The following is a 72089-nucleotide window of genomic DNA, read 5'->3' as shown; positions in this document are numbered from 1 at the left end:
CATTGTGCACCCTTTTCCCGTTAGGTTTTATGCTCCTGTGTCCATTGCCTGAACCTCCCTCTCCAGCCCCTCTGGCATATATGAAGCCTAAGTAGGACAAGTCCACTTTTTAAAAACAATTACATTTTTTGAAAAAAATTAATAGACAATTTTTTAAAGTTTAGCTTCTCAGAAAAATTGATCAGAAAGTACAGAGAGCTCCCACGTCCCCCCTGAACACCGTTTCCCCTATTCTTTATGTCTTTATTGTGTGGTCCATTTGTTACAACTGATGAACCAGTATGGACACATTTATTGATATGTTATTACTAACTAAAATCTATAGTTTAGACAGTGTTCATTCTGTGCTATACATTCTGTAGATCTTGACAAATGTATGTGTCCATCACCACTGTATCACAGAGAATAGTTTCAATGCCTAAAAGTCCCATGTTCCACTTATCTGTCCCTCCCTCCCTCCTCCAGTATCCCTTGCAGCCACTGATCTTTTTACTGCTTCCACAGTTTTGCCCTTTCCAGAATGTCATAGAGTTGGAATCATACAGTAAGTAGCCTTTTCAGATTGGCTTATTCCTCTTAGAAATATATATTTGAGGCTCTTTCATGTCTTTTCATGGCTTGATAGCACATTCTTTTTTAGCACTGAACAATATTTCATCCTACCACAGTTTGCTTATCTATTCACCTATTGAAAGACATCTTGATTGCTTCAAGTTTTGGCCATTATGAATAAAGTTGCTATCAACATATGTGGGTGTACATAAGTTTTAACTCCTTTGTGTATACCAGAGAGCACATATGCCGGATCATATTGTAAGAGCATGTTTAGTTTTGTGGAAAACTGCCAAACTGTCTTCCAAACCGGTTGTGCCATTTTGCATTCTCCCCAGAAATGAATGAGAGTTTCTGTTGCTCCACATCCTCACCAGAATTTGGTGATTTCAGTGTTTTCAATTTGGCTTTTCTAAGAGGTGTGTAGTAGTATCTTATCATTATTTTCATTTGCATTTCCCTAATGACATATGATGTTAAGCAGTTTTTCATTTGCTTGTTTGCCATCTGTATATTTTTGGTGAGGTGTCTAGTCATATCTTTAGGGTGAAAACATTTTTCTTTGAAACTTACTATGACTGTGCAAGCATTCATAAGTCTTGCCTCTCTGAACACCTGCAGCTCCCATTGTCTATATACTAATTCTCTCTCACATATTATGACTTCCGCTAACACTTTACTTTCCATGTCTGGTACAGCTTCCCTAACTTGCTGATATGCCTCGTCAAGGAAGGAATCTGTGTTGTACATCCCTGAACCACCCGTATCTAACAACATGTTTTGTACACAGTAGGCACTCAGAGTAACATGTACAGTAATTCAGTTAAAACGAAGATTATTTTTTTTAACCAAAGTACAATGCAGCTAAGTAGAGTAGATGAAGTATCAGGATATCTGTATGCTAGTTATTACCCTCAGAGGCTATTACTTCCTGGGCTTCAGTTTCTTTGCTGTAAAACATCTGTGATAAAGGGGCAAATACTCTATGGCTACAAAATCACTTTGGATGTTTATGAAAGGAGAACTCACTTCTACCATCTGAAAATTTTATATCATTATCACTCTCTCCCTAACTTGGAAGAAAGCAAAAGCAAGGTTAAAGCTTGTGCCTAACCTGAGTCAAGGATCATTAGTTTGTAGGAGTTAGGACTCTAAGTAATCCAGTGACCACTGAATTAACAAAATGTCTTAATTGGGCATAATATATTGTCTTTAATAGAGGCTGATAGAGAATGGAAGGTTGAAAGCAACACTGTAGATGTATAACAGAAGATTCAAATATAGTCCACTCTGGGATTGCACCAAGCCCAAGCACACAATAATTCTATTTATTGATTCATCTGACTCATTCATTCATTCATTCATTATTTTCCATAACTGGAAAGTGTTAAACTCAGGACTCTTTGTATTGAAGTAGGTTATGGGCATGTGAAAAATGAAAGCTGCCAGAGTCTGCGAATAAGTCTTTGTGAGGTTGTGAGGTGACCCTCAGTCAATAGATTCCAGATGTGTAAGCGTGTCTTTGTAATTTCTTTGGGTGAGGAAGGATTCTGGTAGTTAAGACGAGACCTGAGAGAATAGCACAGCTAAGACAGAGGCTGTGTCAAGGACCTTTTCTGTTTCTGGTTAAGTGAGTTGTGCAAAGGGGCTTCTTTTATAAGAATGTTTAATATACCCAAGCCTTTAGATAGTTGTGAATTATAAAATACAAGGGTAGGGAGAGAGAAGGAAGGCATAGAGAAAAATAAAAAAACAAGTCAACAAATACCAAGTGGTACAAAATTTCTTAAATCTTACAAATTTGTTTCAACACATGAAGTAAATTGGTAGGTAGCTTTGGCAAATCATTTGTGTATGGAAAGGCTGCCAGAATGAATTATTATTCTGCCCGAGCTCCTCCATTAGCTGTGTGGCTGTTGTGGTTACACCATTGTGTATACTGAGTCTCTGAGCTCTCCTCTGGATAAGAAAGCTGATAAATAGTCTCCTATACTAGGAAGGGTTACTGAGAGAACTCAAATATTATTTATGTTTAACCATGTTAATTCAGTCAAAGTATATAAAAAATATGAGCCATTATCTGTATCAACACTGGAAATTGATCTTGGAATCTGGAATCTTATTAAGCATCAATTTGTTTATAAGGTTAACTTTAGAAATTCCAACCTAATATACAAGCAGATGCTTCTGGTTTAATTTTTATTGAAGGAATTACAAATGATTTATTCAACTTTTTAAAAAACATGTCATTTTGTGTTAATATGCTGATTATGCTCCTATACCAAGTGAATGAAAAATGTTAACTTTATTTCCAGGGTAATCCTGGCATTTAATTTAGAAGAAATGTGTTCAAGGTAAAACCACAATAATTCTAGGGGGCAAAAAAAGCACTAAAATAATTGATACATTTAATAGCCCTCAAGTCAACAACATTTCAGACATTTGGTGCATCACAGGCAGGCAGACATATTCTGAATTTTAGATAAGTCTTCTTGATGTCCAGAATTAGGTGGATGCGAAGTGCCTTCTTTAGTTTCTATAGACTCTCAAATTAAGGTTATCTGTATTTTGCTTTCCTCATAGTTTATCTACATGACAAATGTTGATAGTACAGAGACTGTTTAATGTTATTATTTATTTATTTATTTATTTATTTATTTGCCAAGCAGCTTGCAGAATCTTACTTCTCTGATCAAGGACTGAACTCGTGCTTCCTGCAATACAAGGACAGAGTCCTAACCAACTGAACTGTCAGAGAATTCCTTGTGCGGAGACTGTTTTACATTTAACATTTTTTCTTGAGTAAATATGATTAGAATGGCCCTTGGTGCTAGAAGACACAGATGACCCTGTGCCTTATTCAGCTTTCCTAAAGTTAAACAGCCTCCGAATTTCAGTGGCTTACAACAACAAAGGCTTGTTTCTCACTCACGTTACATACTGGTGACAGTTCTGCTTCTCCCTGTATCTTCTTTATCCCTCAATCTGGAATAAGAGAAAAATTCCTCTCTGTTCAAAGCAGAGGAAAAGAGCAAGAAGGCCAGCCAAAACTGTAATGACTGCTCAAAACACATTTCCTTGGCTAAACCTGATCTTAAACCAGATCATTTGGCCAAGCCTGATGTCCAGAAAGGTAAATTCCTGGCCATCCCACCCCCTCCTCCCCCTCCGTCCCTCCCACTAAGTCCTTTACAAGCTTACTAGAGCAGAGGGGAAGGGAGTAATTGAGAACAATAATACAATTCACCATACCACGTCTCACTATTTTTTTAGAAAGATACGTATCTCTTGATATGGAAGAGACTATACTTGGCCTATGTTTAACAAAATCTGTGAAATTGTAGGCAATTATGATAAATTTCTTTCTTTTTTCCCTTCCTTCATTTTTTTCTTCTTCTTCCCCCTCCCCACTTTCTTTCTAAATGTCCAAATACCCAGAAATTGCTGCAAATGATTCATCCTTTGTTCTGAAATCTATGTAAGGCTGTGTTCACCTGAGGGTAGCTGAAGTTGAATAAAGCTATGTGGTATTGAGTGAGAGATAGGAGGAGATCATCCGTTTGAATACATATTTATCATAGAATTACAGTCCCCTGTATCTGTAAATATAGAATGGATCCAAACTATCAGTGAATTGATCAAGACTTTTCACATTTACTGTTTATAAGAATTGCCTGGGTATCATATTACACGGATTCTGGTTGACTGGATATAGGGTGAAGCCAAGAATTCTACATTTTCTAACAAGTTTCCAGGTAATGCTGCTGCTGCTGGCCCAAGGACCTCACATTCAATAGCAGTGGACTAGATAACTCCTGAACTTCCTTCATACTCTGATCCTCTCTGAAGTTACTTCAGTTAGTTTCCCACACCCATATGGCTTGAATAAAGGTAAATAGAAAGTGTGCATCATTTAGGGTGCTTAAAATTTTATTAAATTGCTTGTTAATGGAAGGGAGAGAGTTTTACCCTTTTTTGTGTCCTTCATAACCAACAGCACTATGCCATATGAATAGCGGAAACTACACAGCGGTGCAGATGAAAGAATGCTAAGTGTAGTTGGAGGAGAAGTGGATGGCAGAATGGAACTATGGGGCAGTTATGAATACCAAAGGAAGCATCCTTCCAGAAGAGAGAGCTCTGCTCCCTATATGGGCCCCATGCTCATTGGGATAGTGTGTTTTTTTGCTAAACTGTTACTTATACTTCAACACACGTCCTTGCCTCAGGGACTCCCCATGATTAAGATTTGGCATCTCGATCTTAGGAATGGGCTTCATTTACGAAGGAAAGCAAGGCCATTCAATTCCAATTAGCTACACAGTTCTTGTGTTAAAAAAAAAACAAAACAAAACAAACAAAAAAAACCTTAAACTTTTAGACTATTTAAAGAAAAGCAAAGTCCCCACCCTTACTTTTTCATAAAACAGAATTGTCCTGACAGGGCTTTCCTGTTCTTTTGAGTCAATAAGGCTCAAAGAGCTTAAAAATAGATGATGGTTTTACATTTATCATTTGAACAAACATGGGAAATTCGGAAATAGTTGCCATGGAATTCCGGGAATAATTTTTCCATCCCCACAGTTGGCAAAGTGGTTCTTGGGGAACAGCAGACTATATTAATGCACACACTGGGGATGTATTGGCATCCAGCCTCCCAAGACACAATGTCGTGTGAGGCCGATCTCATTGGGAGGGCACAGTAGTGGTTTCAAAAATGCTGCTAAGGAATACGGTGATGCTTACTAGCTCAGTGAAACTTTCTCTCCTGGGCACTAATGATTCTAAGACACCACCAGGACCTCATTTTCCATTCATATCATTTCCTCCTATTTCCAGTTGTATGTTGGCAGGAGGTAGGGAGCTGAGGGTTGTGGAATAAACCAATACTAGAGAAAAGGGGAAGGTACTGAAAAGGCCACTGAACTAGAAAATGCATAGATCTGGGTTGTAATTTCAGGTATAGCAATAGTTAGCTGTGTGACCTCGAGCAACTTATACATGACAGGCCTTGTTCCTTATCTGTAAAACAAGAGGATTCGATGGGATTTCCAAGGATCTTTCCAATGTTAGCCTTCTAAAAGGAAAAGCAATAATAATACACACTCATTTCATTGATAGCTATATGGAAGGTTTTAATGTGTAAGCATATAGGCTACATAATGTATGCAGTATGGCTTATATACACGTAAAGACAAACTACACAGAAAGAAGGAAACATACAAACGTCACAGAAAGAGACTAGAACTGGAAGTCAGAAGAATTATTTCATTTATTTGTTTACTATTCTTTCGTCCTCCATTCATTATTCTGAAATATTCATTGAGAACCAATCATCTCCCACTCACTACACTGGGAACTGGAATCTGACAGTGAAAAAGACAGACTTTCTTGCCCTTTTGAAATTTATATTCTCCTGGGAAAGACAAGTAAGATATAAATAAACAAAGAAGAAAATAAGATATTTGAAGATTGTTAAAAATGTCACAGAGGAAATAAATGAGGCACAGAATTCCCAAGTTGCAAAGGGGCTTGGTGTGTTTGAGGAAGAGAAAAGAAGCCAGTGGGTTTAGAATGCACTGAGCAAGGGAGAGAATATATGAGATCTAGCTGTACTTAAATAAGCCTCAGGTTGAGCTGATACCAGAAGGACCCTCTGGGACTCCTGGGTACAAAAGCTTTTGTGTCCCCCATTTCTTGATTACAGGAAATAAGCTCCATGACCTTCCCTGAGTTCCAACTGACAGGTTCAAACAGTTGTTAATTAGGGAAGCAAGGGGATGTGGAGACAAGGAGGAACAGTCCAGAGACACAATAGTGCAGCTTTGGGGCAGGGTTCTGGTTCCCCATCAAGGGATACACATAACAATATCTTTGAGCTGTTTTGCAGATACTGAAACCCCCAACAGGTGGGAGAAATTAACAGTACACTGCCCACAAGCACTAGACCCCAGACCAGTTGGAACCAGAAGGTTGATAATTCTGACTCCCACTTACCTCACCACCAACCAATCAGAAGAATGTCCATGAGCTGATCACACCCTCTTTGAACCATTACTATAAAACTCACTACCCCCTCCAGGTTGGGACACACAGTTTTGAGCGCATTACCCCACTGTGGCCCCTTTTGCTTGGCAAAGCAATAAAGCTATTCTTTACTACTTTTCCTAAAACTCTGTCTCCAAAAATTAATTTAATGTTGAGGTACAGAGGCCAAATTCAGCTTTAGTACATGGTCTTAGTAGTCACCGAAAGGATTTTAGATTTTAAGAGTAAAGGGGAATCATTAAGGAGTTTGGGGGATTAAGGTGACATTTTAAATCTTTCTTACTTTTGTGTGGAGAAAGAAAGAGGGATGTTGGACAGAGCAGAGAGACAGTATGGACTCCTACATTTTTATTCATTATTTTATAACATTTATGGCTGATTAGAGTCTTTATTCTTTTTCTGCTTATTTCCCAAATTTGGTCCACAGTGGGGAATAGGTAGAAGGAAGCTTAAAGGTGACTGCTGTGCTTTTGGACTTGGCCTCTTTTGAGTGCCTCTTTGTTTTTCTTATTTTTTTTTTTTCTCAAAACAAAATGCTCCTGCCTCAGGCCTGTAATTAGCCATCTCTCAGAAGCCCAGTTTCCATTGAGCGGAGAATAATATCCAGAAACTAATATTTGGGCCCTGAGCATGTTCATTTCTATGGAATGTCATTGCTTGTAGATTCTTTAAATTTCTAGTTACATTCATGTAGCCTTCCTCTATTCCCAGTTTATAAAGGAATTTACACGTTTCCTAATACTTACATTTTTTTTTAAATTTTAATCTCTGATTCATTGGAATTTAGGTTAATGAACAGTGTAAGGTTTGACAATTTTATCTTTTACTAAATAGCTATCTAGTTGTCTCAGCATTGTTTATTAATAGGAAATTTTCCTCAAGTGATTTGATATACTACTTTTACCATTTACTGAATTTCCAAGGTCTAATTCTGGACATTCTCTGTTGTTTCATTGCTCAGTTTATCCATTCATGGACTATACTATCTTTATTTTAGAGTCTTTATGGGACATTTTAGTATCTTATAGGGTTGGCCCTCAGTCATTGATTATTATTTTTCTGGTATTTCTTGGCTATTATTGCTTATTTATGTTTTCCTATTAAATGTAGAATCAACTTATCTTGTTCCAGAAAAAAAAAAAAAACTGTAGCTGTATTTGTTAGGATCACTTTCACTCATAACTTGGGGAGAAACATGGAGAAGCATCATCTTTGTGAAGCTGACTTGCCCTCTGAAAGAAAATTGGATAATCATTTGTTCAAAACTACTTTTGTATGCTTTATGTTTCTTTAAATATTTCCTTCATATAGATTTTAAACATTTACAACTAAGTTTACTCTTACTATTTTATCATTTTTTCTTGTTCTGTTAACTCTTTTAATTTGTTATTATGTTTATAAATGAAAACTTTAGATTTATTTTTATTATGGTAAAACTATCATAGGGGCTTCCCTGATGGCACAGTGGTTAAGAATCCACTTGCCAATTCAGAGGACATGGTTTTGATCCCTGGTCTGAAAAGATCCCATATACTGTGGAGTAACTAAGCCTGTGCACCACAACTACTGAGCCCACATGCCACAACTACTGAAGCCCACAAGCCTAGAGCCCATGCTCGACCACAAGAGAAGCCACTGCAGTGAGAAGCCCCTGTACCACAACAAAGAGTAGGCCCACTTGCTACAACTAGAGGAAGCCCACGTGCAGCAATGAAGACCCAATGCAGCCAATAAACAAATAAATAAATAAAATCATCATAAAATTTGCCATCTTAACACTTTTAAATTCATGGTTCAATAATGTTAAATATATTCACACTGTTGTGAAACTAATCTTTAGAACCTTTTCATCTTGAAGAATTGAAATTCTAAACTCATTAAATAACAATTATCCTCTGCCCCATCCCCCAGGCCCTGGTAACCACCATTCTACTTTCTACATGTATGAAGTTAACTACTTTATACACCTCATCTAAGTGGAATCATACTGCATTTGTTTTTTTTACTGACTCATTTCACTTAGCAAAATGTCCTCAGAGTCCATCCATGTTGTATCGTGTGATAGGATTTCTTTCTTTTTTAATACTGTGTAGTATTCCATTGTATGTATATGCCACATTTTGTTTATCCATTCATTCATTGATAGACATTTGAGTTGCTTCCATCTCTTGGCTATTATGAAAAGTTCTGCTATGAACACGTGTGTACAAATGTCTCTTCAAGACACTTCTTTCCATTGTTTTGGATATATACCCAGACACATGATTGCTAGATCATATGAAAGTCTAGTTTTGTTGTTTTTGTTGTTATTGTTTTGCAGAACTGCTATACTGTTTTCCATAGCAATTGTACCATTTTAAAATTCTACCAACAGTGCCCAAGTGTTCTAACTTCTCCACATTCCTACCACTACTGTTATTTTTGTTTGTTTGTTTTTCAGAGTAGCCTTCCTAATGGGGTGAAGTGACATATTGTGGTTTTAATTTGCATTTTACTGATGATTACTAATGTTGAACAATCTTTTCATACGCTTGTTGGCCATTTGTATATCATCTTTGGAGAAATATCTATTCAAGTCTTCTGCCTGTGTTTTAAAAAGCTGATTTGATTTTCTGTTGTTGAATTATAAAAGTTCTTTGTATATTCTAGATATTAACCTCATATCAGATATATGATTTGCAAATATTTTCTCCCATTCTGTAGGTTGCCTTTCACCCTGCTGATTGTGTCCTTTGAGGAACAAAAGTTTTTAAGTTTGATGTAGTCTCTTTTGCCTGTTTTTGCTTTTGTTGCCTTTACTTTTGGTGTCATATCCAAGAAACCATTGCTAAATCCAATGTCAACCCCTTGTTTTAGTCTAGGAGCTTTATGGTTTTGAGTCTTAGTTTGTTAATTCAATTTGAGTTAATTTTTGCTTATGGTGTAAAATTAGGGTTTGACTTCATTTTGCATGTGGATATCTAGTTTTCCCAGAACCATTTGTTTGAAGAGACTGTCCTTTCCCGATTGAGTGATCTTAGCACTCCTATTGACAGGTTTTATTTCTGGACTGGGTATTCTATTCCATTGGTCTATATATCACTCTTTGTGACAGTACCACACTGTTTTGATTTCTATAGCTTTGTAATATGTTTTGAAATCAGGATGCACTAATCCTCCAACTATGTTCTTCTTTTTCAAAATTGTTTTGGCTATTTGGGGTCCTTTCAAATTCCACATACATTTTAGGATGAATTTTTTTTTTTTCTGCAAAAAATGCCATTAGGATTTTGATAGAGACTACTTTGAACATGTAAATCTCTGAGTAGTATTGACATCATAATAAAAATGTCTTCTAATTCATGAACATGGCATCCCTTTTGATTTATTTGTGACTTCTTTCATCTATTTCAGCAATGTTTTACAGTTTTCAGTGTACAAGTCTTTCACCTCCTTGGTGAAGTTTATTCCTAAGTATTGTATTCTTTTTCATACTATCATAAGTAAAATTGCATTCTCAATTTCCTTTCCAGATTGTTCATTCTTAGTGTATAGAAATGAATCTGATTTTTGAGTGTTGATTTTATTTTCTGCAACTTTGCAGAACTTGTTTATTAGCTCTAGAAGTTTTTGTTTTTGTTTTTATTTTTGAATGTGGAATTGATGAGGTTTTCTATATATCAGATCATATCATCTGCAAAGAGAGATAATTTTACATCTTCCTTTTCAATTTGGAGGCCTTTTATTTCTTTTTCTTGACTAATTACTCTGGCTAGAACTTCCAACAGTATGTTGAATAGAAGTGATAAGAGTGGGCATCCTTTTCTTGGTTCTGATCTTAGAGGGAAATTTTCCAGTCTTTTATCATTAAATACAATCTTAGCTGTGAACCTTTCATATATAGCCTTCATTATGTTGAAGTAGTTTCCTTATATTCCTAGCTTGATAAATATTTTTATCATGAAGGAGTATTGAATCTTGTCAAATGCTTTTTCTGCATCAACTAAGATGATCATGTGTTTTTTGTCATTTATTCTGTTAATGTAGTATACCAAGGCTAGTGCTTTTTAAGTAATTCCCTGGTGGTCCAGTGGTTAGGACTCAGTGCTTTCACTACCAGGACCCAGATTTGATCCCTGGTCAGGGAACTAAGATCCCACAAGCTGCATGGTGCAGCCAAAAAATAAATGAGACTATTGCTTTTTATGTATTAATTAAATATTCTGCAACTTTACTAATTTTAAATGATTTGTATTGGTTTTCTATAAATTATCATGGGTTTTCAAGATATACAGCCATGTCACATCATCTACAAAGGCATTTTTAACTCATCCTTTCTAATTTTTGTGATCTTGCTTTTGTACTTTTATCAGAATATGTGATCTAGAAGCTCCAGGTCTGTAGTAAATGATAATGAAGTGGCCATCCTTGTCTGGTGCCAGACCTCAGACAGAAGATTTCAGTGTTTTCCATTATAGATGCCATCTTGTGGATGGAGTATTATGTATCTTTTATCATGTTAAGAAAAATAGTCCTTGATTACTTTTAATATGTGTTTTTATTGGGAAAGTGAATTAAGTTTTGCAAATGCTTTTCCAGCATATATGAATATGAACATGACTTTTCTCCATTGAGCTAATAATAAGGTGAAATATATTAGTGGACTTTGTAATAAGTCCATAATCTATCTTGCATTTCTGGTATAACTTCTATTTTGTCCTGATATATTATTTTCTTAATGTACAGTTGGGTGCTGTGTTCGTATTTATTTTGGACTTTGTATCAATATTTATAAGTGAGATTTGTCTGTAGATATGAGAAAAGTAATGTTTTTAAATCGTTTTGTTTATAATGTTACATTCTTTCTGTCAGAAGGATTTGGATGATTTCCTTCTCTTTTCATGATTTTGTAAATAATAGTACCTGGGGGACTTCCCTGGTGGCACAGTGGTTAAGAATCTGCCTGCCAATTCTGGGGACACAGGTTCGAGCCCTGGTCCGGGAAGATCCCACATGCCATGGAGCAACTAAACCTGTGTGCCACAACTACTGAGCCCATGTGCCACAACTACTGAAGCCCATGCTCTGTAACAAGAGAAGCCACCTCACTGAGAAGCTGTGCACCACAATGAAGAGTAGCCCCTGCTTTCCACAACTAGAAAAAGCCCACACAGCAACAAAGTCCCAAAGGAACCAATAAATTAAAAAATAATTAATTTAAAAAAATTCCTCCTTAAAAAAATATATAGTACCTGGACTTTGAAATTTCCGTAGAATTCCCCTGCAAAATCATCTTGATCTACTATTTTGTGAGATGTGGGGAGTAGAAAGTAACTGGTAACTTCCTCCAGTTCTTTAAAAATTGGTCTTTATCTTTTTTTTTAAACTGGAGTCAGTTTTGTCCAAGTATTCACTTTTGCATTATTTAAATCTCCTCTGTTTCCATGGTTATTTTCTTTTGTCAGTTTTTATCTTGTGTGTGTGTTTTTCTCTCACCTTTGTCCCATAAACAATCTTAACTTTTTGTTTTTGTTTTTTGATTAGATTAGCAAGTGATAGTTTATTTTTGTTTTTGTTAGCAGATATTGACATCAATATGACTATTTTTCTCTTTTCTACTTCATTAATTTTTGCTTTTCTCATTTCCTCTCTTTTGCTCTCTTTATTAACTGAATTATTCTGTTTTCCAAATTTTGGGATTAGATATTTAGTGTTTTCATTGTTCATTTTTATTTACATGTATATTTAAGACTATAAAATTTCCTCTGATCACTGTTTTAATTGCATAGATTAAAGATACATAGATTCTGATACATTATGTTTTTAATCATTATTTTTTACAATGTCTATTAAATAGGTTTGTATTTCCTCTTTCGAACTGAGCTTTTTGCATAGTAATAAGAATATTTTGTATACTACTCTTTGTAATTTATTGAATTTTTTTGTCACCCAATATGTAGAGAATTGGTGAATTTTCATACATATCTAATATGCATTAGGAAATAAGATATATTCTCTATTACCAGAGTGAAAATAGGTCCATCTTATTTATTATATTACCTGTGTCTTTATTCTTACTTGCTTTTATTCATTTTACCTTTCTCAGTCTGCGCATCATGTGCCAAACTCTTCTAATGTTTGTTTGCTTCTGTCTCCTTGCGTTCCCTGCAGTTTCTGCTTTAGGAAGGTGGCTGATATGCAAAAAGTTTCTATCTTATCTTCTCTGTGAATTGTGGCCTTTGCCTTTATAAAGTTTTCTTCTTTGTCTTAACTCTTTTTGTCCTGAATTCTACCTTTTCAGATACGCAATCACAGTCCTGCTTTCATTTTCCTTGCATTTGCCTTTGTTCAATTCCTTATTTTTCAGCTTTCCACACTACCTTGTTTTAGTTATCTCCCATATACTGCAGAGAGTTGGTTATGCTTTGTGAGACAATTGAAAATGTTTTCTTTTAATACCTGAGTTGAGCTTATTTACATTTATTGATTATAATGTTTCATTTCAGCACAATTATTTGCTGTGTTCATCATATAGCTTCACTATAAAGTGACTTGAACTGTGTGATCTCTTTTCTCTCTTTTTTTACATTGTGTTTTGTTTTGTGTTTCTTTTGTTGTTTAAGAAGGCTTGTATTCATGACCAAGTTGTTAACTCATACTAATACTTTTATGTAATAGCTGGAGTCTCTTTTTTCCCTACTTAGTTTTGACGACTTTGCTTGTCAGCTTTAAAGGACACTCTCGGATTCTACTTAGCCTGTCATTCTCCTCTCTTCTCTGCTTTCCCCACTTATTTTTTCAATTAGTTGTAAATTAAAGTTTGTAAAGTTCTTTGTCTTTATGTTATGTTGCAAGACAAGATATGGGTGATTTTATTTGCTCCCCTTATTCATCTGTATCTTTTGTTTGTTTTTGGAGGCTGTGTGGAGAGATTCTAATTTAGGCTGCTGTCATTATTCTATGGACCTGGAAGCTTCTCATAGATTTTTATGAGAATTAAATGAGCTAATCTATGTGAAAGTAAAGATAGCTGATTACCCTTTGGTGCAAAGACTTTAGTAATTTGTTTTCTTGCATTTAGAGATAACACATTTTTTTTCTAACTGCTGTCTGTTAACCCTTTTATGGGAAATATTTTGCCACCTACCACTTCCTAACATGCTTTCTGTTTTACCATGTGGAAACCTTCTGAGTTGATAAGTAGAAAGGTGCAGGAGGTTGAGGCCATGGTGACGTCTCAGTGGGCTTCCCTGGAGAGAATAGTAAGAAATGAACAAGCTGGAAGAGAAAGCACCAAAGAGGAGGATAAATTGATAAAAAAGAAAATAGGGAGGAAATAAATTGTCAGTTCTCTTGCATTCTACTTAGATTTGCTGTAGGCTATAGACAAAGCTGAAAAGTCCATTGGTTTTCAATGCACCAACTAGCCTAGGTTAAACATGAGAGCACCAGAAATCTTTTTGAGCAATAGCTATATTTACTTAACTTATTATTTCAAGAAGGCATCAGACTTGAACTCTAAGAATAACAATACATGATATACAGTCAATGACCTCAGCAATGGTTTAAAATATACAAGAAAATAAGCACTAGTTTAACATTATGTTCACACAGCCCAAGAACTCTGAATTTTTGTCATCTGCATTTTAAATGCAAGAAACAAAGATTCAGATTCAGAGAGGCTGAGTAAATGGTAGAAAGTCGCATAATTTAAAAAAGGGCAGAGCAGTGATTTGATTCAAAGGCTTCTTTGTTCCAATATAAGTTAAGCAAACAAAGAAGGCCAAGAGGAGTGGCAGTAAAGACATGTTCTAAATGCTTAGAGGATGAGAAAGTCACTTGTGGTCTGGATGGTGTGAGAAGACATTTCAGAAAATGTTGGTAGCTCCAGTGGCACAGTAGGTTATCATGCGGTACTTATGCAGAAAATGTTGGGTTTGTAGATTCCCCTCCAGTGCAGGGCAGCATCTGTGTTCATCACTCCCGTGTACCCCACTTGTTGCTGGCTGGACCAGCAGTGCAAAGGGTAATTAGCCTCTCCTTTGCTCTGTGACTTAACCAGGAGTGGCTCTTTCTTCCTAAAAAAAGAAACCCGTTCTTTGCACAGAGACCTTCAGGCAGGAACCCCTTTTAAATTAGAGATTGTAATTAATATTATCACTGGGTCCTGAGAGGGGAGCTTGATTGAGAGTGCAGGAATAGAGAGTGACAAGATACAGATTGCCTGTTATCTGATCAGGAGGGCTAGTGTTTGAATTCACTTCGAGGAATAAAGAAGGTCTATGCACTGATCCTTTGTGCCAGATAAACACCAGCAGGGTGTGAAGTGGTCTTGGAATGACCTAAGGTTGAATCTGTTATGAGAACAGGGGTGTTATAAATATCAGAATAGCAGGGGATAGAAGTGATTCTAATGGAATTAGATGAAATTATTGACAGGACCTGGCTCTGGAAGTGTCTCTTCGACTCCCCTGAGGTGATATTCCTGTTAAACCCATTATTTAAAATTGAGACTAAGAGGCCTGAACCAAGGAATAACAAAGAAAGGTTGGTCAGTCCAAAGTTCAAGCAAATCTCAAGTAATCTCCATTTCTGTAACCAGATGTATGGGCAATATCCTAGAATATTAGAACAGAAAGACCTCAAAGGAAAATGGTTCCATTATTTTCGTTTTATACATGAAGAAACAGAGTTCTCACTGCTCAACCCCTGCCTTACTCTCCCAAAATAAAATTAGAACACTTGGCCCAATGACAGAATTGAAACCAGACTCTAAAGCTATGAAAGGCTTGTTTTCAAGGCAGCTCTTTGTGGATTACTCCAAAGTGGAAGTTAGTTGTTGGGGAGGAAAAGCTCAAAGTATCAGAAATACCTGCATTTTAATCTTACCTTCATTATCTATTTTGAGCTGTGTGGTTGTGGGAAAAATCATTTATCTACCTTGGGACTCAGTTTTTTCATTCATAAAGTCTAGATAGTAATCCTTACCTTGTAGAAAAGGAGTGATTAGCTCTACTAGAGAAGGCACAGAAAAAGAACATTTTAATCTGTTCGTCAAAGACAGGTTGAGGCTGTGGGAAACGGGACAGTAGAGAATGGACGTTTCAGGCAGAGGAAATTCAGGAGCAAAGTCATGACTAAGAGTGAATACAAGACCTAGGGAGATAGTACTTTGTGGATGAGATTTTGGTCCCATAATAAAGTTTAGACTTTATCTGGTAGTAGTGGTAGTAGTAGAAGTAGTAGTAGACAAAGAAATAATATATGCATTTACTGAGTGTGTATTACAGACAAGGCACCATTCTAAGAATTTTACATTTATTGTCACATTTAATCCTTACAATAACACTGTCAGGTAGGTACTCTGGTCTTCGTGGTACAGATGAGAAAACTGAGACACAGAAAGTCTAGGTTATTTGCTCAGGGCCACATACAGAGCAAACTCAGAATCTGGGCTGCAGCCAGCAATGAGAAGCAAACAAAATATTCTTAAGCAAGGTAGTAGAAGAGCCAGCTCTGCGTGTGTATACATTATATATATATATATATACACACAGTGGCATGGAGTTGAGTAAAGAAGCTTGTACCTAGGGAGAGGAGGAGGAACCAATTAAAAATACATTGTAATAATCCAGGCAAGAGATGATGGCAGTTAGAACAAATGCAGCAGAGGTGAAAATGATGAGATGAGTAACAAAAGATATATTGATATTTAGGAGATAAACTTGACAAATTTAACAATGCAAAGTGAGAGAGAGAACTATAAAGGATTACTGTGAGGTGAGGAAATTGGGTGATGGATGGTGATGATAATATAAACCCAATATGGTAGGAATATTTTAAAATAGTTGTTTTCAAGACTTTAATATGAAAGTGAACCAGTGTCTCCACAACTGAGTGACCTCAAGTCCCGAGGGTTAACAAGTCAACAAAAATAAACAAGTAACATTTTTTCATAGACTAAAAGACTTTGCAACAAGGGAGGATCTAATAATCTATGTTTGCAAATCTGACAGTCTCTAATCATGAGATTAGGAGGCAAGGAAGGAGTGCATTGGTGATGAACAGATATTTAAGGTCTGGTTTAAAGATAATATGTCCCAGGATTGTGTCTTTTTGTGTGCACATGTGTGTCCACACTTATACACTACCCTGGAAAAAGAAGGCATGTCAAAATGTTCACCCCCATATTACAGTGATTAAGTGCATACTTTTCCCTATCAAATGCTGTCCTTTCCATGTTAAACTCCAGCAATTGTAAAGATATAGTAAGAAGCCGTTTTACTTTCTTTAGAAAAAAATCTCAGTGTCATAATTGTCAGTGGACTATTACAAGGTCATTAAAAATAATGCTTCTGAAAAAAACAGATAATGACTTAAAGAAATATTTCTTACATTAAATAATTTAAACACACACACACACACACACACACACATATATACATACACAAAATGGTATGCATGGTCTACAAGGTACATAACCAATACACAAATTGTCAAGGTCATCAAAAACAAGAAAGGCCTGAGTAAAATATCACAGTCTAGAGGAGACTAAATATAATATAGTATCCTGGATGGAATCCTGCAACAGAAAAAGCACCAAGTGAAAGAACATATAAACAGTTATTTCTTTGCAAATTCCTAAGCATCTGAAAGTTTGAGTCCTGAATTTCCATACATGTCTCCTTAAAATCACAGATTTTTGCAATATCACATGTCAAAGCCTTTTAGAAAAATATTGGAAGTCTGTTTAAAATGTGCTAAGTGCTTCTATTTTCTGTTATATTTTAATGCAGAAGTTGACCTCAGTGAGGAACAGTTCCACAGGCAGGCAAAGCACATGTTCTAGATGCTAGCAAAGCAGGGATGCTAGCAAAATAGAACTGTTTCTTTAAAAGATAATATTTGATGGTATCAACCTTGTTATGGTTAGCTGCTACTTAGATTTTGAATTAGTTTAAGCCCTACAGAATTGCCAACATTTGACTGTTTTCAACCTGTAAAAGAAGAAGGTAACTTTGTATAATTCAATCTAGTGCCTTTAAGGAATAGGCAGCCTTATTTTTCTGTTGTTGGGGGCGTTTAAGGTCTCCATCTGGCTCTGCTGCCAAGCCAGGCTCTTAATAAGCAGGCTCTTAATCTGAGCGGCCAACAGTGTAAAATATCTGCAGAGTGTCTGTTTCCACCCCTTCTCTCATCTCACCCAGTCCCACCTCCCACCCCCAAAATAAGTAACCTAACTCTGGCAATACCTGGAGGCCAGAGCAAACTCGGTGACACTTCTAACTCAAGAACCCAAGCAAAGGCCAAACAGGTTGTGTGGAAAGAGTTTTGAAAATTAGAAAAATCTCCATCCTAAGTGGACTCTCTAGGATCTAGTTTTTGTTGGGGGACCAGGTCCCACGACTTGGTGTGATGTTTCCTGAGGGAGTTGAGCATCTCAGTAGAGAGGGAGTGAGGAAACATTGGAAGTGAGGGTCTGGGAAAAGGATTTGGTTTGTTAAAAAGTCTCCCGCGCCCTGCAGTTGACCTGCATTTGCAGAGTCCTTAGTAATAAGGCAGTATTTTATCCTAGCTTCCTCCCTCTTTCCTTCCCCCTCCTTCCAACTCCCGATTTTTTTTCTCTTGTTCTTCACCCCCCCCTCCCCTCCCCACCCCCCCACCGGAGTAGCAGCCGCAGAGCATGGGGTGAAAAGTCACTGGAAGGACAAGTTGACAGATAGCATTTGGGTCGCCGGGTCACTGAAAGGCGTCGTGATCTGGGCTCAGACGGAACGATTTCCTCGGTGATTTTAATCTTTCGTCTGTTCACACGTCATGCCACCTGGACATAATGCAGAGAAATCTGGAGGTTTAACAAACCCTTCCGCTTGCCCCAAAAGCTCCCTTGGAAAGAGACAGAGAGAGAGAAGCGGGGGGGGGGGGTGGGGGGGGTGGGGGGGGGGGTGGGGGGGGTGGGGGGGGGGCGGCAGGGGAAGGAGTGAGTTAACTCTCTCCCTGCCTTCCCCATCAACAGCAGAAAACCTAGGAGTGGGACAGACCTCCCTGGCAATTAATAAACTCAGGGCTTTGTCTGGGCGAGGAGGGCTTCATCTTTATGGAGACTGTAAATAATATAACAAAATGCCCCTTTTACTGCCTTAGACACATATAAGTGGCAGCTTTATCCTTTTTCGTTGACCCTCTGTCCAGGTTTTGATTTACTTTCAAAACTCTTGTTGTAGATTCTCGGAAAATATTTATTTTGGTGGTGATGGGGGGGTGCAGTCAGTGGGAGAAAGGATGTAGAGAAAGAGAGATACCCGTGAAGGGGAATATTAATATCTTTCCTGTGACTGTGGCCAGACAGTCTGCTTTTCTTATTTCCCCATAAGGTTCGGAGCTATTTCTGACCAAGGGTGTTAAAGCTGAGAATTAATGGATTTCAGCAAAGTAGATGCTGACATTCTAGAGAAATGTTTCTGCGTAACTTGTTAGAGATGTGTCTCAGGTCATGCTTGATAGAGCTGGGGAGTGGGGAGAGAAAAAGTAGCCAAGGGCCTGCCAGGCAGCTGCTCCTTCAGGTTTCTTCCCTCTGGACAATGGTGGAAAGATAGAAAGACTCCAGCTCTCACTCTGTTTTCACAGAGAATGAGCTTCACAACTGTGAAAGCACTTATCAAACTTGATCATGGCTATCCGCTCAAAGGTCAGCACCAGACTGGAAACTCCATAGGGACAGTGACTATAACCTTCACATCTAAGTGCCTGAAATATATTGTCGTGTTTTAATTATTTGGCTATTTATCAAACATGGTCTGAGCACCTACTATTGCTAGGTGTAGAGCTAGTCAGAGAGAATACAACGAGGAACCAGTTAGAGTCCCTTTTCTCAAGTTGCTCATAATCTGGTGGGGGAGACAGATATACAACGATAACATTTGCAGTAAAATATTATAGATGTTGTCCTGGATGTATAGGCTTTGCTTGGGGGAAAGAACAAAGGAGGTGGTCCTTTCTACTGGGGAAGGGAAGGGAGGATCAAGAAAGACATCAGCAATGAAGTGATTGTAGAAGGATAAACCAGGAGCCACACAGGCCAGTTAATACTCTATCTCAACAGCCTTTGGGGAAATGCCAGGGTCTGACATAAGGGCACTGTCAGTGGGGCAGAGAGCAGGAGACAGAGTTAAAAGATAAGAGGCTGGTGATTCCACAAACCTCAGTAACCACTAAGATGAAGTGGCGGGAGGAAAAGAAGATGATGACTCTAGGTTTCTGGCACTAGTGATTGGGCCAGAATCACATGGTTTACCAATATAGGGCAAAGAAAAGAGCGGAGATCATGATACCCCAATCACCTAAGAGGTCATAATATTGTGGCTGTGTTTACTAATTCCAATAACCAATTATCTGTGTGTGTTTGCTCAGATTATCCCAATTGCCTTGCTTCCAGTAGACACAGCTTGCCTGTTGCCACAAAACTTGGAACAACACCATTTGCTTGTGCCAAAGTACAATGGAAACATCATAGGCAAGGGATTTGGAAACCTGGATTGAGTTCTGGCTCTGAAACTCTGAGTCCCCATTTACTCACTTTTACACTGGAGATGAAATCTATTCCCCTGCCTACTTCATTGGTTGATTGTGAGGGTTGAATGACATTATGCATGTAAAAACTGTAGAAACATAAGAAGCAAGATAGGACAGATTCACAAGCCCTTCTAACCCAAGAATTTGGAGGGGTACTTTGGCCTTTTAACTAGACTTGAGGTCATTCACTGACAGAAAACTAATGAAAATGAAAATCACACAGTGCCTCGAGGTCAGCAGGCCTGACTCATGAGGAAGAAACTTCTCTGAAGAGGATATTTGCCAAGTGGCACTTGTTCAAAGGAAAGTATTCTGTCAAATCTGCCCAGCGTGGGCTCCAGATTGCTGAGCTTTCGGGAGGCCCATTTATCAGAAGAAAACTCCAATCAGTTCCTCAGTCTAGTGACCCTAATTTGCACAGGTGGTAGCCCTAAATCTTGGCCAAATTCCAGTTTGGATAATTCCATTAAGCTTCTCATCATTCTAGTTTCAACTTCATTGGGAACACTGTCCTTTCCTTCCTATCTTGGAAATTGCCACTGGTAGGAGAGTATGTCTACATTTTGCATATTCAGGGTAGATTTTCTCGGCTTTGTTATGAGGACATTTTTCTTGTGAGACCAACTTCCAGGTAGTTTATTCTTAGAATCTAGCCCTGAGACCTTTTCTCACCAACCTGGTAAATCAGAGAATGATAGACTGTGAGAGCAGTTTGGAAAGCCTTAGTCACTGGGAAAGGATTGATAGTAGCCAGGCAGATAATGTAGATGTGTGAAGTGGTCAGTGGGGGCTAAAACAAGTGAGAGTGTTGAGGACTGGAGAATGCATTCCATTCCTAAACTCATCCGCATTTTTTTTTTTAATTTTTAAAATTGAACCTCCACCATAGCAGTGAAAGTGCCAAGTCCCAAACACTGGACCACCAGGGAATTCCCTAAACTCACCCACATTTTAAAAAGTGAAACATCATGCACAAGGGTTCCCTTTTCTCCACACCTTGCTAATACTTGTGAACTCTTTCTTTTTAATAATAGCCATTCTAACGCATGTGACATGATATCAAGTTTTGATTGGCATTTCCCTGGTGATTAGTGATGTTTATTCTCTTTTCATCTACCTATTCGCCAGTTATATGTCTTTTCTGGAAAAATATCTATTCAGATCTTTTTTAATCAGATGTTTTTGTTGTATTGAGTTGTATGAGTTCCTTATATATTTTGGATATTAATCTTATAGGTGATTATCTACAACCTCATCATAAAGATGGTTTGCAAATATTTTTCCCATTCTGTATTGCCTTTTCATTTTGCTGATTTTTTCTCTTGCTGTGCTGGAGGTTCCTCTAAAATTCAGAAATAGAACTACCATAAGATCCAGCAATCCTACTTCTGGGTATATATCCAAAAAAAAAAAAAAAATGAAAGCAGGACCTGGAAGAGATCACTGAACTCCCATGTTCATTGCAGCACTATTTGCAATAGCCAAAATATGGAAACAACTAAACATCTATCTGTGGATGAATGAATAAAGAAAATGTGGTGTATACATATATGCAATAAAATATTATTCAGTCATGAGAAAGAAGGAAATCCTGCTATTTGCAATGCCATGGATGGACCTAAAGGGCATAACACTAAGTGAAATAAGTCAGAGAAAGACGAATACTGTATAATCTCACTTATACATGGAATCTAAATGATGTGAGTTCACAGAAACAAAGCATAGAATGGTGGTTACCAGAGGCTAGAAGGGATGGTGGAAATCAGGAAATGTTGGTCAAAGGGTACAACTTTCTAATTATAAGTTAAATTCTGCGAATGTGCTGTACAGCATGGTGACTTTAGTTAGTAATACCATATTTTACAGTACTTGAAAGTTACTAAGAGAGTAAATCTTAAACATTCTTACCCCACCCCCCCAAAAAAAGCAATTATTCTAGGTGATGGAGGTGTTAACTAATCCTCTTGTGGCGATCGTTTCACTATATATACATATATGAAATCATTAGATTGTACACCTTAAACTTACAAATATTGTATGTCTATTATATCTCAAAAAAAAGCTGGAGAAAAATTAAAACATTGTGTAGCCTAAACAAAACTCATTTGTGAGGCCAATTTGGTTTGTAGGTCACCAGTTTTTAACTCCTAATCTAACTCTTAAAACTCTTAAAGATTTAACTAAACTAAAAGTAAATAAATAACTGAGGCATAGGGAGCTACAATTGGTAAAGCCAGCTGAAGGCAAATCTGAATTATTTCCTGGTCTTCTATCTCTCAGTCCAAGGCTATTCTTCCATTCCAGGTTGCTTTCTCTTCCATCCTTTAGAGAGTCACACTACTCTATCATGATTTCTTTGCTTTCCTAACCTTCTCTCCCATCCTTTTTGCAAGAGATATATATTTATGGTTCAGTGAAAGAACACTGGAATTTTGAATTAAAAGCTACGGGGCCAGTCCTGGTTCTACCCGATAGTAGCACATCAATCTGGACCAGCTTCTTAACTTGTGAGTTGATGCATTAGTGGGTACTGGAGACAGCTCATCTAACTCATTCAGTTTAAAAATTTAACGGTATTCAATCTTTTTTTTAAATTACTGTCCAAATACTTGTTTGGTGGGCCCATTCTAAGAGACTGTCCATTTGTTCAGTGTCACCACCTTCACTTATTAAACTAATGACATTTTCTGTTATTGAGATCCCTCCCACCCAAAATGTCATCCATGTACAAAAGATATCCACTGGAAAAATTCTTATAAATCTAATTAGCCACCAATAGAATCGTTTTAGAAAAGCTAACAGTATAAATAATTGTTTAGGGGGCATTGGGTTTAGATATATGTGGGATTTAAAATCTTTGTGACATTGGATCATCGCTAAGGCTTAGTTTCCCAATCTTTAAAATGGAAGATTATTAACTACTTCATCACCATGCGATTAAATGAGGGTACATGCAATGCACCTGGCAAGTAGGAACTGTGAAAGTAATAGCAATTTATATTATATATTCCAGTATCTCCATTTACACTTTTCCTTCCTTCCCTACCAAAGTTTCATATGACCAAAACACAGGTTTACTCTAGGGGTTCTAACGTCTTTGTTCACGGAAAGATTTCATGAACATTTTTTCCTGGCTGAGAGAGTCTGGAAAACTGAAAAATGTGACATAATTTGAATGGAAGTAGCACTTGGCTGCTTAACATGGGTCTGACTGTAGTAAATACATTTCCTTAAGGTTTCCCAGTAGGACTGTTCCCCAGGTGGTCCCTTAACTAAAACAACATATTAGAGAAGAGTAAAGAATGTATAGTTTTTAGAAAATTATGTGCTTTTGATTTTTAAAGATATTTATGTTCCGAATGAATGACAGGTGAGAAAAGCTCCTGCCATACTCTCCTACCTTCCCCACAAAGGGAACATTTTGAGTGATGGTTTTATGCTTATACTCTAACATTTAGAGAAGTCTCCAAAGGATTTCTTCTTTGAGCATGTGGAGACTTGGTTCAAGTTGATGAGTTTGATTGGTGAATGATCAGACTTAGCCAAGTGATGGTGTGGGGGTTGGGATAGGATCAAGTAAGGAAGGGATACTGGGTGCAAAGAAGGGTACGGGGGCTCTTCTCGTATTGTCCCTTTACCCCAATCCCTGAGGACTTCTAAAACTCTTCATCTTATGGTGGAGGTAGCATGTTTGGACTCTTGACGCTTTTGGCACACTCATCTGGGGACTGAGTCCACGTGTCTTTGAATTTCAAAGGAAGCTCCCTGCTCAAGATTTGCTCCCTGGTTGGGGTTTGAACCAAAATGAGAAATATCAGTTCTGATGCAGCTACTAAGACTTCCAGCACATCACAATTTCAAACACTAGAACAACTCCTGGCAAATGTGTCCCTGGATGAAGGATCAAATAACTTTATAACGTGAACTCTTTTTAGCTCAACTCCTACATTTGACAATGAAAGTGAGGCCCAGAGAAGTTGAATCAATTACCTAAAGTAAGAGTTGTCCGGCTATGACTCACAGACCAAATCTGGCCTGCCACCTCTTTTCATAAATAGGGTATAACTGGAAGACAGCCATACCCATTCATTTACATATTGTCTCTGGCTGTTTTTATCCTACAATAGCAAACTGGAACAGTGATGACAGGACTGTATGTCTGTCAAAGCCTAATATATTTACTGTCTTGTCCTTTACAAAGAAAGTTTGCTAACCACTGATCTAAAACAACACAACACATTGGAAGCAAATCCAAGATTAGAATTAAGGTCTTCTGAATTGTGATCCAGTGCCTATCTCTTGCATCACACCAGAAGAGAGAGATACTGTGAGAATGAAAAACACAATATGTGTAAATACTCAGGGGCCTCCAAATAAGAGAAATGACTGAATCTGAGATATTTCTCTTCTTTTCCTTTTTTTTTTTTTTTGCTGCCGTAGTTAATATCAGGAGACCCTTGTAAATCTAGCAATCCTAAACTGGGCTTTAACTAAGGCCGAAAATTGGAGATGAATTTTGTTAGTTCACTGAGTCCTCCATGGCCTCTCTATCGCCTTATCTCAGATACCTGTCAATGTACTCATCAGATATGCTGTTCTTACACATCCTCTTTCCGTGCCTTAAAAAAAATTTGTTTAAGGATCATTCAGTATCCTAATAAGGATTTCACCAAGATTAAGCAGCAAGGGTATTTAAAGAACAAATCACACCCGACAAACTTCATAGCCTTTTACAATGTATTTTCAAATCAGCAGATGAAAGGAAGGCAAGGGATCTTATATCTCCACCTTTTAGTAAAACACTTGCGACAGGATCTCTCACAAAATGTTAGTGGCAAAGCTATTTTATATCAGCCTTTGCCAGTTCAAATGGGCTTGAATACTTCCACGTAGACTGAAAAAAGAGTGATGATAAATGGTGATACGAGGAGGTGGACATGGATGTGGCACCTCTGAGATTATTAAGCAACATCATAATTGACCTTGAATAGGGCACAATAAGGTCATGATCATCAAATATGTGGGTGGAACTCAAATATATAAGAAAATTCCAAAGAAGTTCAGGCAAATAAGAAAAAAGAATTAAATAAAAGTAAATATATTTTCATGGACACAGCCAAATGACAATCTATGGAAATACATAAAAAAGCCACAGGCTTACCACGGAGCCAGCTTTCCAAGTTTCAGAGACTCAGAAATAACTGAACACCCAAAATATTGACTTGGAAGTTAGACTCATTCCTACTGAATATGAAAATTTGGGTGCAGCTCATCCCTGTTCCAGTTTTGAAGCTGAAGAATTGTGAGCAGCATAGCAGATTGGCAATTAAACAATAAAAGAGAATCACTGATTCATTTATTCATATAGTCATTCATTCATTCAATTTCAAGTGAGAGGAGATGGTGGCTTTGTCTTGGATGGATGCAAACAGTAGAAGTCATAAAAAATGGTTGGTTTGTGTGTGGTTTATGTGTATATTCTGAAAGTAGATTCAATACAGCTTTTCACTGGTTGTGGGATATAAGAGAATAAAAGAAGTCACAAATTCTTCCAAGGATTTTGGCCTGAGCATCTAGATGAGTCAAATAGCCATTTTACTCAAATGGGAAAACTTGGGAAAAGGGACATTTGAGGTGGTAGAAATCAAGTGTTCAATCTCTACCAATCTAGTGAGTCATAGGAGTACACATACCCCCTTCTTTATACTTGATCTTTCTGAGAATCTTCAAGAGTTCTCCATCTTATAACTCTAAGAGGTCATGAGGAATTGAAGTTTATGCCATGGTAACCATCTTTAAAAAGCACCTATTAAGCTCAATAAGAAAAGCATTTGAGAACACAAAGAGAAAATGAGAAAGCCATAGGGCAGAAGTAAAATTGCCTCTACCAATAAAAAGCCAAATGTTAAATTTGTTGAGAAAAGCAGCAGAAAATGGCAAAGAGCAATTTGGTTTTGGTGGCATTATGCTTGAAAACACATCTTGGTGTGGGCAAATTTAGGGGTGGAAAAAGAAAAACAAAAAGAAGATTAGGGAAGAAGATGTTAATTTGTGTGCTGCATTTAGAAAGTAGAGTGATGTGTGAGTTAGAATCTATTGTTCTTAAATTCAGAACAAAGACAGAAAAATAAAGTGTTCAGTTGTAAAGCATCATGATTAGCTGGCTACCTTCAAAAGTTATTTCCTTTTTTGGAGCTTCAGTTTCTCTGTTAAAGATAAAATTTGGGTTAGATAACCTTTTACAACATGTCCACCTTCAACATTTTTATAAATTCTAGATTACAGCCACTCCCACTCTCTCATCCTCACTTCATAACATGAGCCCCTCCAACATGAAGGCACAAGTTAATAGATGAAGAGGAAATATTTCAAAACATTCAGTTAGGAAGATAGTAATGGCATCAATAAAAAGGAGAACCAAGAAAATGAGATCGGATCCACCTTCACTATCAGAGGAGATTACAAAACCTTTCAGAGTCTTTTTTTCCTAACAGTTCAAACCTCATGTATCACTTCTCCCCAAGGTTTTTTCTTGAATTTCCTATAAGAGACATCAGCCATATACTGCAGGATCAGATCCCTTCCAATCCCAGGCTCCCACTCCACATCTAAGCATCAAAGACGGTGTTTCTTAACCTCACCACTGTTGACATTTTGAGCCAAATAATTCTCTGGTCGGGGGGGTGGTGCAGGGGCTGGGGCATCCTGTATATTGTAGGATGAATATTTGGCAGCATCCCTAGCTTCTATGCACTGGATTCCCTTCCCATCTTCTCCAGTTGTGACATCTCCCAAAATTACCAAATGTCCCCTGGGCTACAAAATAGTCTCCAGTGGAGAACCACAGATTTAAGACAAGCAGGTCCCGTGGAATCGATTTCCTTGCTTGAATGAAATGCCACCCTGGGCATCATGCCTTCTGACCACTGCTCATCAAAGTTGTTTACAGATAACACTATATGTCCATGATATAAATTCCCATCCATACAATTAAGGGAGACATGGTTTATTTGTGTGTTAGTGTATTCAGCTGCTTGTTTGCCTTTGCTTGATATTTCCGTCCAAGTATAGAGGTTTAGCATAAATAATATCCAGTCGGCTGAAGGCTGAAAGATATTGTAAATATCCAAGTCCTAAACTACTGTGTTGTTTTCGAGTATACTCCATACAAACCACTCTTAGCTTGGAAGGGAAAAAAACAACAACTCCAATGCCATTACTTAAATAGGCCCATTAAAAATGAGCTGTGAGTGAAATAAGGCTTTATTAAACAGATGACATTACATCAGGAATGATGAATCATAAAGTTTCTTTTCGGTATTACAATGGTATACGACCTTTTAAACTTTAATCATTCACCTCATATTCTGAACTACCGTCAGGTGTGCAGGCTTCTTGCTGATTACATTAACATGAGGCAGCTGGGGAGCTGTTGGCATCAATTCTCAACAGGTTTTTACCAGCAGGGCTTAGCAACACACAGCCAGAGCTGGGGCAGCCTCAGGCCTGTCTGGAAAGGGAAGTGTGGCCTCACCCTGACTGCTCAAGTCCAGGAATGGCAGGGAAGGAACTCTCGTGTCTTGCATGTTGTTGTATTACCAGAACCTGGCAAAAGGTCTGGCTCATAGAAGGGACTCTATCAATGTTCACTGAACAAATCTCAATACCCGAGATGTTGGAATAATGTGTTATATTTGGACAGAGCTTTCAGTTTACAAAAAGCATGGTTCAGTCTTCACAGGGACCTGGTGAAAAGGCCAAGGTCACACTAGTAAATGGTAGAGCTAGACAACAAGTTTGTGTTCCTTTCACAACCTTCCACAGTGGATATAAGACAATACTGCGTTTCTGCTAAGAGCACAGACTAGGCTTCCATACCAACACTTCTACGCAGTAACTGTGTGCCCCTTCACAAGGCACTTAAACTCCCCAAGACCCATGGTCCTCAAAGGTCAATGGTGAGGACTGTTTGAGATGATGCATGTGAAAAGCTTGGCATGATGGACCCAGGGTAAGCATTCAATAGATGTTATTTATAATTATGTACAGCTTCAAAAACTATCCTAGAGGAAAACAGAAAACTGGCCTCACCGAATCCTTAAGGGAGAAGCAGAATCTGAAATCACAGGGATGTAGTGGACCATCACCCATAAAAATTGATTGAGGCCCCAGTGAATCTCCACGTACCTTTCTTTTTGACTTCTCTTTCTAGAGGAGAGTTGTTAGGAAGCAGAGTAAAGGGCAATTTGTCAATTGCTCTCAACAACTCTATCCTGCAACCTGCTACCAAAAATATACTTGGACCATTTTTGAGAGGTTCCATACCATGATGTCATTATGTGAGTGATAATCTGACTACTAGGTATGTGTTTTTTATTAGTTCTCCTTTCTCTGGTCTTCTCATTAATATTTTAAATGGCACAGGAAAAATAGAAAGAGGTTCAAGAAGAATTTTACTAAATTTTATATGATAGCTCTGAAGAAGATTAATTTAAAAAATAGGAAATTTTGAAATAAATCCATAATCTTCGAGTTGTGGCCATGTAAGAAAACTATCATAATTTTCCCCCAGATGTCCACAGGTCTCTCTTCAGGGACAATATAAAAGTTTGTGGTCAGTCATCATTTTGTCCTAGGAAAGCATGTACTATATTTCCCTTGAGACACAATCTAAAATTAAGAGTTCATGAATCATTTAGTATGCTTTGGGATATAAATTCCAGAAATGCCAAGTAAAGTGACATAAATGATAAATAACAAAAAATCAGGAGATGTGTTGGTGTTAGGGTTCATTAACTTTTGGTGGTGCAATGATTATCAGCAAGAAAACAGAAATAGACCCACAGACATAGAAAACAAAAATTATGGTTACCAAAGGGGAAAGGAGGGGGGAGTAAATTAGGAGATTGGGATTAACGTATACATACTACTGTGTATAAAATAAACAATAAGGACCTACCATAGAGCACAGGGAACTATACTCAATATTTTGTAATAATCTATAAGGGAAAAGAATCTGAAAGAGAATAGAAGTATATGTATGTATAACTGAATCACTTTGCTGCACACTTGAAAGTAACACAACGTTATAGATCAACTATACTTCAATAAAAACATTTTTAATTTTTAAATTAAAAAAAGACTCTCTTTTCATCTGTCATTTGCCATCGTTAGTGTGCCGCTTTGAACTTTTCTCTGCCTAGCTCCTCCCAAGGTCTCTATAGCTACCATATCTCCTCCACATAGTTATGCCCAGAGGTAGAAAAAAAGAGAACTATTTCCTCACAGAAGTCTCTTTTGTTAATAGCAAAGACACCTTTCCTATAATTTCTCCCCACCCACAGATATGTTTCCCTATTCCACTGGTTAGATTTGGGTTGTATAACTACTCCCCAAACTAATTATTGCCAGAGAAAATACAATTAAGAACAATTAAGATTCACCCTGTTGAACTGGAAGGGTTCCTGCCTTTTTATGCACATGGTCACTTAATATCTGAAAAAAACTGAAGTTCTATTGGTAGGAAGAAAGTGATTAAGAACGGCGGTTAGGTAGGGAAGTAACGGTCATCCTCCTGTTAGCCATACCACAGGTCAGTGATTGCTAAACATGTCACCGTGTTAAGAGTCATATTAAGCATTCTGATCACATGCTAGATCAGTTGTATTACAGTCACTGGGGAGAACACAGGAATCAGTATTTTTTGAAGCACCCCAGGTGATTATAAGGCACAGAGAAGTCTGGGGGTGACCACTCTAGCTATGGGTACAACCAGCCATGAGAGCAGGGTCTGTTGAGCCATTTCATTACTGGTCCACAGGGATCCCGTAAGTCCATCGGTCTCATTGAGCACATATAGAGATGTCTTACGTTGTGGTGATGACTCGAACATAATGTGAAATATACTACCATACGACTACAGAATCTCCACAATAGTCAAAATCTGAGAAAAACCTATGAGTTTCTCTAAGTTAGCTGAATGTCTTAAAACACAAAGTTTTATTGTTTTGAGTTTTTAACCAGTTCATTATTTCCAAATGATGATTAAAATATGATGAGACCGCTCTGTACCTCCACTTGCAATATGGAGTTGTAGAATCATAAAGGTCATATAACACAACCACGAGGACATTAGCCTCACAAAGGCAAAGATTTTTTATGTATTTTTTTTACTGCTGCACCCTCGGTACCCAAAAGAATGCCTCATGCCGTGCCCCATACTTATACTATGCCTTAGTTTTGTCAGATTATCATCCATAGCTCAATTTCCTTATCTGTTGTATGGGGACATTACTACCCTACATGCCTCATATGGGGAAGGAATAACTGCATTCTGAAGATGCCACGTTGAGATCCAGTTCTTCTACTAGTTAGCTGAGCAACATGGCAGGAGTTACTCCATCTCCTTGAGCATCTGCAGGAAGAGAAATACTCGTTTGTATTTCAAAGAGTGTCTGTGAGACTCCAATACGGTGATGTATGTGAAAGTGCCTTACAAAATGTACATTCCTATACAACTATGAGTTATTATTTCAAAAGGCATAAAGGTAAATGTTCAATTAATGCACCACAATATTCTGAGCACCTTCCCTCTCACATGCACTTTTCTCTTTCTCCCTCTTCCTCTGTCGCTCTCAAAATGTTAATACGGGTCTCCTCTATAAATAACGATACTGGCATCCTGACATCCAGATTTAAATGCTGCAGCACAGCACCCTATACAAGAAGGCTGACACAGAGCTTCTATTTTTATATGTTTAGTGATATATCCAAGTGTCACTCAACAACAACAGGAAAGGATCTACTGTGCTGCTATCGTTCACTCAGATCTTCACCCCTCCTCCGCCTACCACTCAGACACATCCCTGACAAGTGCTGCGTGGCTCCACCTGCTCACCACCTGTCAATATTTGGGTTAAAAAAAAAAAAAAAAGACTCTGGTACATGACTCAATTTTCATTAGGAGGAGTGTGGATATTGTGAATAACAAACTATGTTCAGCATTTCCATGGCAAGGCCACCAGAGATTCACTGCTGTCCTCTCTTCAAATGCTGTATTTCCATATCAAATGCTCTCTGCAAAGGCTATTCCAGAAATTCTGAGATGGGAATCGAAATATACTCTGTCGGTTGACTGAGGGCACCAGGGAAATGCAAGGAAATACCCTGGACTCTAAGATTAGAACTTTAGTCAGGACAGGGCTAATTCTCCAGACTTCAGGGAAAGGTGACCCTATAGTTTTATACCCTGACTGAGCAAACTGATGCTATAGGCCCTCTTGTTTTCTATAATCTTTCCAAAGGCTGAACTGAGGCATATCATCAAAAACAATTAGCAGTAAGGGCTTCACCCTCTGAAAAGCAGTGTAGCTCACCACTGTTTAAAGTACTCAGGGGAAGGCTCGCTTGTAAGAAGATCAAATCCCACTGAACTGACAAGGGACATCCAAGCCTAACTGTTTATAGGCAGGAGAAGGAGTGGACACGCGCATTAATAATTCATTGTTTGGTGGTTATTCAATATGCTATATGTGATTTACAGGTTTGCATGTCTTATAAATTTGAATGAAGTAGCTGGTCATTGCGACTTAGAGCCAGCTATGAAGCCAGACAGTCTTGGTTCAAATTCTAATTCTGTAACTTCCGGGCTCTGTGATTTTGACATTTATTTTTCCAAACCTGTTTCCTTACCTGTAAAATAGATTTGACAATACCTACCTTAGAAGATTGTCATGAGGCTATGAAAATATATTTACATGATACCCACACAGTGGCTGGTTTATCATAAATTATAGCTAATACTTACTAAGCCCTAATGCGTACTAAATACGGTTTTAAGCACTTCCTAAGGTACCTCTAATTGTATTAGTAATTTAAATGGCTTCTTTCTTCTGAAACTTTACTTCCATAATTGGATTTTACCCAAGCTAATAATATCAAGCCTAGGACTGTTTTCTACTTGTTGTTCGAGGACATAATATGTCTTAAAGAAGAGACATTGACTTATAGCATGATGGGTCTAATCAGAAAGAAGCCAACACTGAAAATCTAGTGCAAGAATTTTGGGTAGAGTGGACTATACAGCCTGAAAATGGAAAGATCTGACTGAGGGTGGGGCAGAGTTGCTGCCAGAGAGGCAGGCAGAGTCCTGAGTAGCAGAACCTACTTCTCTGCCTCCTGGGAGTCACTATGTCTTAATTGACCAAAGACTTGAGCTTGGTGACTGAGACTTTGGTCAAGCGGCCCAAGGCAGTGCTCTAGTTCTGTGTTTAAAATTATCCTCCTGTCCTGGGGTAAGGGCACTAATCTTGCCCTGGTGCTAGCCCTGTGCCAGGGGTGGTTGAGACAGGACCTGGAGGAGCTCTGGTGCTGACAGCAGTACCAGCAATAATATTAGCAATCAGGGACTTTGACCTGAAGGGAAGGTACCCAGCATGTTGCTCCTTTTCATCCCAGGAGGACTTAGATGTATGAAGGGCTTCTCATTCTATGATCGGTCAACTAGAAACCAACAAAGCAGATAACAAAAAATGTAAATGCACCTACCAAGATGGAAAAATACTTCCTTTTTCCAAATTTAGATTTGGCTACATAAAGCAAAGGGAAGACAATGTATATTTTTGGAACCTTGTATAATCCAGGTACTAGGTGATTTAAATCTATTTTAATTTAAGCTTTATATTTTAATAATAGTATTGTCTTAATTTTATAATGAGGATATTGAGTCTTATGAGTATTAAGAAACTTGACTAAAACCACATTACTAGGTTCAGACCTAAATTCAAAATGACATCTGTCTGGCTCTAAAACACTTTATATGAAACAGTTTTCACAATAATTAGTGTGAAGAATAGCATTCTGTTACTTATGAATTTCTAATTTGTCTCTACTGTCAGTTGAGTCATGTTTAACCTTCTTAGCTTTATATGCAAGGTTTGCCACCATACCTATAAAATCTTATTTATAATTAACAAAAAAAATAGTCCTTATTAAAATAATTACAGATGCCAGGTCAGCACAGAGTACCAAATAGGTGCTCAAAAATACTCATTGAATTGAATTTGAGAGAATTAGAACCAACAAAAAAAGAAACAAACAAAAAATAATAATGTTTGAGGTGAGAACTAAAGAGACCTAAGAATGTTCCAACAACAATGGGACGATATCTTACAAGAGAACTCAACATCTCAGAGTTATAATGGTAGTAGAGATCTACACAAAAGCAGATATGTACCATAAAACACTGAGAAGGGATCATACAACTTCTTAGTGAAGAACACCAATGATGGAGAACTCATAAACTCCTGAGATACCTATTTTGTTTTCCAAAAGCTTAAACTGTTAGAAGAAAAAGTAGGGTTCCCCTTGCTTTACCAATACATTATAATACAGTCTTCCCTGTCTATCTCTGCAAATGGTTATGAGACACTCACTCTTCAAATAGAACATCAGGAATCTTCAGCTTCCCTGGAAGGATTAGCACCAATGTGTCTACTGATGCATGCATTTGAGCAGTGGTTTCTTCTTCCTGTTGGCCATGAATTTCAGCCTCCTAGGGATTCACGGCTAAATGTCCTTCCACAGAAAAGGCAGAGGTCCCTAGAACAAAAAGGATTACAAAGCATGAAATCTTTCAGCAGAAAAGAGGAACTGAAAAAGTGCCAACTTGTAGGGGGATGTGGAAGTGAGAAAACCTTTGATCAGTACTTCATTAGAGGATTGAAGAGGAAAGGATGTGGAAGCTGATGGAAAATCAAGCAGTCTAGCAGAATCATAAGCTTTAAATGCTCTTTTCAAAAGGTTTACTTCTGTATTGAATTTTAATTTTTTTTCAGTTCTCTTATTTGTGGATTTCCTTTGATTTACTAATTTTCTGCTAAGCTTGCTAGTCAATCAGTGCTCAAATGGAGTAGGATAAGGTGATTTTAGAGCATTCTACTCTCTGAATATATGGGTACCACATGACAAAGTTAGGCTTAATGGTGATGGTGTGGGAATAGGGGAATTTGTAGGCAAAAAGGAAGGAGTCTGGGGTTAAACACTGTCATTGATATCAAATCACTACATCGAAATCCCCTTAAAAGAAGATAGTGAGCCTGATTATCCAAAACTTTTGGATTAGGTATAATCCAGCCTCTACCCTGCAACCCTCAATAAAAATTAGCTCAAATACTTGAGCTGTTGCTCAGTTTCTGGGAAAATTAAATACCACTGAGTCAAATTAACTCTAAAGAAAAGATACATTTTGGCTGAATAATAGTCTATTTTATGGAAAACAATCTCATTGCATTTGAATACTTGCACTATTAGGATTATTTGCTAACAGAATGTTAAGGTGCTTTGTCCCTAAAAAGAAATTCTTAGACTTTTATTAATATACAAGTTTCAATTATAAGTAAGTAGCACTATGCACTAAACTCTATATCTGTCTTAAAAATAGGAGTTGGTCTCCTAAGTAGGCTGTTAAAACCCCTCAATAATCTTCTTTATACTCGCAGATTTGTAAAGCTTTTTTTTTTCATACATATAAAGAAAATAAATCTATACCAAACCAGTTTTCAGGATACGCCTGTTCCTCAACTGGCAAACTTGGTATGGAAAAATTTTTCTGTTCCAGGAGGGTTCTCTAAAAAAATGACTACTGATGGTTTTGTCCCACTTTCCATAAAATAGATTTCCTCCCATATTTCTTATTCCTTTCATTTTTCTAGCCACTTTTTCTTCCCTTCTTCTTTTCATAGAACTTATTTTCTCAAGCTGTTCTCAGTTAGGCAGTGTCTGCAAAGAGCACTGATGTTTCCACTCTGAGAAGTCTCTAGTGATTATACCCAGTCCCTTTCATGCTAGAACTATGTATTTATCAACCCCAGAGAGCAAAGACAAGGCAGCACCAGGGTAGCGAGTGATGTGAATTGCTGTCAGAGCAGAAACTGTGCTGGGGAGGTCTCTAGATAGGCAAAAAAAATCTTTGGGTTGGGGAGGGGTGAAGAGCACAAAGAAGAAGAGATGAATTAAAAAAAAAAAAAAAAGCAGGAAGAAGGCAGTGAGCAATTAGAGAGGACTCAGTGGTGTGCACAGTTCCAGTCCCTGCTGGAAATGCCCTCCAGTGGCCAGAATTGGGTCATAAGTGCAATGAGCCGGGCAGCCTGACATCTGGACCCTCAGTCCAGCCTCAGGTTTCCACCTGGGTCTAACAACTTGAGAGCTTCAGAGCTGAGAGATAGTGAATGATTTTCTTTGAATCTTGTTTCCAGCCTCAGACACAGGAACATAGTTCCCCACATGGGACAGAGTCTACCCTTCTTGACTAACAAGAAATGACCAGAGGAAGCTACAATCCAGACTACATCTCTTACCCTCCTCAAGGCCTGCATTGATTTAAGAGAAAACTTGCTCTGACCCCTGCCAAAACTCATAACTTATGAGTTTCTAATTAACATCCACCCCAGGCCACTGAATTTGTAGAAATGCAGATAATGCTCATTTCTAATAATTTAATTATTCCAATGACAGCCATAATTTTTGCAAATACTATTTGGCTTCAAGAAAACTGGGCAAGAGTGATGCACAGTTCATCCAAACTATGGCTACTGCCTGTGAAAATTCCCAGAGTACCTTTGATCCTGACAATGGATTAGCATGGTCATTATCAAATGCACATATGGCAACCACATTTTCTGAACCTCAAACAAGGACATATTGGCCTAATGATAGGAAAAAATATTTGATAATGGAGAAATAGTAGCCATCTTACTCATGCTTCTTAGAATGTTAACTGGTGCCTCTTTGCTATTCTCTCCATGACTTTTTTCACAAATTCTAGATTGAGAATAACTTCTACATATTTAATTTTTCTTACCTTCGAGCTTTACCCTTTATTCCTCTAGCTTTGTGCTATATATTGTCACCTCAGAGATAGCATTCATCTGTGAAATTTGAGTAGAGAAAAGTCTAAATGCTACTTAATCAACGTTACATCATTGTTTCAAATACACCAATGGTATTCAAGCAAAAGATGAAAATAGGGCAAGACACATACTAATTCTATCAAATCTGCTTCAGCTTCCTGAAAGAAGCAGAGAACAAAACTCCAGGTTAAGAGGTTGGGCCCCACACTATACACACTTCCTCAGTTTCCTGGCATTTGGGGAAGTAGAGAGACTATTTTCACTTTAAGGAAATTTGTGCAAGGAATTGTGGATCACTCTAGAAAACAAAAATTGTGAACTGGTTAAAGTTTGACTTTGGCACTTCTGAATTTCTCTTTCTTCCCCATCTTCCCCTTGTCCCTATCTCCTTTTCTTTCTCTTTGATTTAGGTGGGATTCTGACATTCTGTATTTCAAATAAAACTCTAAGTGATTTCAATACTACTTTCCATGAACCACATTTTGAGTAGCAAGACAAGAAATCCAAAATATGAGACAAGATAAGGCCAATACAAGGATATGTGTATTTTTAGAGTGTTCAGAAGAGCAGACTCTTAACAAGGACTGAAGAAATGGCTCTCTAATAGTTGAAGAGTAAAGAGCAGACAAAACATGAATGTTGGTATCAAAGAACATGAGTTTACATGCAGACTTTGATATTTGCTATCTGAGCGACCTTGGACTAGTCATTAACATTTCTGATGCTTAATTTTCCCATCTGTAAAATTAGAATTATAATAATACCTACTTCTTCTGGTGGTTGTGAAAAATCAAAATGTATAGTATGTGATAAAGCCTCAAGGTGAGAATCGCTTACTAACACAGTTGAATTTAGCAGGCCATTGCAAGAGATAATTTTACATACAGGGTTTTTCCCAGGGCCCATCAAATCATATCTTCAGGTTATGTGTTTATTCTGCCACTTTAACTGGCAGTCCTAATCAAGTATATGGGAATATACAAAAATAAACATCACAATTAGAACCCATTGATTTAAGCAGGTGACTTTGTTTAATCAATCATCCAGTAGTTATGGAGTAATTTGATATATGTTTTTATCTTGTACATATGCTTCCTGAGTTGTCTCAGGCCCCATAGCTTTAGCAAAACTAAGATAAATAGCTGAGCAAAACTTCTCATCTGTTTATTGCTTCACTGTATCTGAGTCCTTTGCTATTATGGTTTTTCTAAAGGATATTAGAGTTGCTTACAGGTCCCAAGAGAAAGAGTAGTGTGCTTGTGTAACTGAATGCAGGTTTGGCCACTCACTTCTCAACAGCCAATAAATTGAGGGGTAAGTGTTGGTAGAAAGGAAAGATGTTTTATTCAGAAACGCTGGCAGTCTGGGCAGAAGGTGGACTTGTATCCAGAGACCAATTAAGAAAATTCTGCTCAGCCATGACAATTTTTAAAGGGGAAAAGGGAAAACAATCTCAGTTAATCATTATGGCAGGAGGTCAGATTCTTTGTCATTTTCCATTACATGCAGACCTGCTGACTTCTCCTGATCTTCCCTGGGACTTTTGTCTTGTGTGGTCCACCTGCAATTAAACAGTATCTTGCCTGCATGGTCCATCTATGCCCATGGGGTCCACCTGTAAATTTACTAAGAGGAAGCTAGAGGTAGAGAGTCAGTCATTTTTAACTACTTAATTCTTCATTCTTACTTCTTCTAACCCAGGAAAGGAATCAAGGAATCAAAAGGTTAGGTAAGGCATTGTGTACATTTAGTAAAGCAAAAATCAGAAGCTAGATTCAATGTTGCCTACTGTTCTCATCTTTATGATTAGGGTCTGAGGAAAACAAGGATGAACAAATAGAAAAGGGGCAAAAGAGCCACTTATACTAGGTATATAAAATGTTCAGCTGGTTGTGATTGCAAGGAACTCATGGTGTTCTTTGCATGACTTCCCAATAAAAGGAAGGGGAAAGCAACTTGGTCCCAGAATAATTTGAACCAAGTGGATGCCACCCCCTGTTTACACCCTGTAAAAACACGAGGACTATCTTAAAATGTCATGAATGCTTTGAGGAGAACTTAGCCACATTGTGCTAAGATCTGCCCAGCTTGCTACCATTAATGAACCTAAGTTGTTAAGAAACAAAAGTACTTCCAGGATGTGATGTCCAGCTCCATGCAAGATCAAATCCAGCAATTCACAGGGGAGGAGAGAGTATTAGCAGGCAGTATCAGAGTGATATTCAATCCACAAGGCAAGTGGGCAACAAGTAGCATGAGAAAAAATGAATGTCCAGTATCAGAAGTTCATTAAACAAGAGAAGAAACTGAGAGTTTCCAAATACAGAACTGACAAAACCAAATCAAGGATCGGTGCTTAGGAAAGTAGATGAGGTGATGGGAGATGATAAGAGGGAAGAATTTACTAAGCTATCTGACAGTTCTGCTTGACATCCCTCCAGCTCAGGGCTGTTTCCATGAGGCCTAGCACTAGCCTACTGCTTTGACTACCTACCGGGCATCTTATAGGCACCAGCCAACACCTAAGTGAGTGATAACATCACCTTACCAGGAATCCATGTGCAGCAAGGCCCTGTGTATTTTATGTCCATGGAAATTGTAAGTTATTGAAAAACAGACCTATATTTCTTTCCTGCACTTCAGTTCTGTGTCCCAAAGTGAAGTGCAATAAATTACAAATGAATGAAAAATTGTGATAAAGCCTCATGTCTAATGCATTTGGGATGAGAAGGAGTTACGCTAATTTGCGGACCTGGTTCCGCCTGTCATGTCCGGCTTTCCTGAGCCTTTGTAGGAACACAGGTTCTACCTGCAATATACATAAGGGCATTACTGCCTATGGGTCTTTTGCCACAAAAAGAAAATAATTTGACTGACTTTGGACAGATTCTAAGGCTGAGCTATTGAGCAGCTAAAGCACTGGGATTTAGACAGAAGATCGCTCCGTATCAGAAAAGAATGCATTCTCTTCAGTAGAAATTCCCGATTTCTTGCTCCAGGTTAATCAGAGAATTTGTCAACTGCAAACTCCTAGCTAGAAATGAGTCTTTCTCTTGCCAATCTGGATTATTATAAATATCTACCCTACCCCTGTGTCTTATTAGTCTGCCTGCTGACAGGAAGGGACTCAGCAAGTTAGTAATGTGGGAGATCCCTTTCTGATACTTGGCACAACCTGATTTGATCTCTAGTTGTCTTTATTAATCTTTCCCCACTAGGTTTTGGCTCTCTTGGATTCGAATGACATCTTTAAGGGAAGAAACAAAGAATTTGCAATTGTTTCCCAGCAATGTGCAAATTGGCACTTAATTGAGAATTAATGGTGTGCTAACTGCTCGCTGCAGCCATTCCCTCTGCAAATTGCACTGGGACTGCTTGCACTTTTGACTTTGACATGCTTTTTATAGGGGTACATGAGTAATTTGATCCGTAAAAGGGAGAGAAGATTCCACCTCCTGAAGGAAAAGTACTAATTAGCAGCAAAATCTAACTGCCTTTCTCCGGCAGGGTCTCCTCTTGCTACGTTGGGCTTAATGCAAACCCCTGCTATGCTGAGTTTCTACATTGGATTGTCCAATACAGCCTGTTTAATTTTAATTTCCTTTAGCAGAGTTGATATTCAATTAACCACACCAATGAAGGGATGCATTAGTACACATAATAATTGCTTCACTTTGTATAGAGCTTTAGAGTTTACAAAGCACTTTCTCATTTGTACTTTATAGACATAACTGTCATATTTACCAACAATTATTAGCCCCATTTTACAGGAGGAGAAATTTATGTTCAAAGATGTTAAAGATCTGTCCAAGGCTACATAGGAAGAAATGGAGGCGATAGAGAATCCAGATTCCATCATTTTTAATCCATTGCTTTTTCCTTACTAGATCAAAAAACCATAGGGTTGATACTATTGTCTGAGGGTCACAGCAACACCCTTTTTAATCCCATGTCCATATTGTTCATTTATTCACTAATTTTTTTCAATATAAAGATTTGCTGAACAACGTTCTGTAAATAATACCTGCTAAATGTCCTTGGAGGAAAAAAAATGCAAGATTGGGTTTCTCAAAAACTTCTTGAAGACATAGCAAATATACATAGCATGTAAATATTGTTAGACAAAAACCCAATCCTTGAGGGTAAGAACTATGTCTAGTTCATCACTGTATCCTTCCACAGTCCCTAACATAGTGCAGGACCTAGCAGAGAGTCGGCAGTACATAAATATTTGTTGGAAAAAAATGAATAGCTATGCCCTATCTCATTACATTCTCTGTCCTTTCTTTTCTTTCTTTTTTTTTATAGCATTGATACTTACTACCACTGTTAATATATGTTTTCATATTTGTTTGTTCTCTGTCTCCTTCACTGGAATGTAAGCACCATGAGGATGGGAATCTTTGTCAGTTTCATCCGCTGATATATTTCAAACATGGAAAACAGTGCCTGGATTTTATTGAATAGATGGCCCAAAACTGAATGATATCATTTGGAAGCTGGGTTCGTTGGCCAGAAAAGTCTAAGATTGAATGTTGCATTTTTTGCTTCCCTGGTTCTGAAAGCCATAATCTGAATTTGGAAGCTTCACTTATTTGCCTGTCTGAAAAGAGAAGTGATCTCATTCACTGAAATAAAATCTTATTTGGGAGCTTCTTCCCAAGTATGTTGGAACAGTTTAGAGAAGAAATAATGTTTATATAGATCTATAACCCTGTCTCTCTTTTCAAAGTGTGACTACCTCCTGTCTTAGATGGACAACTGGCTATAACGAAAATCACAATAAAAGTCTTCACATCCCCAGAATGACTCCCTGTAGATTTAGAACAGCCTCAGAGAGCAAATGTGCAAATGGACAAGTGGATTGGAGAACTTCAGCACCCGCATCAAAAAGCCTGGGACCCTGGGCCACTTTCTGACCTGCAACAAAAATATCCTTCCCAGGATTCTTCCCTGACTGGGATTGAGGGATTGACAAGAGGGGGAGAAGAGGCCTCAGCCTCCCGCTGTGAGGATGTGAGATCTCCACCTATACCAATCCTCATTAGCACCCAGTGGGGGGTCGAGGGAACAGGCAGCAAGTATGTGGAAGACTTTGGCTCAAATCCCAGCCTAAGAAGTCCCCTGAGATGGTCTTTAATAACCCTCCTGGTAGGGACTGGAAAAGTTAATTAGGATGTATAAGGGTAGTTTGACTACTTAAAATCAGAAGCAGTTGGAGAGTATTAAATATGTTTTAAATCTATTTGTTTTACCAGGAGGAGTGGATTTCTTGTTCATGGGGCAGTATGGTGAAAAGCATAGTTAATGTTACAGCAGGTGGTTGTTAAGAGAGGTTGAGACATTCAAGATGTTACTATTTCACGTGACAATGGCATGTAGCTTCTAAATCTGTGCTCTCCCATTTGATAGCCACGAACCACACGTGACTATTGAGCACCTGAAATGTAGCTAATGGGGCAGAGGAACTAAATTCTTAATATTATTTAATGCAATCTAATTTAAATCTAAAACTGGATACTTGATTCAGTTATTGGAAAAGTTTTAGGGTATATTTGGAACAACAGGGCTATGTAAATCTACCTCTTCAACTGTAAATTTTATTAACTCTAAATGTTAATCAAGTATTTCTGACGAATATTTAGAATCTAAGTTCAAATATGCTATAAGTGTACATGTAATACACAATGGATTTCAGAGGGTTTTTACAGAAAAAAAGTAAAATATCTCACTAATAATTGTTTATATTGATCAAATGTTGAAACACTATATGACACTAAACAAATTATATTATTCAACATAATTTCATCTGATTTTCTTTTACTTTTAAAAATGTGTCTAATGGAAATTTTTAATTATATATGTGGCTCACATATTTTTGTTGGATAACATTTTTCTAGAAATAGTGAAGCAGTGTTTGGGGCTGAATCGTTCCCTCCCTCCCCCCTCCCCATTCATGTGTTGAAGTCCTAAGTCCAATACCCAAGAATGTGACTATGTTTGGTGATAAAGTATGGTAAAATGAGGTCACTGAGGTGGCGCTAATCCAATATAAGGATTTTTTTAAAAGAGCAAATTAGGGCACAGACACAGAGAAAAGACCATGTGGAAGCTCATGGAGAAAATGGTCACCTACAAGCCAAGGAGAGAGGCCTTCAGAAGAAACCAACCCTGCCAATACCTTGAACCTGGACTTCTCGCCTCCAGAACTATAGGAAATAAATTTCTGTTTAAGTCATCCAGTCTGTAGTAGTGTGTTATGGAAGCCCTAGTGAGCTAATCCAAGAGCTAAAATTAAGCCTGAGATGGGAGAAAGTGCCAGGGCAGCAGCTGCCAATGCACATTGCTTGTTCCCTGTCTGCCTCTGCCACTGCTGTAAGCTCCATGAAGGGAGGCACTGCTCCTTTCTTTTTAAATTTTTTTTTTATTTTTTACAATAAATGCATATATTTAGGGCACTGCTCCTTTCTTAAGCACTCTGTGTTGACAGCACCTGCACAGTTCCTGTCACAGAGTAAATGCTCAATAAACAATTTTGATTGAGAAAGTGATTATATAACTCATTCAGTCAGTGTAAACAGCCGATTTGGGTGACTAGATCAAAAAAATGTCATCTATTTCTCGTTAGCATAGGTTCATGATCTGAATTTTTTTTTCAGATAAATTGCTGCCATTTGTTTGACCAGGAGCAACTCAAATATTGTGTCTCAATAACTGGTACTGGCCTTCTTAAATATGAACTCATCAGCCATTGATACTCTGAGACTGCAGACTCATAGCTAGGCAACAGGTTCATTTTTTAAAGGAAAGTAAAACCAGTCTTAACATTCTTGGTTTTCTCACGAACGTTCCATACAGCAATCATACTTACAATTTGATTAACTGAATTAAGTGAAAATCTTAGAACTTGAAGAGCCATTCATGATCCAGTCATCTCACCAGTGCCGGAAAACTGACTTCAAAATCTGTTGGATACTCAGTTCTGATGGATATTTCCCCACCTCTAATTTCCTAACCCTTGTGATTAAGACATCTTCTCCCCAATTCAAACTACACTTGCTTCAGGACTGCCATTAGATAGCCCCTCCTTTCTAGAGCCTATCCCTGCCTTTTGGGGTTGACTTTGCCTGTCCAGGTAGAGGTACTAAAGAGCTGCCTATTACTAGCAGTAGTGGGAAGCCAGCCTGGATTCTGAAAAGCCCAGCTTCTGCAACTCTGTGGCTGTGGCTCTATCAATTAAAGAGAATCATAGATACATGCCTGTCATGGAGCTGTAGATTTTCTACCTAAACCCACCGTAATCATGTTTATTTCATTTTATCAGTAGGTAGGTATTAAGCATATACAATGTTCCCAGCTGTGGGTACATAAGAGAGAGTCAAACTATGGTTTACATCACATGGATGGATGCTAGGGGTGGGTGTGGAGGCAAGCAGTGGTAAGATGTATGTGGGCTAAATAATTGTCTAATAAATGTATAATATGAAACTGAGAACAGTTACATGAAACATAATTATAACTATATATATGGGTTGAGCGAGAAATGACTATAAAGAAAAAGTATGTAAGGGTATGTAACAAAGGAGACTGACTTAACCTTGAATGTCAGGCAATTTTGAATTGAGATCTGAAGAATACACTTGAGCTAATTGTGGTGAAAGAAGATAAGGGAACCATAGAGAGCATCACTGGCAAAAGTCCAGTGAAGGAAAGCTACATGGGACATTTGAGTGATGTGAAATGAAGATGAAGAGGTTGCCAGTATACAGATTTTGGAAGCCCTAATAATCAACTGGGGATTGTGGTCTCTGTCTTAAGAGATAGCATTGTTAAAAGGTCTGATATAATATTATTTGTGTTTTGGAGATGAACATTTTGGCTCTGGATAGAAAATTAATATAAAGGTGTTAAGAATACATGAACATAGTCAAGTCAGGAAGCTATTGCAGTAGTCCGGGTGGGAAACAACAGTAACTAAGGGACTGGAAGTAAAGATGAAGTCAGATGGATGGATTTGAGTCTTTTGTTACAGTGCTTCTGATACTTGGATGCGCATGAGAATCACCTGGGAATCTTGCCAAAATGTAGATCCTGATTTAGTAGGTGTGCAGTGGAGCCTGCAGATAGACCTAGAATTCACTATTCTAACAAGCCTCACACAAAGGCAACTTCTGGTTCTCAGAACACACTTTGAGTAGCCAGGTTCTAATCTAGAACCCACTGGATATGGTGCTACAGTACAGGTGTGGAGGGTAAAGTTTCTAGGGGAATGTTGAGCTTAAAGGGCCTTCAAGGCTTTCAAGAGGAGAAACTAAGTAGGAAGCTGTATAAACAGGGTCCATACAGAGGGGAGTTCTGGACTGGAGATATAAACTTGTGAATCATCTGAATACAAGTGATAACTGAAGCTGTGGTTGTGGATGTCATCATCTAATGAAAAAATAAAGAGTAAACAGTGAAGAAGGCCCAGAATCAAGCCTTAAGAAGAAACAACACATGAAGGCAAAAAGAAAAGCAAAGCAGAAGAAAACCAGAAGAGTCTTGTGTTACAAAAACCAAGAAGGTATTTCAAGAAGGATAGAGAGATGGAGAGTTAAATATTCCTGGCAGATCAAATAAGATTAAAATCAGGTTACTCTGATTGTTTTCACCTCAGCTGCTTATTGGGAGTAGAGTTGAATGTCAACCTTTTCACCTACTCTCCCTTTGTCCTCCCTCCTCAGACCGGACCCTATTTACATGCACTTTTCCCATCCCCTAGCTTCAGGCAGATTAACTCAGTGACCTTGGAAGCCAGTTGCTGAAAATTGGAAAATTATAAGAAGGAAGGGGCATAGAACTCTAAATCACTGCTTGGAGAAAGGCCAGTCAGAGCTATCAGTTTTAGACGTTACAAGGAGAAATAAATTTATGTCATATTTGAGCAATTATATAGTTTTGTGTTTGTTTTTTACAACAGCTAGCATTCTTGTAACTGAGACATGGAAGAATGCATGCATTCCTCAATTACCAGATTACAACTCAAAATATATATTTTGTCTCCAGTACTAGAAACACAAAACATGGGTTAACTGAGCTTTTGGCTTTTTGTTTTGTTTTTGTTTGGTTTGAGGTTTTTTTGTTTGTTTTGTGTTTTGGGGGGGGAACGGTCTGGCTAAGAATTTAACTCTTGTTTTGAAACCCCTTTAATATTTTATTGGTTATGCGTTATAAGTTTTAAACAACTAGTTTAGAATGAACTTTTGAAACCACACCCATTTTTAAGTTGGGAACTGCTTAGATAGCAAAGGATTTATTGCTGAATGACCAGTTTGATATGCTTGTCATAACTACTAAACTATACAGACACGAACCATTTATTCCAGGCAACATAATGTCTGAATTGCATTGAAGAAATTGGGTCAATAGACCTTAACCATCGACCTGCAAATGGTCACTTTGTACAGTCACGGAAAATCAACCAGTCCAGTTGTCTGAAAAAATAACATTGGCAAACAAATTACTTTATCAGTCATCTTTGTTTTTAGTGGGAAATGGTATAGTTTTAATTTCAAAATAGATATGGTTCACTGAGCTTATGGTAACCGATATCAAAAAATTGAGAGAGACGTTATATCACAAAGCTGATGGAATGTGGGAGTTCAACTAAATGCACTTTTTTTTTTAACTAAGAAGAAATTGATCTAGATAAGTTTGTTTAAAACAGTAATAATAATGATGTACTGGGTGACTGTAGCACTGTTATAAAGGAGGAATTGGGAATATTCTAAATTACCACATTACATATGAAGCAATATAGTGTTATTTTAAGATGGACTTAAATTAGTTATAAAGGTATATTATAAACCATTGGAAAACCACTAAAATTTTTTAAGATTTATAATTTATATGCTAGAGAGGAGGTAAAATAGAATTATATCAAGTACTCAATTAAAACCAGAGAAGACAGGAAAAAAGGAGGAAACAAGAAAGGAAGAATAAATGCAGGGGGGACTTCCCTGGTGGTGCAATGGTTAAGAATCCACTTGCCAATGCAGGGGACACGGGTTCGATCCCTGGTCCGGGAAGATCCCACATGCCGAGGAACAACTAAGCCCGTGTGCCACAACTACTGATCCTGCACTCTAGAGCCCACAAGCCACAACTACTGAGCTTGCAAGCCACAACTACTGAGCCCGTGCACCTAGAGCTCGTGCTCCACAAGAAAATCCCCTGCAATAGGGAAGCCCTCGCACCACAGTGAAGAGTAGCCCCCGCTTGCCGCAACTAGAGAAAGACAAGACAAAGCAATGAAGACCCAATACAGCCAAAGAATAAAAAAACAAATAAAAATTTTAATTAAAAAAGAACAAATATAATGACTATAAAACAAACATGGTGGATATGAATTCAGTTATTAGTAATCATTTAAGCGTGAATGGTTTAAATATACCAATTGCAAAACAGATTGTCAACCTGGATTAAAAAAAAAAAGACCTCACTCTATGTTGTTAATATGAAACAAACTGATTTTAAAAAAAATCAGCTTGGCAAAAAATAAAGGGATGGAGCAACCCAGTGTCCATTGACAGATGAATGAATTTTTTTTAAATGTGGCATATACATACAATGCAGCTTTAAAAAGGAAGAAAATTCTGGCACATGCTACAACACTGATGAATCTTAACATTATGCTAAGTGAAATAATCCAATCATAAAAGGACAAATATTGTATGGTTCCTCTTATATAAGGTACCTATTATAGTCTAATTCATAGAGACAGAAAATAGAATGATGGTTTCCAGGGCTGGTGAGAAAGAATAGAGGAAGTTAGTCTATAAGAGTAAAGTACTTCAGTTGGGAAAGATGAAAAAGTTCTAGAGAGAGAAGGTAATGACGTTTGAAAAACAATATGAATGTACTTAATGCTCCAGAATTGTATACTCAAAATAGTAAATTGTATGTTATATATAAATTTTACCACAATAAAAGAAAAAAGAAAAAATGGATAGAGATAGATATACCATGCTAATACTCACTAAAAGGAATCTGAGTTAGCTATGCTAACTTCAGACAAAGCTAACTTCAGAAAAAGGAAGATTATCAGATATCAAGAGGGGCATTACATAATGATAATGAGTTCAATTCTCCAAGAAGACATACAAACCTAAACATGTATGCACCTAACTATAGAATATCAAAATACATGAGGTGAGCCTGTTAGAGCTGAAAGAAGAAGTAAAATTTCCACCATTAGAGCTGCAGATTTCAAAATCCCTGCCAGTAATTGATAAATCAAGAAGGCAGAAAATCAGTAAGGATATAGATGACCTGAATAATACCATCAATCAATTTGATTTAACTGACATTTGTAGAAAATTCTATCCAACAAGAGCAGAATACATATTCTCCTCAGCTCACATGGAGTAATCACCAAGATAGACCACATTCTGGTTCATAAAACACCTCTTAACACATTTTAAAAAATAGAAATTATATGAAGTATATTTTTAGAGAGAACAGAAATTAAGCTAGAAATCAATAACTCAAAGAGAGTTGAAAAATATTTGGAAATTAATACAATACTAGATAACCTGTATGATAAAGAAGTCTAGAGAAAATTTTAAAATATTTTTAACAATTAAAATTAAAATACAACTTAGAATTAGCGAGATGAAGTGAAAGCAGTGCTTAGAGGGAAATTCATAGCATTAAATACATGTATTAGAAAAGAAGAAAAATCTAAAATAAATAACCAAAATTTCCATATTAGGAAACTAGAGAAAGAATAGCAATTTGAGCTTAAAGGAAGCAAAAGAAAATAGGTGATAAAAATTAGAGCAGAAATCGATGAATTTGAATAGAGGAAAACAAAAGAGAAAACCAATAAAACTGAAAGCTGGTTCTTTGAAAAGATCAATAAAATTGATAAACTCTTAGCCAAGCTAACCAAGAAATAAGATAAGGAACATAAATTATCAATATTAAAAATGAAAGAGTCATCACTACTGATCTCATGGACATTTAAAAGGTAATAAACTACAAAGAAGTTTATGCCAAAAAAAGTTGCTAACTTAGATGAAATGGACTAATTTTATGAAAGACACAGACTACAAAAACTCACAAAAGGAAAAATAGATAACTTGACTAGCTCTATACTTATTCAACAAATTAAATTAATAATAACCTTCCAAAGAAGAAAATACAAGTACCAGGCCCAGATGGTTAAAGAAGAAATAATACCAATTCCTTATAGTCTTCCAGAAAATAGATGCGGATATCACATTCCCAACTTATTCTATGAGATCAGCATTACCTTAAAGCCCAAACTAAATAAAGATATTATATAAAAGGAAAACTCTAGGTGAATATCTTTCATGAACCAAGATGCAAAAATAGTCAACAAAATATTAGCAAATTGAATACAACAATGTATAAAAAGAATCATCCACCATAACTAATTTTTTTCTAGATATTCAAGACTGCTTCAACATTCAAAAATCAATCAATGTAATCTAACATATCAACAGGCTAAAAACAAATATTGTATGATCTTATTAATTGACAAAATAAATGCATGTGACAAAATCCAAATCCCTTCTATGATAAAAACTCTCAGCAAATTAGAAATAAAGAGACACTTCCCCAATCCAATAGAGATTGTACTGAGTCTATAGATTGCTTTAGGCAGTGTTCGCATCTTAACAATAGTGTGTCTTCAGATCACGGAAATGGTATGTCTTCCCCTTTATTTGTACCTTGATCTAGAAATTCAAGGCAATCCCAGTAAAAATCTCAGCAAGCTCTTTTCTAGATAGCAACAAACTGATTGTAAAATTTATATGGAATATTCTGAAGAAGAAGCTGTAGGACTACCAAAATCCGATTTCAAAACTTATTTTAAAGCTACAGTAACAAGACAGTGTGGTATTGGGGAAAGAATAGACATAGATTTATGGAACAAAATGAAGAACTCAGAAATACACCCCTACAGATATAGCAAACTAATTTATTTTTAACTTTTTAAATTGTGGTAAAATATACATAAGAAAATTTACCATTTTAACTGTTTTTAAGTGTACAACTCAGTGGCATAAATTACATTTACATCATTGTGCAACCATCACTACTATCCATCTCCAGGAATTTTTTCATCGCCCCAAACTGAAACTGTATCCATTAAACAATAACTATCCATTATTTCTTTTTCCAAACACATGATAACTATTATTCTACTTTCTGTCTCTTTGAATTTCACTATTCTGGGTAGCTCATGTATATGGAATCATACAATATTTGTCCTTTTTGTTTGGGGCATTTCACTTAACAAAATGACTCCAAGGTTCATCCATGTTGTAGCATGTTTCAGAATTACCTTCCTTTTTAAGGCTGAATAATGCTTCACTGTATTTATATGCTATATTTTCTTTATCTATTCAGTCAATGGACATTTGTGTTGTTTTCCACCTTCCAGCTATTATGAATAATGTTGCTATGAAACTGGTATACAAATATCTGTTAGAGTCTCTGCTTTCACTTATTTGAGTATGCATCTAAAAATGGAGTTGCTGGCTAATTTATGGTAAGTCTATATTTAATTTTTTTTGAGGAACTGCCATGTTATTTTCCACAGTGGCTACACTATTTTACATTCCTACCAGCAAAGCACAAAAGTTCCAATTTCTCCACATCCTCAGTAACACTTATTATTTGCTTTTTTTTTGATAATAGCCATACTAATTTGTATGAAATGGTATCTCATTCTAGTTTTGACTTGCATTTTCGTAATGATTAGTGATATTGAGCATCTTTTTATTTTCCTATTACTTGCATATATTCTTTAAACAAATGCCTCTTTAATTCCTTGCTCATTTTTAAAATCTGGTTGTTTGTGTTTTGTTTTTGTTGAGTTGTAAGAGCTTTTTATATATTGTAAATATTAATATCTTTTAAGATCTATGATTTGTAAATTTTTTTGCATTCTAATGGCTATCTTGGCACAATACAAAATACAGCACCAAAATATCTAACTTTGATAAAACTCAATTTATATATATTTATTTTACTGTTTATGCTTTTGGTGTCCTATCGAAGAAATCATTTTCTAATCTGATGTTATGCAGCTTTTCCCTTATGTTATCTTCTAAGAGTTTTACAGTTTTAACTCATGTTTAGGTTTGTATTCATTTTGGGTTAATTTTTGTATGTGGTACAAGGTTAAGGGCCCAACTTCATTCTTTTGCATATGGATATCTAGGTTTTCTAAGGACCATTTGTTGAAAAAGACTTGTTTCTTCCCCATTAAACAGCACCCTTAACAATTATCATTTGACCATAGTGTGAGGGTTTATTTCTGTGCTCTCTACTTTATTCCATTGGTCTATATGTCTGTCTGGGGATTTTGTTGTTGTTGTTGTTGTTGTTGTTTTTCTCTTTTGACTACATTGAGTCTTCTTTGCTGTGCATGGGCTTTTTCTAGCTGTGGCAATCAGAGGCTACTCTTCATTGCAGTGTGCAGGCTTCTCAGTGTGGTGGCTTCTCTTGTTGTGGGGCACTGACTCTAGGCACATGGGCTTCAGTAGTTGTGATGTGCAGGCTCAGTAGTTGTAATGCATGGGCTTATTTGCTCCACAGCATGTGGGATTTTCACAGACCAGGACTTGAAACCCATGTCCCCTGCATTGGCAGGCAGATTCTTAACCACTAAGCCACCAAGGAAGTCCATATGTGTCTGTCTTTATGACAATATCACACTTGATAATTGTAGCTTTCTAGTAAGTTTTTAACCAGAAAAATATAAGTCCTCTGACTTTGTCTTCTTTTTCAAGATTGTTTTGACCATTTGGGGTCCCTTGTTATTCCATATCAATTTTAGGATGAATTTTCCTATTCCTGCAAATAATGTTGGGATGTTTATAGTGATTGAATTGAGTCTATAGATTGCTTAGGGTAGTATTTATATCTAACAATGTTAAGTATTCTAATCCATGAGCATGGTATGTCTTTCCATATATTTGTGGTAATTTCCTTTAGCAGTGATTTGTAGTTTTCAGTGCGACTTTCGCCTTCTTGGTTAAGTTTATTCTAAGTATTTTATTCTTTTTGATGCTATTGTAAGTGAATTTATTTTCTTAATTTTCTTTTTTGATTATTATTATTGTATAGAAATGCAACAGATTTTGTATTCTGCAACTTGCTGAATTTGTTTTAAATCAACTGATTTCTGACAAAAGTACAAAGGTAACTCAATGGATAAAGGATAGTCTTTTCAACAAATGGTGCTGGAACAACTGAATATCCACATACCAAAAAAAAAAAAAATTAACCTGGACACAAACTGTATACCATATATAAAAATTAATTTAAAATGATTCATAGCTCTAAATGTAAAATGTGAAACTATAAAAATTCTAGAAGAAATCATAGGTAAAAATCTATATGACCTTACCAAATGCATAATCCATGAAAGAAAAGAAAAAAATTGCTATAATGGTCTTTATTAAAATTAATTTTTTTGCTCTGTGAAAGAGACTTGAGAAAATGAAAATCAAGCCACACAGTGGGAGAAGACATTGTTAACAGATAAGTGATTTCCAGTGATCTGAGGGATGGGAAGTTAAATATGTGAAGCATAGGGGATATTTTAGGGCAGTGAAACTATTTGAATACTTTAATGGTAGACATATGACAGTGTGCATTTGTCAAAACCCATAGAAACTTTGCACATGAAAAGTAAACTTTGATGTATGCAGTAATTTTTTAGGAGGTTAGAGGATCCTAGGATGGAATGCTGAATGTGATGATTTAATTGTTTTACAAATGTATGAAACCACCTCATGGAATGGAGTGGGGAAAGAAATGTGCCGATCTAACTAATTTTGAAAGTGAGTGGACTCTGTCATACTAAAGGCAGGAGGAACTGTACAGAAGCATTGTACTCTAGTTGATAAAGTTTCCCATGGGAGTATGGGTGAAACTTCTGAAACGACTATACATGCGTACTGAAATTGGACAATTAAGCAAATAGATGGCAGATGATGGGATTAGGGATTTTGCATGGGAGATGGTCATAACCAAGAGGAATCCAAGGAGACATGACTACTAAATGTAATGTGGTATCCTGGATGAGATACTATACCAAATAAAGGACATTAGATAAAAACCAAAGAAATTTAAATAAAGTATGATCTTTAGTTAATAACAATGAATCAAGATTGGTTAATTAGTTGCAACAAATGTATCATAGTACAATAAGAAGAAATAATAGGGGAAATTGGACGTTGGGTGCATGGGAATTTTCTGGACTATTTTAGCAATTATTTTCTATAAGTCTAAAACATTTGAAAATAAAAAGTTAGAGAGAGAGAGACAGAAAGAGAGATTAGTGTGGTATCTGGGTTCCAGGATAGGTGTGATCACTTTCCCCACTTGTCTTTCATTTGTCCCTCCAGGTCCTCTTTCCATCCATTGCTATCCTTTCTGGGCCCTTGGCTTCCAGCTTCCAGTTGTGTTCAGGCAATGGCAGGCAAAAACAAGGAATCAAGGAGGAAGGCAGGAGACTGGAGAATGAGGCTGCAGAATTTACTTCTCTGCCTATTTCCCTGCAGGACTGTGTTCAGTAGACAGACTTTCCATATAATTCTCTCTTCAGGTTCCTGTAACAGATTTCTCTCTTGCCCTTTATATCTAAAAGTGGTAATAACTCCCTTTTGTCACTTAGCCCAGGGTACTGCACCATCCCTTGTTGGTTTCCCTAAGCCTTGCCCAGCTCTTTGTAAAGAATCCCTTTATTAAACTTCCTTCAGTGACCTAGCTTGTGTGTGCCATCTGATACCTCCTGAAACTTGGTGAATAAACACTAGGTTTCCTGACTCAAGCAACAGTGTCATGAAAAGATAGTCCATGAGCAACACATTTAACTTCTATAAGTCTCTTTTTTTAATCTAAAAACCTGGAATAATATTTTCTATCTCAAAGGCTCTGATGGATTTCCAATGAAATAATATGAAAGATCATAAGATAAATTGCCATACATTTTTACATCACTTTTTATCATGGCTTTCCTATACAGCATAGGTTGCTAGTACTGTGCAAACTTTTTAGAAGGACGCACAATATTAGTGACATTTACAGAGCATTTCAGGGAAGTGTGGGTGGACCGTGGGTGGACTGAAGCCAAGGCAGTGGAGGAACGGAACTTATGTTCAACATAACTCCAGTCAGTGAGGTAAGAGAACCAACAGCTGTCAGAAAAATTCACTTCCATCAAGGAAGAGACTGGTTATTAAGCTCAAGCAGAGAGTACACCAATCAGAATTTGGTTGCCAGTTTGGTTTTTGAAGAAGTCAGAAGACCACATTAAAAAAGAAGATTGATTTATATTTGTATAACATTATAATTTTAAAAATGCCTTATTTCTTTTCTTACTTGATTTACTCAACAACAATGTGAAGTTAACATTTTTGAAAACGAGCAGGACCATGGGGGCCTCCTGGGCACAGAAGCCTTTCTGTGTGCCCCATTTCTTGATTATATGAAATAGGCTTCATTCAGCCACAATGACCTTCACTGAGTTCCAAGGAGCAGGTTCAAACAATTGATAATTAGGGAAGGGAGGGGATTCAGAGACAAGGGAGGAACAGTCAAGAAACAATAGTGTGGCCTCCGGGCAGGGTCCTGGTTCTCCCACAAGAGATACACATAACAATGTCTTTAAGCTGTTTTGCAGATACTAAAACCCCCACCATGTGGGAGAAGTTAACTGTATGCTGCCCACAAGCACACAGACCATAGACCAGTTGGAACCAAAAGGTTGATGATGCTGACTCCCACTTACTTCACCATCAACCAATCAGGAGAATGTTCATGAGCTGATCACACCCTCCTCTTTGAACCATTCCTATAAAACTCCTCACTCCCCCCTCCAGGTAGGGATGCACAGTTTTGAAGGCATTAGCCCACTGTGGCCCCCTTTGTCTGGCAAAGCAATAAAGCTATTCTTTTCTACTTCACCCAAAACTCTGTCTCCAAGATTTAATTCAGTGTTGGGGTACAAAGTTCGGATTTGGCTTCATTTTCTTTTTGTTTTTTTGTTTTTATTTTTTGGCTTCATTTTCAAATTTATTTATAGGTGAGAAAGAGTTTTAGAGAGATCCTGTGATCTAGCTAAGGTCACCCTCTCGCAAGTGGGCAAGCCAGCACCCTACAGTGAAGCTGTCACATCTGTGCTGAAAAAGACACCTGAAGTCTGAGGAGGAGACCGGAGGCCAGAGACAAAATGTAAGTAACGCAGAGTGGTAGTGCCAGAGAATGGTTGGGATCAGTTATCTATGAATATAATCAGCTTGAATACTGAATGGGGTGAGGAAGGTACAATGGAAGTTTGATTCCCTTATACTGGTGCCTCTATTTTGTAAAGAGCTCAAGCAGATCTAGGACTCTTAGGCATTCGGACAAATGAACAAATTAGGATTTTGATCTTCATGCTTAGGTATGAAAATACTGTTTCCAACGGAAGGCTTAATACAACTTGGGACCATAAATACCCAATAGGAACATTCCAGCAGCCTCTGCTGCTCAGGGTGTCAAGTGCTCTTTAACATCCAGGTCCCCTTATTTGCCTTCTCAGCAAATAAAGTTTCTCACTATTGGACTTGTGAAATACCAAGCTCTTCGCTATATCATTTTTCCATTTGCAGTAACTTGAGACAGACACATTTTGTCACACCCAGAGGGTTTCTTTTTACTTCAATTATATAATAGGTTTCCTGGCATTTTTGTCCCCAAATGTAGGTTAAAAAGTGCTTGCTAAAATTAACTTCTGTTATTCTGCACTCATGGGGCTTTCTGAGGAAGGGCTGTCCACTTAAAATAGCTTCTAAGGGAACTATCCAGGACACTTGTAACTTTAGGTTTTATTAAATGACACAAGCTGCTGATGTTGGTTTTCCTTGACATGTAACTGAATCTCATTTGATCAGGAAAAAAATGTTCCCTGTGTTGCTGGTGAAATAATGGGCTTACATGGCTACCTTATATTGCCATTTTAGCAATCTGGATTGGGGATGAGTGCGGTACAGTGTGGGGAAGTCTGAAGATGAATGAATATGATAGCTTGGTGGAGACAATTCAACTCAGGCTAATTCAAACTCAGGGACTTTGACCTCTTTCCGGTGGCCAGCTGTGCATCTAAGAAAAGGCAGAAAGAAAGCACAAATCAGAGATCTGTCTTGTCCCATGATAAGAGCTGACCTTTGCAGTGTGCAAGTTTACAATGATACACTCTTATACACAAAAGCGTGAAAAGTTATTTTTCACATTATTTCTACAGTCACAGAATTAGTCTCTACAGATAGTCTATAGTGATTGCTTTCTCATGGGATATTCACATATATATGAATATGTATATGTGAATATACATTATATAATACATATGCATATAATATATAATACATATTATATTATATTATATTATATTATATTATATTATATTATATACACGTATATAATATGCACAGTAAACTTTTATCTACTTGGAGATAACTAGGATTGGGTGTCAACCTAATTGCAATGGTAATTGGCTTCGAGGTACCATGCTATCCTGACTCCTTAGTCCTGAGTGTCTCACATTCCTCCTTGGTGGTATCTGTGACAGTTATTCCCTGCTAAAGATCAAGTGCTGTTTCTGCTGCCCACCAAAAGCACCCAGTGCCACCAGCAGGGCCCACTTATGAGCTTCTCTAGTCATTAATTCTACTTTCCCCTCATTACCTGCTTCTGCAGTCCCCTCACGTCCCAGACACTACAGTGGCAATATTGGGTCCTACTTTTTGAGCCATGATGAATATCCTGAGGTGGAGGACGGCTGCTGCTGACTGCAGTGGTCCTCAGCACAACATGTAGCCCCTCCAGTCTTAGGTTATGGAACGTATGAATGGAGTGAAGATGAGGGCTCAAAGCTCCATCAGATCTTGGCAAGATTTTTACTTCTTTCCTGCCCCTACTTCAGACTAGCACCCATGGCCTCACCACCACCGTTTCTTTTGGGAGCTGTCAAGATTAATGGTTTATTACTGTTTCTGGAAATCAGTACAAGACCCTCATGTCATTTATCACCACCCCCCCCAATACTCTTATTCCAATAACCACACTCCAGATATCCCTTACATTTCCAAATTCTGCCTATTGCCTAATACTTTTTGTGTGTCCTCTGGAACTTTTGACCTCTCATTGCTAGATTTTCTTCTATTCCTAAACTGTTCTCAAAATATCCTCCTCTTCTTGGTGTAACTTAAACCTGCCCTAACTCTCTCCTGAGGACATCTCTTTGCCTGTAACCCTCTCCTATTGTAGAGGTTTCTCTTTCCCTTCAACTTCTCCCTCAATACCACCAGGTGGGATAGATGCTCTTCTCACTCCTCTTGCTGCTTCTGTTTTTGGACCACCGTATCAGCCTTCCTCCCTTTACACTATTCAGGGAGGACATTTATGCCATCAGTGTACACCACCAGCTATGCCTCCTTGTTACAGTCATCTTCAGACACCATGGTTATTAAATATCTAACTACCGCCTTTCATTTCTCCACCTCACTTCTCCTTACATCAAATTCTAACAATCAGTCATTCCACTGGGACATAAAAGCCCAAGGTCATACCATCTTTTAATTGTCCTTTCCTCCCCTTCATGATCTTGTATCCCCCTTGCCACAAACACCTAGCTTAAATTCTATCACCTATTATTTTTTAAATCATATCATTGCATATACCCTCATCTCCATTGTCCCTCTCTCTCATTACTACACTTACCTTGCAAAAATCCCAAACCTAGTTATATGTATCTCTCTACCCACCCTGCACCCACACTTTTGAAGGAAAACACCCACAACCATCCTCTTTGATGACACTTTAAAATTCATGACCACTGGTTTCAAGTGAACTACTGACATCACTCAGCAATCCTGCTCTATTTCCCCAGTCTATTTCCTTTTCCTCTTTCCTCATGAGTATTTCCTGCCTTCTCCTTTGTCCTCAAACCTCCCACTCTTTCTTCCACATTCTCCTTCTTAGCTGATAACCTTACTTCCTATTTAACTATATATACACAATAAAGTAAAAGCAATTAGAAGAGAATGCCCACATTCTTCCATTATCACATTTACAAAACTTTCCTTATATGCCCATATACTCTGTTTTCCTTTCTGCTGCTATGAATGAACTGACCATGGTCACATCTAAACCCCATGCCATGGCTTGTGCAGCAGGTCCCTTCCTTCCTTGCCTACACAACAACAATACTCTAGCAATACCCCTTCTCTACCCTGCCTCATAAAAGTTCCCTCTATTCTGAATGGCATGTATATATACTATAATAACTCTCAACTTTAAAAAGTATCTTTTTTCTTGATCCCACATCCATCCCTCTTCAGGTATTACTTCATTTATTTGCTCTTTTTTAAAGCAACGTTTCTCCAAAGAAATTTTTTTTTAAATTTCCCTAGAAATTCTTTTTTATTTGTTTGTTTTTTTTTGTTTGTTTTGGTGCACAGGCTTAGTTGCTCCGCAGCATGTGGGATCTTCCTGGAGCAGGGATTGAACCCTTGTCCTCTGTATTGGCAGGCGGATTCTTAACCACTTCGCTACCTGGGAAGCCCTCCAAAAAAATTTATACTCTCCCTATCTCCAGTTCTTCTAGTCTCACTTTAATACATGCCAATCAGTCTTTTAACCCAGAACTTCACTGAAATAGCTCCTGACAAGCTCACCAATGATGTTGCTAAACCAATACGCATTTCTCAGTTTTCATCTTACTCATCCCATCGGCAACATTTGACACAACTGATCATTTCCTCCCACTTGAAACACTTTCTTATTTCTCTTCTTAGTCTTTTTTCTCTCTGTCGGGCTGTTCATTCTTGGTCTTCTCTGCTTCTTTCCTCCTACTTCTCTGACCTATAGAGGTTCATTTCCAAGACCTCCCATCTTCTCCATCTCCCTAGGTGACTTAATCCAGGCTCATAACTTCCAACACCAACCATATGTCAATAATTTCCAAATATACACTTTCTTCCTAGAAATTCCTCTGAAACCAGACCCCCCCCATCCAATTGCCTGCTTAATAGATCCATTTAACATGTCCACAAAGAAATCCTTGATTTCCCCCACTAAACTTTCATCATCAGTAAATGGCAATTTCAGTCTTCTAATTTAATTTCAAAAGTTTAGAGTCACTCAATCTGTCAGCAAATGGTGTCATATCAGAGACATGACACTATAAAACTCCTAGAAGAGAACATAGGCAAAACATTCTCTGACAACAGTATTTTCTTAGGTCAGTCTCCCAGTGCAATAGAAATAAAAGTAGCAGCACATTTACAATAGCCAAGACATGGAAGCAACCTAAAGGTCCAGCAACAGATGAATGGATAAAGAAGATGTGGTACATATATATAATGGAATACTACTCAGTCATAAAAAAGAATGAAATAACACCTTTTGCAGCAACATGGATGGATCTAGAGATTATCATATTAAGTGAAATAAGTCAGACAGAGAAAGTCAAACACTATATGATATCACATATGTAGAATATAAAATATGATACAAATGAACTTATTTATAAAACAGAAATGGACTCACAGACATAGAAAACAAACACGGTTTTCAAAGGGGAAAGGGGGTAAGAGAGGGATAAATTAGGAGTCTAGATTAATATATGCAACTACTATATATAAAATAGATAAACAACAAATATATATATATATCACTGAATTAGTTTGCTATACACCAGAAACTAACACAACATTGTAAATGACCTTTACTTCAATTAAAAACTAGATCTGCCCGTTAATGCTATTGGTTCTATCTCTAGAAGACATCTAGAATCTGACCTCTTGTCATCCACCTGTGGCTCCAAACCACTATCAATTCTCTACTCTATTATCTATTACTGCATCCTCTCCAGAACCACTATAGTGACCCAGTCTATAGCAGCTAGTATAGTGATTTCAAAACTGACTTGCTCATATCTCTCCTATGGTCAAAATCCTCTAGTGGATTTCTGTATCATCCAGAATAAAAGTCAAAGTCCTTACATTCCCAATAAACGCCTAAATAATTTGCGCCCCCCCCCCCGACTTCTTTGATTTTATCTCCTACCTCTTTCACACTGTTCCAACCAAACAGGCCGCCTTACTGTTCCCCACCTCATCTGCTTCAGATGTCGGTTTCAATGTCACTATTCATAAGATCACTCTAAAATACCATCCTCCACTCCTGGCATTCCCTTTCTCACTTCTCTGTTGTATTTCTTTCTATTGAATCCATCAGAATCTGCCATACTTCTGCTTTTGTATTTATTTTCTGTTTTCTCAACTAGGATGTAAATTTCATGAATAGAGAGACTTTGCCTGTTTTATTTACTGTTATATTTCCAGTGTCTGAAGTAGTGTGTGGCATGTAGTAGACACTCAATAAATATCTACTGAGAGAATGAGTGGTGAAATTATGACACCAAAAATAAATATTCTAATAAAAAGGGAAACTAAACAAGGAGGGCATTTTGAGTATTGCAAATTTACATGATCCTCGAGCTTCGAGGCTAATTTGTAGTTCAAACTACTCTCTTGATGTAGAGTGAGAGAACCTAGTGAGATAGTGGGTATAGGAGACAGAGTATTGACACTGAGTTGGAACCATTTTATTTTGACCTTCCAGGTAAGACAGAGAGAGAGAGAGAGAGAGAGAGAGAGATGAGAGAAGAGACCAAAAGGAAGAAAGATCATGGGCACGTAGAAAAATATATAGAAACTATAAAGTAAAAAGTCATTTGAACACTGAGGGATAGTAAAGAGGACTCAGAGGCATAGAAACAAATTAAGGGAAGAGAAGTAGAAAGGGAGGGAAGGTTGTAAGGCAGACACTCATCTCTGATAACCTGCCTTACATTAATTTAGGATAATACTCCATTAATCTTCATAGCAGAATCTTTAATTGCAAAATCTTTCATCAGCCTTGTTATTTGCTGCACCTGTCACTGGAGACACTCAGTGGTTTTTGTTGTATTGTTGTCATTTCTCATGCTAATTAGAGGGCTGTTTTGTTGTAGTCTCCTTCAGTGTGGTTGGGTTTAAACAGTAACGCTGTCAATTATGCTTCTGCTCCTCGAGCAGATTTCACACAGCATTTTGGGCAGATTTCAAAGGATAGATTGTTTAAGACATTAATTAAATACCCCCACAATATTAACAACTTTCTTAATGCCCTTTAACAATCCCATAATCCATCTTGCATCTGCCGCATAGTCGTTAAACCTCAAATATATGTGTTTAACATTCAATTGGGTGCTTAATGATCTTACCTTAACTGGGCCTATTAAATTTAAAGACGTGCATAATTGAGTTATTGCACATTAATTATAAATACCTATTGGCTATTAAAATCACATTCCAAGGGTTAACACCTATCCCTAGATTTGGCTAAACTTTGCCCAATCTGTGTTCTTCTTGGCAAAAAGACACTTGTCATAAAGAAATGGGGAAGCCTAATTCTTATTGGGGTGATCAAGTCGAGTTGAAACTGCAAGTCCCAATTCTAATCAGATAGTGTGGATGCCTCTTGCAGTTACACAGAGGAAATCAGGAATAATTCCTCACAATTTTATAGCACTTAGTACATTTTAAAGGACTTTCACTAAATATCATTGCTTCTAAACTTCCAGAAATGCTGGCATCTATAAAAGAAATATGATTCTCTTTATAACATATGGAAACATGTCAGGCAGGAAGAGTTCAAGTGACTTTCCTCTTCCATTCAGAACTGACTTAGGCACTAGAGGGGCAAATGGGGCCCATGCAAATATTTACATTTTACTTTGCAAAGACAAAAGATAAGGGCAATAAGGAAGCAGCAGGTGCCCCTAACCAACTTATATTGTCTTTCCTTCTTCTAGAATCCTCCACTCTTTCCCTTTGGGTGCTACCTAACCCCAGCACTACTCCACAACTTTAAAGATGCTACTGACTGTGCCTCTTCCTGTCTAACTTAATGAGGACCTTAAGTATCTTCTCTACATGTTCACAATACTCATATCTGTACCACTTATTCATCAATTCATAGACTTGGGTTATAATTTAGATTTTAGTTGGTAGAAGCATATTAAAGCTAGTACAACTTAACTGTACACTTACTGGGGGCCACCATGAGGTCTGATTTTTCTGATTTCTTTTTAATTCATGCAGTGACAGTAAATGGTGAGTGCTTAAAAAATATGAGTAGATTAATTCCCTTTATTGACATTCATTCCACCTTTCAGATGATGCTCATTTAAAATACTTTGGAATCTTCTTTTGTACTGAATCTTTAATTTATCCTTGAAGACAATGTCTGTGAGTTTGGAAGCCATGGGACTAAAGTAGTGTTGTGCATCAGTCTCTCCCATTTTTTTTGCCTGTGCTTGAGCTCTGAAGTTCCTCTGGGCATTCCTTCTTTCAATAATAAAACATGACTGATAACAAGAAACGGCAGCCTTCCAAGTGGCATCCTTTGTAGAAAATCCCCAAACACATCCCATTCAAATTTAAACAGCCACATTTGAAACAAAGAGAGAGATGTAGCAAATGGCCCCCCACTCTGTTTTCTAATTGTCTCCAGAGACAGATCATGTCTATTTGAATCTTTTTCAGCCCAGTCACACCAATGCACTGACGGATCCTGTCCTTTTCCATCAGGCTTGGAGTTTTCCTTCTTGGGCATAATATAAGGTAGAGCAGCATGATTTGGGATTTCAGATATGACTTTTGTGGTTTGTGGACCTCTCCGTGGTACAGCTTTGAAACTTGGGCAAAGTTTTTATATACAACAACAAAGCTTGACAAAATGTGAACTTTATGATGCAAGTAACATCTCTCAGCCCATGCTTAACAATTGTTTCTTCTCATTGCATCTCCTCTGTTCATTTAAGTAATCAAGTGGTTTTACTTTCAGTGCCATCACTAAGAGAAAGTCAGTAAATCTCTCCGTATATTTCCTTAAATGGTCAAATGAAGAGAACAAGGCTGCCCAGGTTACCTTGTAGAACTTTTGTGAAATCCAGTGGAGAAATGCATAGAAAAGTTTTTAGACCTAGAGTCTGTCATACAGAGTGAAGTCAGTCAGAAAGAGAAAGACAAATATAGTATGCTAACTCATATATACAGAATCTAAAAATGGTACTGAGGAACTCAGTGACAAGACAAGAATAAGGACGCAGAGAATGGACTGGAGAACTCGAGGTTTGGTGGGGCGGGGCGGTGAAGGGGAAGCTGAAACGAAGTGAGAGAGTAGCATAGATGTATATATACTACCAACTGTAAAATAGGTAGCCAGTGGGAAGTTGCTGTATAACAAAGGGAGTTCAAGGAAAAAAAAAAAAAAGCTTTGAAAGAGGCAAAACATTAAGTGCAGGTAGAAGGATTGTCCCAAATAAACAGCCTAATGGGGGCCCATGTGTGTTCTACACAGGCCTAAAACTATGATAATTAAGTGAGCATCGCAGGAAAAGTAGTACATTTAAAGGAAGGCATGATCGTTCAAGAGTGTCTCCAATAAGGGAAAGGAAGAATCACATCTTGTATGTTTACAGAGCCTTCCTTTTCAAAAATGTGATAGAGTGAAAAGAGAACTGAGCTGAGAGATTGGTGAACTGGACTTTAGTCCCAGTTCTGCCACTAGCCCACTAGCTGTGTGACGTTAAGCAAATTACTGAACTTCTCTGGGGTCTTCATTTCCTCAACTGTAAAATGAGAGGGTTAGACTGAATGGGCTCTGAGGTCCCTGATGGTTTTAAAGTTCTATGTAGCCCCTCCCCTTTTTTTTTTGGCTACATTGGGTCTTCATTGCTGCATGCGGGCTTTCTCTAGTTGTGGCAAGTGGGGGCTACTCTTCATTGTAGTGTTTGGGCTTCTCAGTGCGGTGACTTCTCTTGTTGTGGAGCATGGGCTCTAGGCTCATGGGCTTCAGTAGTTGCAGCATGCAGGAGTTGTGGCACTTGGGCCTTAGAGAGCGCAGACTTAAGTAGTTGAGGTGCGTGGGCTCAGTAGTTGTGGCACATGGACTCTAGGGTGCAGGGGCTTCAGTAATTGAGGTGCATGGGCTCTAGAGCACAGGCTCAGTAGTTGTGGCTCACGGGCTTAGTTACTCTGTGGCACGTGGGATCTTCCCGGACCAGGGATCGAACCCGTGTCCCCTGCATTGGCAGGCGAATTCTTAACCACTGCGCCACCAGGGAAGTCCGTCTATGTAGTTCTATACTTGCACTCAGCTCCTCCATCACGTGACACTGACTCTGACATGGTTTGGTTGAGCAAGTGTTGGGAATGAGGCTCTATGAGTTATGAGCTTTATTTTCCAAAGTGCAGATGAGAGACTGAGCTCATGTAACCTGTGCTTGGAATCCCTCCCACTGTGGGAGCTTCACCATCTGCTTATACATAGCTCAGAGGCAGGGCCCAGTGCCCTACCAGGACAAGGCCAGGTAGACAGGGCTGGTCAGGTGACAGTGAAAGGCTGAAAAACACACTCCACAATATTGACTGTGTTATACGATGACAATTACCTGCTGTCATGCGTGCTCTGTGAAGCAGCATACCAATGGCTGGGGTGGCTCCTTCATCATGAATCCTCACTCCGCTTTGGCCAGCATCCTCATGGTCACCCACATTCTCATGGTGCTCATCACACTTGGAACCTTCCCATCCTCTCAATCTAACCTTTGTTTAGTCCGACAGCCTACACCCCATCCCACCTGCTGTAACTCTCCTGGAACACTAGTCACACACCATGTCTATTGAGCTATGCATTATTTTTTTATCTCAAAGCTTTTAGCTCCTGCATTGTGTCTTATACTATTTTTTTTTCTTATCTGAGAATGTAGTGTCTCATAAATTCTGTTTTAATTGAACTAATGAAGTTTCAGTCTCCTCTTGGATAGTTCCCACTTTGTGTGCTTGCCCTGTTTATTATCGCTCCAGAAGTTTGATTTTGTATCACATGCTGTTCATCCTGAGTAGATAGTTTGTAAATTTAATATAAAACAAAATAGGGCATATCATTTCAGAACTTTAGAGAATCCATTAGGTAAGAGGCCTTGACAAAGATTTATAGTGAAATAATCTTAACCCTCAGTAGCACTTTTTTTAAAGGGAATGCCATTTTATTAATTATTGCCAAACATACTATTTTAGGAGCAACCATTTAAAAGCTTAGAAAATAGAAAGGGTTTCACATAAAGAAAGAGGAGTTGGTAAGATTCTTCCCTCCCCAAGGATGATTTCCACACTGTAATCTCTTACTGACATGTCGTGATGTTTTGAATGTTAACTGCGTATTCCATTTTCCACCTAAGTTTCTGCAGATAGAGATATGTCAAAGAGAGATCAGATGACAGCTGCTAGCAGGGCCTCACAAGTGAAAACTTGATGGGGGATTTTCATAGGTCCAGAGTTCAACCCTCAAGTTTGAAGTCTAGAAAACTCAATTTTGCCAGCCCACCTAGAGGTCGTTAAGCTGTTGGACTCAACCAAAGGAAGAAATCTGCATCTACCAAATTCACACATCAGAATATCAATTCATTTGGAGTGGGAGACATGTATGGAAATATCATCTAAATTGCAAATTCCACAATATTACTCCCTTGCTTAACATTTTCAATACCTCCTTCCTGCCTACAAATTGCTAAGAAGGCAATTCCTTATATAACCACTTTCTATCTCATCTCCTTCTATACCTCCCCTCACATGCAGCCTATTAATAATGTTCCAGCTTTCCCCAAACACACAGTGCTCTCCAATGTCTTCTTTATATTGCCCGCACTTTTAACATCTGCTTTGAATATGCCCCCCTGCCTCTTTTAAACATTCTGCCAACCCTGACTTACCATCCTAATCCTCTATTTCCACTTCTAATCTTCATATTTAAGGATAAATTTGGACCTCTCGTTATTTAATATGGCCTCATTGTCTCCTCCTCACCACAGACTAGGTAAGGTGCCTTCTCTCTGTACTCCCCATCCATACTATGCTTTTCTCTTTAACAAATCCTGTCTCTTCATACTATGATTATATGTCGAATTCTCTGTCCAACTGGACTATGAACGCTTTGAAAATGTTAACCATGTTAACCTGTAACAGTGCTGCTGTACTTGGGACACGGGGGTACTTTAAAATGTTTAAGTCAAAGAATGAACAAATATTCTCAGGACTCTCACTTCCGGTGGGTCAGGGCACTCAAGAGTGCAAGTTATAGACCAGAACCTTGCTTGGTGAGTTGCATTTAGAACAAGAGTCTCTAGATGTTTATAGCGTCTATTTTTTTTAAGCTCTTTATTGGAATATAATTGCTTTACACTCTTGTACCAGTTTTTGAGGTACACCAAAAGTCAATCAGCTGTATTTATACATATATCCCCATATCTCCTCCCTCCCGCTACTCCCTCCCACCCTCCCTGTCCTGGCCCTCTAAGGCATCACCCATCCTCGAGTTGATCTCCCTTTGTTATACAGCAAATTCCCACTAGCTATCTATTTTACAGTTGGTAGTGTATATATGTCTATGCTACTCTCTCACTTCATCCCAGCTTCCCCTTCGCACCCCATCCCCCCAACCCCGTGTCCTCCAGTCCATTCCCGGCATCTGCATCCTTATTCTTGCCCTGTCACTGGATTCATCAGTACCTTTTTTTTTTTTAGATTCCATATATATGAATTAGCATACAGTATTTGTTTTTCTCTTTCTGGCTTACTTCACTCTGTATGACGGACTCTAGGTCTAACCACCTCATTACATATAGCTCCATTTCATTCCTTTTTATGGCTGAGTAATATTCTATTGTATATATATATGTCACATCTTCTTTATCCATTCATCTGTTGATGGGCATTGAGGTCGCTTCCATGTCCTGGCTATTGTAAATAGTGTGTTATAGCATCTATTTTTATCTAGTCAAAGTCACCAGGTGAAGTGCCCTTCTCCTCTCTGTGGATACTTTTGTCAGCATCCCAATGCCCTTTCCCCACATAATACTACTTAAATTTCCATTCCTTCTTCTCACTTTATTCTAGTCTCTACACGTAATTATCTCAGACAGTCATTGCTTATTATTTTCTGAGCTTCTGTTTCTCAACACCAGTTGCATGTCAGTACTGAGGCAGCCCACTGGTCACCTGGCTTAGCATGAGAAACACAATGGTCTTCTGTCTGGCTAGTTTTCTCTGTTCCCCCAGACCCAGACAGAAATTGGAGAGTATCTTAGTCTCATCATTGCATCATTATCATCTCTTCAGAATCAGTTACTTCTGCCAGTAGGTAACTTTACCTATTATACATTGATCTTATTAGCTTCCATTTCAGCCTCATCTGTCCTCTATTTCTGAAACAGAACTACAGTTCATGTGCCTGTCATTATTAGACATGTCTTTTAGAAATAGCTGCCAAATCAGTCTAAATCTGCATAGTGTCTGGGCCCTGGCAGTATAAAGAGTATAGCTTTACAAAGCCACCTTCCTAGGTGTCTACAGCCCAGAGAAAGGTAGTCCTGGAGAATGGGTCTCATGGTAGACCCTTGGGAAGGATACAGCCTCAGCTGCTGGCTAATGGCTTGGCACCATGGGGAATTTCCCAGCTTGCTTTGCAAAGTGCCCAATCTTGGCTCACCCCACTGCTCAGACAGCCTTCCTAGGGAAGATGGCTGTGCTTCTTGCGTTTGTTTATTTTAAACACAGTGTCTTCTCCTCATCCCTTGATGCCTATTGTGTGGTTTAATTATTACCCTCTGCCTAGCAGTTGCCAGCATGATATGCTGTGAGACCAATACACACAATGCAATGTGTGCTTGGAGGGACTGAAAAGCCCAGCTTCTAAACTGGATTCTCAAAGGGAGAGACCGATGAAACCTGTCGTAGAGAAAGTGATCGTTTCTGTGCCATGCAATTATACCCTTTAAAAAGTATACCTCTGGTGCACTATCCTGCCAACAGTTTACTGATGACAAGGAAACAAAACCAGCAGTTGATGCTAGAATGGCTATGGAAACCCTGTAATCATCTTAAAAATAGATTTAGATAGGGAGCCTGGTTGTGAGGAGTGTGGTTTTACACTCTGTTTCAAAAGAACAAATTCTTCTTCACACTTTAGCCATTTTCATTTCTACAGCAACATCGTGGATATATGGGGTTGGAGGAGAGGTGGGAGGAGGTCAGGGAGAGAGGAGGAACAGAATGTGTTACTGGGATTTTTTTTCTGTCATATGCTTACCCTCAACTTACCCTCCCACAGACACCCGCCCTGACACCACACCCCTATCATTATGAGAACATTTCCCTACTGATCACACCCACCAAGAAGCCCTAAAAGCAAACCTTGTTATCACAACTACCCACTCGCAAAAAACCACTGCCCTAAGTTCGACTTTACCTCATTTCCCTCTCTCCACGTGCAGTACTCTTTGGTACTTCCTTTCCCACCTTGCATACGTAAAACACACATGTAGATCACAGTCTTCCACTGAAGGATCCACCCACAGTGGAAATTGCTGGGGACGTGCCAGCGGAGATTCCCGCCCCCCTCTCCTGCAATTTGCAAGGTAAAGTCATACAAGCCTAATAAAGTCAGGGAAGGTATAAGACCTATTCAGGTGATGGTACAAAATACCAGCTGACTGCAGCCTTGGGTGTTGAGGAAGGCTGGCCTGAGAACTTAAATGCCATTCGCTAATGTTGTCAATTGAATGAGTGGTACCTAACTGATTTTATGAGAATGATAGATACATGGCTGAGAGAGTCAACTCTGTGAATAGATGATTTGAGTTTGAATCCAGCCTCATTTACTTGTTTATAAGCTTGGCTAAAATAATGCTCTCTATGCCTCATTTCTCTCATCTATAAAGTGGGAATATAAATAGTACATACCTCAAAAAAGTTGTCATTAAGATTCCATTAGTTGATGTATGTGAAACACACAGAAGAATGTGCTATTTAGTGTTACTTGTTACTGTTATTGCTGTTGTTGTCTGCGTATCAAGATTCAGAGGATTAAGCCTACTGAGTGAGAATGTCTTCTTCTGTTCAGGTAACTCCATAAATATTCAGAACCATGTGCTTTGGAGACCTTTGTAGAATTCTTTGGAAAATACAAATCAATGGTGAAGCCACTGTCCTTTTTGGCCAGGAAAATGGCATCTTATTATTGATTCACAATGACAGTACCAATTGCTTCCATGTAGAAATGACCTGAAATAGAGGAGAGGTGATGGAGTAGGAAGCAATAGGGGTGTTAAGTTTAAAATTAAAAAAGAGAAGAAGAAAGAGCATGGAAGGGATGGCACAGAAATATAAAAATTAAAACATAATAAAAAAGACATAATCAGGAATAAAATACTTCTAACTAGCACTTAAGTCCATACAGCCCGTAAGACTGTTTCATCAAAGTTGGGCTCTTTTAAAAAAAAAAAACAACAAAATTTAACTTACTGTGTTTTCCATTAAAATTGACCTGCCTTTTGAATCTTGTCTAGGTGTTAAAGAAGTTGGACTAGTTTATGTTCTGAAGAATTTTCAACTCACCATAATGTTTCAACTTCATATTCAAATCAGCTGTCTCCCTAGACGATAAACTCCTTGCTAGCAGAGATCCTGCCTCTCTGGTTCACAGTTGTCTCATATTGCATAGCGCTTAGGACATCATATGTGCTCAATAAATATTGATGAAATGAAAGAATGAATGAATGAGTGAGTAAATGAGTGAACTCTCTCACTCAACATGCTTGTGATGAAATGAAGTATTAATAATGGAATCAGCTGTGATTCAGTGGAAATCCATCAGATGTAGAAGCAGATGTGGGATCTTGTCCCAGCTTTGGCAAATACTGTCTCTGTATCATTTGCAAGTCACCTGAGACAGTTTTACAGCAGTAACAATAATAATTGGCCCCTCACAGGTGTCATATGAGGATTACATGGGAAAAGGTGGGTGAAATGCTTTGTTAATCATAAATCCATGCACAGAGGCAATGTCTCCTTTTTAATTGGGTAAACTAAGGTCTCAAAAAGAAATTGGCTCACCATTGCTTAGAGTTTTAATAAGAGAGCTTTAATCCAGGAAGTGCATTCATTTTGAAACTGTCTTTGTGTAAATCATGGGAAGGAAGAGAAACTTGAGAAGTGGAAAGAGGAGAGGAAGTTCAAAGACAAGGGAGAGAAGGTATTTTCACCTTTGACTGCAGTTGTTCAGGGATGGTGAGAGTAAACAACATTCTGGGAATCATTCTTGAAAAATGGACAGCCTGCCCTTGATTCTTTTTCCAGATCTCCTCGAAGGGTCGGGGCTGGTATTTGGAGTGACTTTTCAATTAGCCAGCCCTCCAGAAGTCTGGATCCAGGCTGGGAGACGCTTGCCAGGGTAGTGGCTTTTATCTTATTCAGTCATAAGGAACCTGGAAATCAATTTTTCCCAATCTCAGTTATAGCTGGAAATCCATCCTTTTTAAGTCAGCAGGAAGATTAATCTATTGAATGGTTTTCGGGATTTTGCTGACATATAAACATTTTAAGAATACATTACATTTTTTTTCCTCCCTCCCTAGCACTATTTTTAAAATGAAGCCAGCAGTCCGTGCCAGCCAGGGGAAGAAAGATGACCACACATTCCCTCCCCATGAGAGTGCAAACCCATTTTTTCCAAAGGCTGAAACACAAATTTCAGTTTACCTTGGTCAGTGCCCTCCTTTCAACCAACTGTCCCAAATCACAGGAAAGTCTACTTTTTTTCATGCAGCTATTTATGATTTCAAATAATTCAGTTTAGGGGGTCCCCTACACTGGATAGCATTCCATCCCTTTCTGCAGTAACCAGTACAATGATTTGGTTGTTTTGTTGCACCTAAAACTTTGGGTGTCTGGAGAAGCCCAACCCGCGGTATTTTTAGGTAGTCTAAGGCTTAAAGGAGTAGTTTCTGTAGTGTGGGTTGTAAAGTTCCTGAGGTCTAGAAAGTCATTTCAAAAAACTCAGAGATATACCTAAGCATCGTTTGTAGAGTGGATATAAAGCAGGCTCCATATAGACAACACTATTGTGCTACAATCAGCAAACTTGCTAAGAGACTAAAACTGAATTATCCCAACCAGTAAAAACAAAGGATAATTATGTAATGTGATAAAGGTGCTAAATATAGCTACACTGGAAATCATATTACCATATATAAATGTACTGAATCAATGCTTTGTACACCTTAAATTTGCACAATGTTATATGTCCAATATATTTAAACTCTGCTCAACATGCTGTAATAACCTAAATGAGAAAATAATTTGAAAAAGAATAGATACATGTATATGTGTAACTGTATAACTGAATCACTTTCCTGTACACCTGAAACTAACACAACATTGTTAATTAACTATACCCCTATATAAAATAAAAAAACTTTTAAATAAATAAAATAAAAAATAAAAAAATAATTAAAAAGTAAAATAAATAAATAAATAAATAAAGCAGGCTCCCCACATATATGTTTCTACGTTTCAAATGCATTTAGATACCCTTACAACAAATAAATAATGCATTTAATAATAAAAATATATGAATAAGAAATATAAATATTATACACTAAAATAATAACATAATAAATAAAACATTGAAATATGAATATCACAATGAAAAATGTATATCATTAATTATACTAGATATACAAAACTTGAAAAGTATTGAACACAAAGTAACTTTCAAGTATTTAGTTAAGCAATACCTGAAATCACACTTATTAGTATAAGCAAAGGTGAGCACAGTCTGGTAGGTCTATAGATGGGTCATCATACTCAAAAAGTTTTAGACACACTGATGGAAAGATGGGGGTGAGCTTGAGTGATGTGGAGCGATTAAAAGGAAATAAGCCCCAAATTACAATTATCTCATGTGCTATTATAGAATGGGTAATAGTGGAATTGGAGGAGTGAACCTGTGGCTATACCTATGGTCATAGATGCAGTCCACTCTGTGAATGGCAGGGAGCTGAATGGACAGATCCTTGCCATCTATGAAGCTGTGCAGAATATGAATACAAAGGCAGACATACCAAGAAGCTAATGAAACATAAGGGTCCCTCCTTTGCATTGCCCCTCTCAAGGCCCTGGGAGAGATTCTAGGAAAATGTTCACCTGATGATAAGATTTTGTAAAATTTGCAAAAGTAAAAAGATTTTAACATCAATCAATTAAGTCCACTCTGTCTTGCACTCTGATACACTTTCTTCCTTGTCAGGTGTCATTACAGTGATTGTGGTAATTTGGGGATTTGGGAAATTGGTTGGGGGTGTATTTAAGTTACATTTAGTGGGATAGATGTATGTATTTATAGTTTGCCATCACTTCCACATATATAGTTAAGGTATGCTAACTAGCACAGTGTTGGAACAGCATCCGGGACTACCTGTACTGCCCTCTGACCTGACCTACTTGTTAATGAAATGAAGCTGCAGGCTGGAGGTCTTAGGATAAAATAAATAAATGGCTCTGTACCAGAGCTATGTGGGTGACAGAAGAGAGACAAGGTTTAAAACGTGTAACATCCATGTTAGTCTATGTAAAAATTTCCCAGTAATCAGACATCTAAAGTTATAAGCAGAGGATTCAGTCCTCATCAACACTTGGTCAAGAAAGAAGTCCACTCTTGTAAGAAATATACTTGATTTTTATGCAGAGTATACCATTATAAAATACCATAGAATTTATGTTTTTGTGGCACACGAACCTGTAGCAGTATGACAAAGAGTGTATATACGTTTCCACAGGTGATGTTGTGTTTTACCACTAATAATGAAAATCAAATTTTGATCAATCATGCTGAAGAAAATAATGAATTGTCTCTTTATTCTCTAGTTAGAAAATATTATAAAAATTGCTTTCATATGAAAAGATGATCAAAGTGTTTAGAGCAAATATCTTTGAGGAAAAATTATTGTAGAGCTGTATAGGGATTAACTCAGTTAATTAATAAAAATGTTAGTTTTATGCATTTTGTTATGTTTGT

Source organism: Hippopotamus amphibius, chromosome 3 (genome assembly GCF_030028045.1).
Source record: "Hippopotamus amphibius kiboko isolate mHipAmp2 chromosome 3, mHipAmp2.hap2, whole genome shotgun sequence".
NCBI classification, from domain to species: domain Eukaryota; kingdom Metazoa; phylum Chordata; class Mammalia; order Artiodactyla; family Hippopotamidae; genus Hippopotamus; species Hippopotamus amphibius.
The sequence above is the reverse complement of the archived record's forward strand: the minus strand, read 5'-3'. Positions refer to the sequence as shown.